Source organism: Arvicola amphibius, chromosome 9, assembly GCF_903992535.2.
Source record: "Arvicola amphibius chromosome 9, mArvAmp1.2, whole genome shotgun sequence".
NCBI classification, from domain to species: domain Eukaryota; kingdom Metazoa; phylum Chordata; class Mammalia; order Rodentia; family Cricetidae; genus Arvicola; species Arvicola amphibius.
In genome coordinates this window covers 70,184,943-70,253,586 of record NC_052055.2, presented here as the reverse complement: position 1 = coordinate 70,253,586, position 68,644 = coordinate 70,184,943, and the positions used below count along the sequence as shown (strand labels likewise).

The 68,644-nt window shown below is 49.0% G+C and overlaps 1 protein-coding gene across 6 annotated transcripts; it reads right to left on the bottom strand.

Moving 5' to 3' along the window:
- Nucleotides 1-8,208: 8,208 nt before the first annotated feature.
- On the bottom strand, nucleotides 8,209-30,498 carry Taf8 (TATA-box binding protein associated factor 8). Of its 6 annotated transcripts, none has more exons than XM_038342509.1 (9): nucleotides 30,393-30,498; nucleotides 29,017-29,173; nucleotides 27,517-27,615; nucleotides 27,157-27,219; nucleotides 25,492-25,616; nucleotides 20,608-20,755; nucleotides 19,795-19,937; nucleotides 16,229-16,451; nucleotides 13,934-15,965 (listed from the first exon to the last, which is right to left on the bottom strand). In XM_038342509.1, the coding sequence occupies exons 1-8, from the start codon at nucleotides 30,429-30,431 to the stop codon at nucleotides 16,254-16,256; spliced, it is 972 nt and encodes a 323-aa protein (XP_038198437.1). In that variant the 5' UTR covers nucleotides 30,432-30,498; the 3' UTR covers nucleotides 13,934-15,965; nucleotides 16,229-16,253. The 6 variants fall into 6 exon arrangements, with proteins under 6 accessions (XP_038198442.1, XP_038198437.1, XP_038198438.1 ...); XM_038342510.2 differs by having other exon boundaries at nucleotides 16,229-16,368; XM_038342512.1 differs by having other exon boundaries at nucleotides 16,229-16,326.
- Nucleotides 30,499-68,644: the final 38,146 nt, after the last annotated feature.

Sequence of the window (68,644 nt, the reverse complement as noted above, 5' to 3'; positions counted from 1 at the left end):
TAGTTTCTAGAGCCTGTCCTGGAACTAGCTCTTGTAGACCAGGCTGGCCTCGAACTCAGAGATCCGCCTGCCTCTGCCTCCCGAGTGCTGGGATCAGAGGCATTTTGATTCCACATCTAGTCTCACGTGGACATCAGCTCGCTCTGTACTGTCCCTTTGGCACGTCCCCCCCAACACACACACTTCATGTATCAGGGATGGAAGCCAGGGCCATGCGTGTTTGGTGCAGGCAAATGCTCAACCACAGAACTACATTCCCAGGCAGAAGCCTTCATACTCCCGATGCTAGAAGGGCCCCACTGATCTCTTTTTAGTTCCCCCAGGAACTGTCCTTAGAGTGCTGTCACCCAAGGCCATGCCCCTCCCACACTTGCTGACAGCCCTTTGCTCAGAGCAGTCCTCGAGGGCCCCATTCAGAGCACAGGCAGTCCCTCTGCCCTCCCTTCTCCCTCCCCTGACTACCCAGCAGCTCAGCCTCCAGAGGGCTGCTCTCACAGCCGCTGTTTCAGATCCATGCACTGGTGTAAGTGCCTCGCCCATGTTCTTACATGGGGTGCTCCTGACAACCCCAGGACACAAGCACCTTCATCATGAACTGGGGCTAGAAACATGTCCCGAGGTCACAGAGCTATGGGGCAGAACCAGGATTCCTGTGTAAATAGTCAAGCTCCGGGGCTTTGCAGGTTTTGAAACCCTCTCCTGGAACATTCAGAGAAACTACACAGCTTTCAGCAGTGAAGATGTATTCTAGCCTGGAAGCCTCTGCTGCTCACACGTCTTTTCTAGCACTTTCTTGTTGGCACCTGGACACACACACAATCCTGGTGTTAGATTTAAGTTCAATGCCCTTGTCTTGGGAGTTTGGTCCCCAACAGGACAGGGGCACTGTCTGGAGACAGCTTCACTGATCCTTGTGAAGAAGCCCACCAGCCATCAGTAGGGAAGGCCAGGAATGCCAGGAAGCCAAGGCCACAGGGCCATTCCCCAGAATAGAGCCCCAGATGTCAGCGCACTGAGGATTAAGTACCCTCTGCTCCTGGCTGGAGCGATGGCTCAGAGGGTAATAAAGTTGCTTGCCATTAAACCTGATGACTTAGCTTCATCCTTGGCACACACATGGTGGCTGGAGAACAGAGTCCTTCAGGCTGTCTCCTGACTATACAGGTGTTGTGGCGCACACAACATGCACACGAAGAAATTTTACCAGCACGGTCTACATAGCAAGAGTTCTAGGCCAGCCAGAGCTATACAATGAGACCTTGTCTCGCAGCCTGGCCCGTTGTGGCCCTGCCCTGAGGGAGTGTCAGTGTGAGACTACTTAGAAGCACACTTTGGTGGGTGCCTGATGGGGACCGAGACAAGCTGCTTCTTTCATGGTCCTTAAGATTACCTTTTACTGCAGCTGGGCTCAGGGGCAGTCACACAGCCTCAGGCGGCCAGCATGGCTGAGCTCTAAACACCCGCTTTCCTTGGCCACAGGTCCTCCCTTCTTCCCAGCTCCTCTGTAACTATACACACCCAAGAGAGAAGGGCCAGGGCCTCTCTCCCTGAACGCTTATCTCGGGGTTCCAGCTCTCCAGGCCAAGGCCATCTCTGTGAGACAAGGGCTCCAAGGAGCAAGAACACTGTGACCAAAAGCAACGTGGAGAGAACGGCTTTATTTGATTGACAACTCTAGGAGACTCCATAATGACAGGTTCAGGGGAGGCAGGGCGGCAGGTCACAAGACACTGAGAGACCACATCACATCCATACAAAAGAGACAGCGAACTAGAACTGGGCTGATGCCATAAAATCCCAAAGTCTACTCCAGGGACACACTTCCTCCAGCAGGCTGCACCGCCTCATGATTCTGTACCTTCCCCCCAAACACTCAACTGGGGACCTGTGGGAAACGTGGCTCATTCAAACCTTTACACAAGATACCCTGCTCTTTTCTTGCCTAAGGGCTTTTGTTTTTCAAGACAGGGTTTCTCTATGTAGCCCAGGTTGTCTTAGGACTCACTTTGTAGACCAGGCTGGCCTTGACCTCACAGAGATCCACCTGTCTCTGCCTCCTGAGTGCTGGGATTTAAAGGTGTGTGCCACCACTGCCCAGCTTTCCTAGCCTAGATTTTGACAGTAGCATTGTTGTGTGTGGGGAGGTTGAGACAGGATTTCATGTAACCCAGGCTAGCCCAGAACTTTCTATGTAGTTGAAGATGATCTTGATTTTCTGCCTTCACCTCCCAAGTGCTGGGATTAGACATTACACCACACACCTGGCTTGTTCAGGCCTGGGGATGGAACCCAGGCCCTTGTTCATGCTAAGGAAGTACTTTACCAACAGAATTATATCCTCAGTCCCCCACTTTTTTATTTTTTTAAAAAGATATATTTTATGTTTGAGTGTTTTTGCCTGCATGTATGTGTGCCATGTGCATGCAGTACCTGAGCTAACCAGAAGAGGGCATCTGGTCTCCTGGAACTAGAATTAGGAATGGTTTTGGGCCACCAAGCAAACTTGGTACTCTGGAAGAACAGCCAGTGAATCATCTCTCCAGTTGTGGCCCTAGTTTCTTTTCTTTTTTTTTTTTTAAATATTTCTTATAGTTTATTTAACTTTAGTTTATGTGCATTGGTATGAAATGTCAAATCCCCTGGAACTGGATCTTCAGACAGTTGTGAGCTGCCATGTGGGTGCTGGGAATTGAACCCAGGTCCTCTGGAAGAACAGTCAGTGCTCTTAACCACTGAGCCAACTCTCCAGCCCCCTAGTTTCTTTTCTTGAGGCTGGACCTTGCTATATAGCCCAGGAAACTGTTGGTGTGTTTTAAGACAGGGTCTCACTAAACCCTATCTCCCTCGTGCGGGAACTAATGGTGTGCATCGGCACGCCTGGAAGATCTTGCACTACAGGCAATTCTCCTGTCGTAGCTTCCAGAGTGCTGGGGTTGTAGGTGTGTATCATATCACTGCACTTAGTTTCCCCAGGAAACTTTATCCCATGTTAATGCAGCATGGCTGCTAGTGTCTGGGGACCCTGGAACACCAGGTCTTACCAGGTAAAAACCATACATAGTCAATGATCCCCATTACCACAATGCACATATGTCTAGGGGGTTAATGGAGGACAGGAAAGGCCAGGCCACTGTGCTGAGAAAACAGTGCCTGAGCCCAGGCTGTGGTCACAGAGAACTTCAGCCTCTCAGCCCTTTGAGTAACCTAGGCAGTTTCTCTCCTGGGGTCCCCTAAGGAGTGGATAAGCAATGGATAATAGAGGGGACATGTGCAGCTCCCATTCACACCCTGGTGACTCCAGAGCTCTTCCTGGAGCACCAGGATTTCCACATGGCTGTCTGTCATCTCATGTCTGACAACTGCACAGCTGAACTGAGTCCCATCTGGCTAACCCTGCTTCTGCTTTGGGGTCCCAGCCATGAGAAGACACTCACCTAACCTCCCTCCCTCATGCTCTATTCTCATTGCCCCATCTATTCTTTCCCTCGGCAGCTAGCCCCCACACAGCAGCATGTGTTTGTTTATCCCCAGCCTGCCCGACTTCCACACTGAAGTGCTCATGTCCATGCTCCGGCTCTGCTGTGCGTCTTTGTGCTTGGTTTGCTTTACCTGTTCTGCCACAGGCTTCTGCTACAGAACTCTGGCTGGCCTATACTCACTATGCATCCCAGGGTTCTCAAACTTGGCAGACTGAAAAATCCTTTAACCTTGGCTTCTTGGGTGTTGGAATTAAAGGTCTTAAGAGAGACAATTAAAATTAAAATTCTTAGCTGGGTGGTGGTGGCACACGCCTTTAATCCCAGCACTAGGGAGGCAGAGGCAGGCGGATCTCTGTGAGTTTGAGACCAGCCTGGTCTACAAGAGCTAGTTCCATAACAGGCTCCAAAGCTACAGAGAAACCCTGTCTCGAAAAACTGAAAAATTAAAATAAAAAAATTAAAATTCTCTGTCTCAAGGGAACAGGGAGAAAAGCCTTTAGGCCATTCCCTGACCGTCCTCCTCTGACCTCTCAGGAATGGAACCCACACCAGCACACACATATGCACATTCACAAAAAATACTATATGTGTATATATAATATATATATTATATATATACATGTAGTATATATACATACTATATAGAGATATACATACATACACAAAGAGAGAAAGAAATAGGAATTATCTCTGAGGCTTTACCTTTCTTGGACATTTTGTTTCTTACTTCCTAGTTCATTTACACAAATCCAACTAGGAAACTTGCCCACAATGTGTTTTCTAGGCACTGGGCACGGTGTTGCACACCTGTGACCCCAGCACTGGGGAGCTGGAGGCAGGAGGAGCTCAAGGCCAGTTTGGCTGCAGTTGTTTGGGGACAGCTGAGGTTCCTCTTCTAGCTTCTACCTTTTAAGCAACGGGCTGTCAGAGACAGGTCAGCAGTCCAGCTCTCAAGGCTATCTAGTTGTCCAAGGCCAACCTGGCTGCCTTGAGACCTTGTCTTGGAAGAAAAAACAAAAGGCCAACACCCCGTGAGAGGGAGTTGGAAGGAATGGAAGCCTCATTTTGTTCTTACCATCCTCAAACTGTCTAAGGAACACAGCCCACAGAGTAATAAAAACACTACTGATAGCAGCCCCACAAGGGGCTGGAAGGAAGACGCCCTGGCTAAGAGTACTGGCTGCTCTTGTAGAGGACCCAGCACCCACACAGCAGCTCATAACAGTGGAAATTCCAGCTCCAGGGGCTCTGACGCCCTCTTCTGGATTCTGTGAGTGCTGCACACAAAGCTCAGGCACGTGCAGGCAAGCATAAAATATTTAAATTATTTAAAATATTAATAAATAAAACTTTTTAAAATTAAATAGGGGCTGGAGAAATGGTTCAGTGCGCTCCTCTACAGGACCTGGGCTCAGTTCCCAGTGTCCACATGGCAGCTCACAGCTGTCTAGAACTGTCTAGATAAGGGCTCCATGGCACCATGTGATGCACAAATATGTACGTGGGCAAAATATCCATACACATAAAATAAATAAAACTTTTTAAAATTAAGATAGATTGTGTCTGGCCCAAGGAAGGTAATGAAGGGAAAGACACTTTGCTTGATCTCTTTAGCCATCAGGGAGGAGGCACATGCTGTCCCTGCAGAGCAGGTGGCACAGCCTGGGGAGCTGAGGGGAGCTCACTCCATGAGAACTCAGTTTCAGAAGCAGCTAGTTTCACACATGTGCACACCAGGGTAAATCCTGGCCAGAATGAGCAGCTGCTGCCAGGCAGTCCCGGGAAGGTGAGAATCCCAGGCTCAGAGAATATCCTGGCTCACTCCTCAGCGGGGCTGTCTGCTAGGGATGCCATCCAAACATCGCTCTGTGGGAACGCTCCCTCCATTAGCTTAATAAGCACAAAATGAAACGCTTCTCAAATACAGTTTTTCGCTTATCAGATTGGCAGGAGATTAAAACACATGGTGTTGGCTACAGTGTGGGAAAAGCGGGCTCTGTTTTCTCCTGGAGGGAGGCTAATGCGGTACAATGCTAGCAAGGGCATTTGGCAGAGGCCGCTGCCTCAAGCAGCTCAGGTTGCTGGAACAAAGCTCATTCACTGAGACTTAGGGACCTGGAAAACTGAATTCTTACAGGTTCTGAGGCTTGGAAGCCCGGCATCCAGGCGGACTGGTGTCCAGTGAGGGTTTGCTTTCTGGTTCACAGAGGGTACCTGCTCTGTCCTCATGCTGCAGAAGGGACTGGACAGGTTCCACTTTCTGCTTTTGAGAGTGCATGAGGCAGAACCAGGTACCTGCACATGCCAGGTAAGTAAGTGCTCTACCACTGAGCTGCAGTCCTGCCCCATGGGAGCCTCTATTGTCACAGCTGTAATCTCCTGAAGGAAGGCTGGGATCTGGTGACCTCATCGCCTCTCTAAAGTGTTATAATACCACCCTCTTGGCAATGGGTTAGGATCTTAACCTAAATTTAGGACACAAACATTCACACTCTGAAAAACAGCACTGGGGCTAGAGATACCTCAGCAGTCAGGATCACTTGCTGCTCAGTCCTGAGGATGGGAGTCCAGATCCCAGCACCCACAATCAAGCAGTTCACAAATGCCTGGACTCCAGCTCCAAGGGCTCTGATGCCCACTTCTGCCCTCTACAGGCATGTGCATGCACACGGGCACACATACTCACACAGATACACACACATATAAATGATGATGACTATAAAAGTCATGCTCCATATATTCTGGGATAAGAATTCTGCTTCTAGGAAGCTGGGTCCAGATACACTAGTAAAATGACATCATGCCCTCACGGTATTGCTCACTGAACACATCCCCAATGTACACAACAGCTAAGATTCTGCAGCCACTAAAGCCAATGAGGAAGTTTTTCTGGAGCAGGAATGACCTCTAAAAAATACTAGTGGTGGGTGCAGGAATAGAAGTGTGGAATAAGCCGGGTGGTAGTGGCGCACGCCTTTAATCCCAGCATTCGGGAGGCAGAAGCAGGCGGATCTCTGTGAGTTCGAGGCCAACCTGGTCTACAGAGTGAGTTCCAGGGCTAAGTTGTCTCAAAACAAAAAACAAAACAAACAAACAAAACAAGAATAAAAAGAAAACAAAGAACATCTTGGGCTAGGTGCAGGCCACCATCTGCAACCTTCAAACTTAGGAGGTAATGCCAGAGGGTTCTCAGTTCAAAGGCATAGTCCTCATCTCCATAGCAATTTAAGGACAGAAAAAACAAAATGTATACCCTGGTTTCTGATCAAAATGCAAATCCCTGGAGAGGCCCCCAAAGCTCAGGTCCGTGTCCAGCCTTCGTCTCCACATTCAGTCCTCACCACTCACTCACGTTGTTTGTGCCTCTCTGCCTAGAAGATTCATCCTTCCCTCCTCCCTCCCTTCCTTCCTTTGACTTGGTCAACCTGAAGTCCCACTCAACTGTCACCAGCCCCAGGCAGAAAGGGAGTATGCATCCTCCTCTGAGATGCCAACACAGATGCCACCACACGCTGCGGTTATTAGGTCCCCATGTAGCATAAGCATACACTTATTTATAACAATCACAAATGGGGAACACTTGACTCCACTCAAATAGAACCACAGTAAGACAGCTTTTACTATCAGACCAGTAAATTTCCACAAGTCTCAAGACAATGGCAAGGTAAGGAAGCAGGCACTCAGTGGGAATGTGCATTGACACAGAATCAGACAACAGGTGGCCTGTTTCGCGAGCACATGCAGCAAGTGACAAACACAGAGCTATTCACTGAATAGACACACAACAAATCAGAAGCAGGGCTGGAGAGATGGGTCAACAGTTAGGAGCACTTGTTGCTCTTACAGAGGACCCAGATTCAGGGAGATGGCTCAGAGGTTAAGAGCACTGGTTGCTCTTCCAGAAGTCGTGAGTTCAATTCCCAGTAACAGAGAACTCAGATTCAGTTCCCAGCACCCCACATGGTGTTTCCCAACCATCTATAACTCCAATTCTAGGGGATCTGATGCCCTCTTCTGACCTCTATGGGTACTGTGTGTGTGCGCGCGCGCGCGCGCGCGCACACACACACACACACAAACAAAATACTCATAAATAAAATGAAATAGATGAATATTTAAAATTTAAAAAGAGCATGTATTGCTTGCTCTTCCAGAGGATCCAAATTTGGTTCCCAGCATCTGTGTCAGACAGTTTACAAATTGCCTGTATCTCTAGCTCCATGGGATCTGGCACCCTTCTCTGACCGCCATGGGTACCCGTCTCACAGGCACAGACCCCTCCATCCAACACACACACACTTAAAAACAAATCTTTTTATTTATTTTGAGACAGGGTCTCTTTACAGAGCCCTGGCTATCCTGGAACTCTCTATGTAGAGCAGGCTATCCTCAAACTCACAGAAATCCTCCTGCCTCTGTCTCCCGAGTGCTGGGATTAAAGACGTGTACCATCATGACTGGCTTTAAAAAAAAAAAATCAGAAGGCACAAAGGACCCGTCTGTCACCTGAGCTCCGAAAGAGGAGTGAAGAAAGAGACCTGTGTCACAGCACTGCGCTTTCATGAACCAGAAAGAGATTTATTACTGACACGGAAGACACACTAATGACTAGGAGAAAGCGTGGCATTTACATAGCTATAAAAGGGGGAGATATACATATGTGTTTGATGCACACAAGAATACATAAAGCCATAGCGACTCATCAGTAAGCCCCATGGTTGAGACTCTAGGATGTGGGAGGAGGAAGATATTTGTCATGTGTATTACTAAATATATCTATTTCTGTCTTTTAAATTTTTTACTGTATACATATATTATCTAGTCACAATTAAATTACTTATAACAAAGAAAAAACAGTAAGGTAAACAAAGTGTAGATGCCCCTAAGCCATTAGCACCAAGAGAGGAAATACCTTGAACTTGTTCCCAGGGCCAGAAGGGTCCATGACAAAACTTCACCTGTAGCCTGTAGCCACAATTGCAGCTAGGCCACCAAAGATGATGTTCAGAGAGTCAAGTACTTGCTTCAGGGTGAGCCTGGGAGAGACAAGAACGATGACAAACCTGTCACCAGGGAAATTCAGAGGCAGCAATCAATGACAAGGCTCGGGCTCTTGTTCCTACAAAGACACCTAGAAGACTCTGAAGACCCTGGCATGCCCTGGACACACCCCTGGGCTGGCGCTGTCACTCACAAGCCCAGCATGCACAAGGCCCTCAGCCCTATCCCCAGCTCCAGAAAAGGAAGGAGGATTGCAGAAAGCCCATGGGGGCCCTGATGACCCTGCGGAAGAAGGCGTGTGGTACTTCCAAAGGCATGGGAAGGCTCGCCAGCCCCAGCCACCCCTTTCCTGGGGTGGTCCTGATTTGGAGATGACAGAAATGCCCCAGCCCTCCTCCTTAGCCTGGTAAGATCTGGTTTTATAAGGGCAAAGGCTCCTCAGAGATGTTACAGGAGGAACAAGAGCCTCTGGGCCAAGTGGGACTGAGGCTCAGGCCTCTCAGGCTGGCTCCGTCCAACTGTACCTCACCCACCCTCCCCTGCTCAGCTTCCTCACCTCTCCCAATGCCCCACTGGCCAACCCCACCCCACTGAGAACTCAGCAGACCTCCAGGCCGCAGGCCAGCCCTCCACTCACACCTTCTCTTGGTCAGAGAGGCAGAACAGGTTCCTGTGTTTATCCATCTCCCTAGCAACACGAGCCTCCACAGGACGGTGTCATCCAGGTATCTAGGTTAATGTTTCCTGCCTCTCCTTAGGTACAGGTACGTTCTGGCTCTCTGGGGCTGGGACCAATCCACCCCCAGTTCCTGCATGACCCCCCTACCCTACTATGAATTATAACTGGCAAATGCCAAACTCTGTGTGGAACTGAGAGAAATAGCGTTCCTCACATTCCCTCTTACCCGAATGCTCCCAGGCCTACCCAAGATCCCCTGCCTACCCTCCCTCTGAACACACCCCAAATCCTCGTCAAGTGGTGCCACTCCTGACCCTCCCACCCTCCAGGTGCGCACACACTCCTGCCTCTGACCACGAGTGTGGCTGTGTGTGCTGCTCCCTTTCCACAGAGATAGCTACATTTGGTGCTCTGTTCAACTAGAACATTCTTTTCAGGCCACTTTTTTCAAAAAGTGCAGCTCCTGAGCAACCCCTGCCACCCAATTTTGTGGTGCGTGCTACCGTTATCTGCCCTGCCAAGAAGGCGGCCACTCATGACCTGCATCGCCAGGTCTCTAGTCCTTTGTCAGAGATCCTGAAGGGCGTAGGTAGTGGGCAGGACAGCTCCTCTGACTGGTCCCTGCTTGGTTTCTGTGCAGGCTCTGCTCACACTGCCTGCTCCCCGTGGTACTAGCCCATACTGCACACTACCCGCTGTGGCTCTCACTTGTCTCCCGTCCTCCAGGTATCCAGCACTATGAACAGTCCTGCTTTCCTGCCCAGGTTCACCACCCGACACTCCGTGTGTGTTTGAGCTGTCCATCCCCAGGCACATTGTAAGCGCTGGGAAGGCAGAGGCCTGGGCCCACTCTATGCTGTTTGCCAGTGTCTATATCCATATGGTCACCCACAGATACCTAGGGGCTGTTTGCCAAATGGGAGACTGGAGATGGGAAGAGTAAAATGGGGAGAAGTTGAAGGACTGGAAGGAGAGGCAAATGTCAGGAGTGAACTGTAGACCCAGAACCTGGGTAAAGGCCTTCTCCCTGCAGGGCAGGAAGCCCGTCTGGCACCCCTTCACAACTTAAAAGGGGCTTAGTCTCGGCTTGTGTATCATGTTTTGTGTATCCACCATTGTGAATGAATTCCTTGGAGGAGGGAGCTATGGCTGTCTTGTTCACTACTGTACCCTCAGAGCTGGCACAGTGCCACCTGGCACACACAAGAGTTCCAGATCATGTTTGCTAATAAATGAAAGGGGGCTGAGTGACCCAGAAGAATACAGAACTGACAGGGCACCTGATTGGCACTTGGGCCAGCTTGGACTCAGGATGGAAGGTCTCTGGGAGGATTTGCAGTCTTACTGCAGGGGCACAAATGGGGTACAAAGGCTGGGAAGAGCAGGGAGCCCCAAATACTTGAGGGAGGCAGCATCACTGGCGAGGTAGGCAGCGTGGTGACTGTCTAGATGTCAATGAACAAAAAATGAGCAAGAGTGGTGTGGTGGGGAGAAAGGTTAAGTCAAGATAAAACTGATCATGTACTATGCCCAGCATCCAGAAGGCAGAGGCAGAAGGATCTCTGGGAGTTGGAGGTTCGCCTGGTCTACACAGAGTCCAGGACAGCCAGATAGGACTACATGGAGAGACCCTCGTTGGAGCCCACAGATGTGGATTTGTTCCCTCTTGACCAAAGGTCAGAGAGTTCAGGCCTATTCTTTCTCCTTCAAGGTAACTGAGAGGTGTTTTGACCTAGGGCGTGGTTACTTGAAGTTCTGGGTATTGAGAAGGTGATGACTTTGTTCCTAGCTTCTTGGTGAAGAAGTCTTTTGTCTTCCCCCTCCTCTTTGGATTGGGGTCTAGAAAGTCTATGAGAAATAAACACAGGTGGATTCAGTAATCCCTGGGTTGCCCTCCTGACTCTGTCCTGTGTCTCTATTTCATTTGTGTCTTTGTTTCCTTCTGCCTAACATCTCTAATCCACATGCCCCTGCCCTGGAACAACATATGAACCTGTCGAGGCTTGACCCTGACAGATCCTATCTTTAAAAAAAAATAGTATAACCAGATGGCTGGGTACAGAGAACACTACAAACTGTTGAATGCTGAGCCAGCTGGGAGGTAATGGTTGGAGGTAGAGAAGCAGAGAACCATGTCCCTGAGGTCAGAAGTGGTACTTCAGGACACTTCCTGGCTGGACAAGCTCAAGGGAAAAGCCATCAAAGGAAAGGAAGACCAAGCTGTTGAACAAGGATAGGTGGGCGTAGACAGAGAGCGAAGGAAGGTCAAAGAGGAAGTAGCCACTTCCTGGCCTAACAACAGAGGTTGTGGACTGACCCGGGAGCCTGAACAGTAGGGCAGGTGCTCACCACTGTTCAGTAGCTTGCTGTCTGTCCCAACAAGACCTTCCTGAGCACTCCCTGAAACTTCGTCAGTTCCTTCCGAGGTGAAAACCCCTCGATTCTTACCTAGGCCAGAGCCACTCAGCTAAAGCTACATGCCCTCACTCCCTTCGCAACTAGGCAACCCCATGTTTGGAGTGGCGCAGCTTCTGGGTCTCATTCAGAAAAACCAAGGTTCCCCAGCCTCTTCACTCCCTGTTCCCAGGAATATGCACTCAAGAAATGGCTTTTACCTCCCACCTTGTGACTGCAACCAGAACCCCAGGTGACAAAGGAACCAAGAAGAGGGGAAGCCACAACATGCACAATCCAGTCACTGCTAGCTGCACTTTTCACGGGAAGCAGATGTTTCATTTCTGTGTGGAGGGTATATCTGTGTGACGCTTATGCGTCTGTGTTTGTGTAGAGGAGGCATACATATATGTGTATATTCACGTGTGCGTGCACAGGTGTGCATGTCATGTTTGAGGACAGGCCTGCCAGGCTGGGGCCGTGTCCAATTTCTCTTCCCGCCAGTGAGCCAATCAGTGTGTGGATGTGTGATGGAATCACTGAGTACATGGTACCAGTGCATTAGAGGGACAGAATCGCCAACCACTGGGAGGCAAGAGCATCTCAGGGAAACATGGACTGTGGAGCAGAAGGCCTGAGTACCACCACAGGGACTGAGCAGGGCAGGTCTATGTCCTCAGCTGCAGACTCTAATAACACTGGTTTTAAGAACATATGTGAGGGCTGGAGAGATGGATCAGTGGTTAAGAACACTGATAGCTCTTCCAGGTCATGAATTCAATTCCTAGCAATTGTATAGTGGCTCTTAGCCATTTATAGTGGGGATTTGATGCCCTCTTCTGGCATGCAGGTATACCTGCAGATGGAGCATCATATACATAAAATACTCTTTAAAGGAGTCTATGAGGATTCATGAGTTAGTATGTGTAAACAGAACTGTGGCTAGCAAGAGTCTTAGCTTTTATTGAGATGGGAGTGTAGTTCAGTGAAAGGGCCCCAGGGTACCCCCCTCACACATATACAGACACACGCACACACACATGAGAAAAACACATAACTAGAACTGAATACATCTCTTGACTTCAGGGCCAGCCTCGTCCAATTGTAAGATTGAGCCCAACCAGGGCTACACAGTGAGACCCTATCTCCAAAAGGAGGGGGTGGAAGGGCAGCTAGAGATGGATCACGGGCTAAGAATGATAACTGCTTTTCCTGGGAACATGGGTTCCCAGCACCCATATCTGGCAGCTCACAATCTCTTTTTTGGTTTTTCCAGATAGGGTTTCTTGAGACAGGATTTCACTGTGTAACCTTGGCTATCCTGGAATTTACTCTGTAGACCAGGCTAGCCTCAAGTACAGAGATCTGCCTGCCTCTGCCTCTTGAGTGCAAGGACTAAAAGCATGCACCACTGCCTGGCTCACAATTTCTTATAAATCCACCTCCTGGGAATCCAGTGCCCGCTTCTAGACTTCAAGGGAACCTGCCCTTTGATTCTGGCATTCAGGAGGCAGAGGCAGGCAGATCTGAGTTTAAAGCTTGGTCTACTTAGGAATTCCAGGCCAATCAGGGACACACAGTGTGGAGGGAAACAGATAAATTAGAACTGACAATGGAGAAGGGGAGGAGATGGAAAATTTTAAATATTAAAAAAAAACCATAAAAAAAGAACTGACAAGATATTAGGTGTTGGAATTTTGTGTTTGAAATTGTATTAAGTGGGGCCTGAGGGCTGTGAGCACGGCTATCTCGGAAGCCTGTGTACAGCTGGTGATCAGAGACTTACTTCATTCATTCTTTTAGCTCTGGCTGTTCTGGAACTCATTATGAAGATCAGGCTGGCCTTAGGCTCAGAGACCTACCTGCCTCTGTCTCCTGAGCACTGAGATTAAAGGTGTGCGCCACTGCACCAGGCTCCCAGGCTTCTGACAGCCCTATGAAGACAGTTCACAGGCCCAGCAGCATAGCCACATGAAAAGCCACTGCACACAAAAGGAAACCAACCAAACTGGCCATGGTGGCCTTGACCCCAGCATGCGGAGGCTGGGGATCTCTTCTGAGTTTGAGGCCAGCCTGGTCTACAGGGTGAGTTCCAGTCCAGGGCTACTAATGAGGCCCTGTCTTAAAAACAAATACAAAAAATGAAAAAAACAGACTGTTGACACACCACCTGAGACAAATGGGTCTCAGAACAGCGTAGAGTGAAGAAAGTCAACCAGCCTACAAAGGTGACTTAATTTCATTGATCTGACATTACTTTGACAAATTTCAGAGATGGGGATGGAGCGCCAATGGCAGAGTGGCAAGAGAAGGAGATGTGTATAGTTATGAAGAGAAGCATGATGAAGGGTGGTTCACAAGCCTGCATGACCAAAGTAAATACATTCACAAAATCTTTATTATGGGGGCTGGAGAGATGGCTCAGTGGTTAAGAGCACTGGCTGCTTTTCCAGAGGCCCTAACTTCAATTCCCAGCACCCACATGGTGGTTCCCAACCATCTGTAATGAGGTCTGATGCCCTCTTCTGGCCTGCAGGTATACATGCAGACATAACTCTATATATAATAAATTAAAATCTTTTTTAAAAAAATAAAGTTTGTATTATGAATTTTATTAGACTTTTCATAAATCACTTTATTTTTCCCTCTTAGACTCTCCCAACTTATAAAAAATAGGAATCTATAGATATACATTGAGAATTATACACTTCAACACACCAGTCATCTCTGTTCTAAGAGCAACCACAGCGGTGCAGTTCCGGTCAAGGGCAGCAAGAGCCCCCTCAGCTCACACAACACGCTCCACAGGCTTGGCTTCAGTGACATGGTGCAGAAGTACAGACACTGACACGCTGGCTAGAAGCATCAGGAACAGCAAGGGGCGGCAGCTCCTTAGACCCTGCGACTGGATTCCAACTGACTGGGCCAGGACCTGCCAACTACAGCACAAGCTCTCAGAATCCACACAGCCCGGTCTTCTTGTTCTGACCCCAAAGTTCTGAGTCACCATGAAAATACTCCTGCTTGGACCAGAGCCAAAAAGGCTCATTTTTCTCACCACCTCTTGTTCTTTCTTCAATTCCAGACACAGAGCTTTTTGTTTGTTTTGTTTTGTTTTTTTTTCCTCCAGGCAAAGGGACCAAAGGTTCTAGAGAGCAGCAAGGAAGGAAGGTTGATCCCCCCCACCCCCGCCAAATTACTGGAAGCCAGGCATGGTGGTTCACAGCACGTGGCAGGATCACTGAGCCTGGAATACAGAGTGAGCTCCTGTCTCAAAAACACGTGGCACAGGGTAAGAGAGTGAGAAAGACGAGGAGGAAGAAAAGCAGCAGCCAAGGTGGAGTACAGAGAGAAAAATTATATGTGGGCTCAGCACTCCAATCCAAGGACGACTTATCCACTTTATGTCAATTTCCACGTGCCCCTGCCACTCTTCCTTGGATTTGGTTTTTCAATCCCTCTTTTCACAACGAGCCGAAGATATCAACTTTCCCAGTATCTTCCTTGAGTATCATGTTGCACGATTAGTGGGAAAGTGAGGGATGGTGTCTTCTCTCCAGGGAGGTGGGAGTGGGCGGATTCAGACTTGCTTCTTGACAGGCACATGGACTCAGCAGGACCTTCAACCCACTCTCTCCAGTGAGTGGGAATGTGGCTTTCCACCATTAGCTGGATTTCTCAGCTAAGCCTAGCCCTCAAAACAAGTCCCACCCCCAGCTGCTAAGCTCTCTCCCTGGTGCTTAACATCCATGGCTCCTCTATCAAGTCCTGGGAGAACCAACTCAATCCTTCCCAAAAGGGTGCTCCGAGGTACACGTTCCAGGTGGGATGGCCCCACTGTGGTCAGCTTTAATCAAATGCTGGTCAGAGATTCAAGGCTACTCTGATGGTCACTGTCATTATCTCTATTAACCCATGTACTTCTAGCTCCTGCCAGCCCCAGATCAGAGTTGCAGCATGGGTCTGTTTCCAACATGATGAGGGATACAAAGTCACTGTCTACCGGCTCAGCAGGGATCTGGGCCCGGGTGTAGAGAAGTGAGAATGAGATTCTGGGCTGTAAATCAGTGCCATGATTCTTGTGGATCAGCGAGGGGGATCCAGGTGGTCTGGAAGATACACTTGGCAATCTTCCCGGCAGGGCACAGAGCAGGGGACCCTTTCCTTCCTAACAATTTCCCTGGCCCTCTAGGTTTCAAAGGAATCAAGTCCTGTGATGAATTAATGAAGTCACCAGCAGACTCCGGCCTGTTTGCAAACAGGGTGGCCTTCATAGAAGGCTACTGCTAAAAAGACACAGCCCAGGCAGGGCCAAAAGGGCGCCACTTTCTTCTTCCCTCTGATCTCAGGCCCCAGGAAAGCGGTGTCCTCTCACTTACAGGGCAGCTTCCTTCTCAGCTCACGAGAGGGACCTAGAGAGAAGAAGAACCAGAGAGCCTGCCCCGGGGCCTCTCTTACTCTCCCAGGGGAGCGCAGCTCTGGGCTCACAGGGTTGCCTTGGCACAGGCACTGAAGTGCAGCAGGTGCATGTGGGAGCCGAGGAGAGAGGCAGAGGAGGATGACTTCCTCTTGCCCTAGGAGTGCTCACCAAGCTCATGCCCGCTGGTGAGCCTATTCCTACCAAGGAGCAGACAAGCAGACTGGAGCAGGCTCTGGACCCCAGCCTCCAACTCACTTCTTCCTGCGGATCTTGGGTTTCTTCACAGGGCGCAGATACGGGTTATCGATGATGCTCTCCTCCCCATTCCGGCTGCCAGACAAGGAGGAGTTCTGCTGCAGGACAGAAGCGTTTTCCTTCTCAGCTCCGGGGCCATCCTTTGAGCAAAAGCCGAAATAGAGCAGAGCACCAGCGGCATGAGGAGAGAGACTGTGCCCACAGCCAGAGCCAGCTTTGGTGTCTACCGAGAAAGGAGAAGCCGGAGCCACTGTCTATCCAGGTGGCCATCTCTGCCCCAGGCTCAATGGGACCTGGGCAGTGGCTGGCTCTCGAGGGAGCTGACAAAGTGGGGAAGGTGGGGATGTGATAACGGAGGCCTGGGAGTGAGAGTTAGAACTTGCACGCTGCAGGGAGGAAGCCTAACCCGATGGGGTAACAGGAGGAAGCGCCGTTGGTACCTTGGAGTAAGAGGCACAGAGCCAAAACAAACCAGGGCACAGGAGAGCTCTCCTAGGCCCAAAATAACATAAGTCCCAACACACTTCTCCGAAATCTCTCATTTCTGGCACTTGGAACAAGGAACCAATGACCGTATTCCAGCATATTCCAGAAGTGAAGGCAAAGCGGAGTCTGCAGATCCACAAGTACACTGTCAACGAGGCCTGTGACCTGTCAACCAGGCCCTTATAGTGTCCTGGATATATGGGTAATCGATTCTCCTTTCCTTATTAATACTTGTACTCTCCTTTGTTTTCCACACTCTTTGCCTTTATTTTTGTACTTCTTTAAAGTGAGCAGTGGCAGCAGGGTCAGGACATGAAATTTCACACCAAAAATCTGACGTGACCATGCAGGCCTAGCGACCAGAAGCTGAACCAGCATCGCCCCCAGTGACATGCCAAGGGTTCCCTGGAGGAACTGAGAGCCTCAGACCCCAGCTAGCAGTGGCTGCTGTCACTGTGATACTGTGAACAGAGGATTCCTCTCCGGATAGTTGGCCTCGGGCTTACTGGCCTGAAGACTCTGGATGGCTTCTAGAGGTTTTGCTACTTATCCATACCACCCTATTAACTCTGTTTTCCCCAAAAAGCCATTTTCCTGTAGAACACATGTGCTTGATTCCTCCCGCACTCACACTAAACCCAATGAGTGGACCTACAGCCATCAGAGTCCCTTTTCAAAACAACTGCCACCAGACCAACTGCGCTCATGTGGGACCAGGTGTGGGAAGTCTGTGTGGACACCCAGCTCCTGGCCTGTCTCAATTCTTTTTGTTTTGTTTTGTTTTTCAAGACAGGGTTTCTCTGTGTAACAGCCCTGGCTGTCCTGGAACTCATTCTATAAACCAGGCTGGTTTATAGAACTCAACAGAGATCCTCCTGCCTCAGCCTCCCTGAGTGCTGGAGCTGAAGGCATTGCCTCAGTTCTTAAGGGTGTAACAGAGTATCACCTACCACTCCCTCCACCTACCACTCCCTCCACCGACCACTGTTCCACATCCAAACTCCACTCAGACTGCGCCTTTCACATGTCCTCAGGTAACAGTGAGGGTGACATGAAGGGCTGAAGGGTTGGCTCCAGCTCCCACAAAGGCAGGATGTGGGACACTGTGGAAATGCTATACTCTGGCCCCCTTCAGGTAGCTCTGAGACAGGAAGTAAGCATCCAGTTGACTTAACTACTTGTAGAAAAAGTGAGGGGTCTGCATGAGTTCCTTGGGCACTTGGGCAAGGCTGGAGGACACCAACAACCCTATCTGTCTCACGACTGTCCATTCTGCTTCTAAGCCAACAGCTCCAAGTCTGACTCCAACCATGTCCTCTCTCACCGCCAGTTCCCTGTTCAGACTCCCAGCTGCTTGCTTGACAGCGTCATAGAAGCATCCCATAGGCACCTCACATTCAATGTGCCTCAGCTTCCTCGGGTACCCTACCCCTAGTCCTCCCACTGTGGTGACGTTACCATCCTTCAGGTGCTTGAGCAGTGAGTTCTGCAATCCCACCTGCTTCTTTTCTGCCACTCAATTCTCATCTGTTAGAGCATCCTCTTGGCTTTACCTATCAACACGACCATTTCCACTTTTCCTGCCGTGCGTTGGAGAGGAGAAGGACCCCATCTATCCCTGGCCTGCATCAATGTGGCAGCTTCCTAACAGAGCAGCACTCCCTCAGGCTCGCTCGCACCACAGCCACTGGCGATGCTTCCACAAGTTCAGAAATGTCCCTCCTTGGCTCCACGCCCACCTGCAACTTGTCTTACCCAGCTCTGGAAACAGTTGGTCCCATTAGACTGGCCCTTCCTCTCCCTTCCCTGCCCTGCTCTCCATCCCAAATGCTGGTGTTTCTCAGATCCTCTGCACCAGCCGTTACTTCTACGAGGACCCTCTTGCCCAGAGAGTGGCATAGCTCCCCTCATCTCTCCCCCTCACGTCCTTTGCTTGGTGGTCCACCTTGAGCGTCTACTCCTGGGAAGAGAAGCCTCCATCTCACCAGGCACTGCTCTGTCCATGGCACTGTCATCTGGAACACTCTGAGTGATGACTTCACAGACCAGGTTTAATTCCTTCTCCCACTGCACACACTGGCTCTCAAAGGCAGAGATTTTATCTATGGGGTCACTGCTTTTCTCTCCGCAGCCAGAACAGTGTCTGACAATGGTCACTGCAACACGGGTGCGCACTGAGTGGACGAGTGGTGCGGTTTCTCACCCAGGAGTAAAAGTTAGACTTCTGGTTGCGCCAGAGCGCTAGTTCAAATGTAGGAGAGAACAAAAAACAGTTAACCACTCTAAAACTAATGGTTCCTTTATGTTTAAGGACCTGGAGAAAGGGGCCAGGGTTAAAGTGCCCCATAGCAAGAGAGACACGCTGTCATCAGGAGATGAGAGAGCAGTTTAAAACTGGTCACTGAGTAAAGCGTGATTGTGTATCCTGCTGCAATCCTCCTTGCAGGAGGCAGGATGGGGATTCTTAACACATGATTATATTTTGCAGGCCACCAGAATATACCAAGTCCAAATAACTGTCATATATATATATATATATATATATATACATATATATATACATATGTATGTATGTATAGAAGAGTGTGTGGCTGTATGGCTGTACAGTCTGAAACTACAGAGGGGTACGAGTTAGCTTGCTCTATTAACTTGCTCCACCTCAGGCTGGCCTTACAGATGCTATGCTCAATGCCTGGAAACTCCACCCTGAGCCACATTCAGGCATTGGTCTCTTCAGGTCTTGACTCAAATGTCACCTTCTAATTCTTCCACCCCCTCCACAGCTCTGTCCTGAACCTTTAGCTCCCTGAGGGCGGGGCTTTGTTGGTCTTGCCTTCCACGAGTTTCCCAGCACTTGGAACAGGGTCTGGACCTGCAGTGCTCGTCAACATTCGCTACACGGGCGACTCCCAGGATGTCTCTCAGACAGAGACTGGCCACACAAGCCCATCGTGCAAGCTTCTAACAGACAGCCAGAGACCTGGGATAGACCTAGGGGCAGTTCAGTTCCCAGGGGCAGGGGCCTAGTGTAGGATAGGCTGTTTCGGGGTACTGTGAGGCAGGCAGAAGGGTGAACCCACCGTGCTGATATGAAGAGCGATGTTCTCTGTGTCTGTCTGCTCATCCTGTTCCGAGGAGTCTGTCTCTTCCATCTGCTGGATCTCCAGCTCAGAGGGAAGCAAGGCTGTGAGGTAGGGGATGGTGAAAGGTCTGGCAGCAATCACTGGGAATTGGAAGAGAGAGACATGACTCTGTCAAGCAGCCAGAGGGAGCCAGGTACGAATGCTGCCCAGTGACCATGACCTCGAGCTAGTTAATTCTCCTTTCCCACAAGCCTCTACGTTCTGCAAAGACAAAGCTAAGGATTGCTAACTCACAGGTATGGATGGGCTGCCTGAGGTGATGGGTGGGAAATGGTTAGCACCTGGTGGCCTCCAGCCACAATGACTGCAGAGCCAGGCACACAGCAGGCACGGAGTGGAAGCTTACTGAATGACTACACCAAGCTCCCCACTCACCTCTGCATAACCCGAGGTCCCCTATGGAGATGACTAACTTGGTCAACAAAGCCTAAATGAGATGTAACCCAAGAAAGGAAGCTGAGAGGCAATTGGCTGCAGATGCCAGTGTCCCTCCTACCAGCTGGTCTATCACTTCTACGGGAGACTCGGCTGCCCAGGGCTCAGCCACCAGTGAGGTAACCTAAACTCACTGCCTTGAGCAGCCAACAGTTTGGAATAGTATCTCAGGGCCTGGAGGAAGGATCCAGAGATCTGCAGAATAAACCGCACTAGAGAAAAACACGAAGGCTCATTCATCTCTCCCCACCACAGAGAAAAAGAGGGTGTGATTATCTCCAACAAAACAGGGCTCCCACAGCGGGTGACTCTCACAGGGGAAAGTGCTGACGTCATCCTTGAAAAGACTCTGGGTCTCGCCCGTCTTGGCCATGAACCGGGTGAGGGCTCGCTCCACGTCTCGCCTCTGAGATGCAGCCTTCTCTCGAAGGACCTGGTAGTCAGACACCGGTTCACGGTATGTCTAGAACAACAGAGACACCAGGCTGAGCCTATGCCGCCTTCAATCTCCTCAGGCCCTGTCTTGCTGCAGCTGTGTCCTTCTGAGAACACAACCTGCTAACTAACATTGAGGGAAGCTATGTGAAGAGTGGCATCCGTAAGAAAGCAGAGCGAGCATCTCAGCTAACCAAAGTGCAAATATTCACCACATAGTTCACCATGGCAGCCAGTCGTAGGTGTAAGACACAGATCCTCAAGGAAGACTAGGAGCCCCAAGGAGCTCTGACAGGTACCTCTGCTCCCCCAGAGTAACTTGGCATCCTACAGTCTATGAGTGGTGGCATTTGCTCACTGTGCCATCCTGCTGTTTTCAACCCACCCTCTCCAAACCGAAGCACTGGTCCAAAAGGTTCCTCGAGAATTAGACTGCTGGTGTGGTGGCAAGTGCCTTAATCTAACCACCTGTGAAGCAGATCTCAGTAAGGTCAAGGCCAGCCTGGTCTAACAAAGGTGAGGGAGGGAGGAAGAGAGAGAGAGAATGAGAGAGGTAGAGCGAGAAAGAAGAGAAGAAAGGAGGGAAGGGGTAGGAGGGAAATGAAGCAAAGACTAGGGGGAGGGCAGCCCTGCAGACAGTGGTGTTCATCAAGCCTGACACCTGAGCCCCATCCTTGGAACCATGTGGCATAAAGGCGAAACAACTCACACCACACATATACACTGTGGGTGACTGCACGCCCTCACAGAAAAATTAAATAAATATCATTTTCTAAAAACGAAAGAAAAACAGACTAAGGCTGTCACTGTAAATACCACTAAGACGGCCAAGGACAGGCGACTCCTCCCAGCTGGTGCCTTGTTGGCCATCTCTGGGGAAATGCTCAAGAACCCGTAAGAGTGAGAGACTGTCAAATGTCCTAAACTGTAGTGTAAGGGATGACATTTAACACTGACCAAAACAGCAAAGGCATGTTTTCATGACAGAAAGGCAGGTTTTTCCCTCTAAAGACTTCTCAAGGGCTGGAGAGTTGGCACAGAGGTTAAAAACACTTTTGTTCCTGTAAAGGACCTGGGTTCAAGTCCCAGCCCCACAGGGAGGCTCACCACTTTCTCAGGCACCAGGCATGTATGTGATATACATACAGACATACATGCAGGCAAAAACCTCATATACCCAAAATAGATCTAAAAATTAAAATAAGGTTTTTCAAAGATTCCCCCTGGTGTGGGAAGTCCTTCTGTCTATGTGTTGCTTTTATTAGTTAATGAATAAAGAAACTGCTTTGGACTTATAGCAGGACAGAACTTAGGTAGGTGGGGAAGATGGAACTGAATGCTGGGAGGAAGAAGGCAGAGTTGGAGAGATGCCACAGAGCCGCCAGAATCAGACATGCCGAATCACTGCAGGTAAGCCACTGCCACGTGGAAATATACAAATTAATAGAAATGAGTTAGCCAGGGCTGGAGAGATAGCTCAGAGGTTAAGAGCAATGCCTGCTTTTCCAAAGGTCCTGAGTTCAACTCCCAGCAATCACATGGTGGCTCACAACCATCTGTAATGAGGTCTGGTGCCCTCTTCTGGCCTGCAGGTATACATGTATGTAGACAGGATATTGTATATATAATAAATAAATATAAAAAAAAGTTAGCCAATAAGAAGCTAGAGCTAATGGGCCAAGCAGTGTTTTAATTAATATAGTTTCTGTATTTTTTTTTGGTTCCGGGTGGCTGGGAAACAAACAAGTGGCCTCCTCCTCCATCCTCCCACATCCAGTCTTCTAGTACTAGAATTATAAGTATGTACCACCCCACCTGGCCTGAGCGGCTTGTTTATAAGATGTAGTTTATTGTGTATATGTTGGGGGGTTATTCGTATTGCTTGTGCAGGTGCCTGAGGAGGTCAGAGGCATTGTATCCCCTGGAGTTGGAGTTACAGATGGTTGTGAGACACCTACTGTAGGTGCTAGGAGCCACACTTGGGTCCTCTGGAAGAGCAGTATGTGTTCTTACCACTGAGCCATCTCTCTAGCCTCCCACAGAGCTTTAAAGGAGGCACCAGCGAACACGGTTACTGTTTTACAGTCCACTGAACTGTGTCATCTACAGTCTTCCTTACCACACCTAGGAACAGGATTTCTTGACAAGTCTAAAATCATCCTAAAATGAAAATCGGATTTTGAATATGCGCATTAAAAACAGAATCTGGGCATAATGGTACATACCTGTAATGCCAGCACTGGGGAGACAATAGGCAGAATAATGACTACAAGTTCAAGGCCATCCTCATCTACAAAATGAGTTTTAAACCAGCCTATAAGTTTTAGACCAGACAGGGTTACAAAGTGACACCCTGACTCAAAGCAAAAAACCAACCAACCAAAATGTTGTAGTTATTTCAATGATATCTGACACTCAATAAGTTGAAATTTTAATTAATTGATCTACCTACCTACCTACCTATCTATCTATCTATCTATCTATCTATCTATCTATCTATCTTGGGTTTTTTTGAGGCAGGGTTTCTCTTTAGCTTTGGAGTCTGTCCTGGAACTTGCTCTGGAGACCAGGCTAGCCTCAAACTCATAGAGATCTGCCTGCCTCTGGCTTCCGAGTGCTGGGATTAAAGGTGTATGCCACTATCACCCGGCAAAATTAAAAATTTAATTTTTAAATAAAAATTTTTTTTAAGATTTATTAATCATGTATACAATATTCTGTCTGCATGTATGCTGCAGGCCAGAAGAGGGCACCAGATCTCATTACAGATGGTTGTGAGCCACCATGTGGTTGCTGGGAATTGAACTCAGGACCTCTAGAAGAGCAGTCAGTGTTCTTAACCTCTGAGCCATCTCTCCAGCCCCCAATAAAAAAACTTTTTTATCTATTTTATGTGTGTGTACTGGGAGTACAACTTCTGTTTTTTATAATTTATGTATTTTTTTAATTTTATGTTCACTGATGTTTTGCCTACATGTAGGTTTGTGTGAGGGTGCTGGGTCCCCTGGAACCAGAGTTATAGACAGCCGTAAGCTGCCACGTGGGAGCTGGGAATTGAACCTGGGTCCTCTGGAAGAACCTGTAAGCCATCCCTCCAGCCCTAGGAGTACAACTTCTATGGGCTAGGCCAAGTGTTTTGCCACTGAGCTACTACCCTAGGCCCTAGCTTTGAAGATTTTATTTATTAATGTGTAGGTGAAGGCGGGAGAAGAAGGAATGTGGGGGAGGGAAATGCTCACATCCATGCAAGTACCTGTAGAGGCCAGAAAAGGATAGAAAATCCCCTGGAAGGCAACTGCCCAACATGGGTACTGGGAATTGAACTCTGTTCCTCTGAAAGAGCAGCAAGCACTTAAATGCTGAGACATCTCTCTAGCCCTGTTTTTGTTTGAGACAGGGATTCACTAGCCCTGGCTGTCCTGGGATCCAATAGAGATCCTCCTGCCTCTGCCTCCCAAATGCTATGAGTAAAGGCCTGTGCCAACACACCTACTCACAGGTTCTGGATGTAACTTTGTCAATGAGGAGAACCATTAAAGAATTTAAAGTGGCCAGGTGGCTTTAATTCCAGCACTTGGGAGACAGAGGAAGGAGGATCTCTAGGAGTTCAGGGAATCAGAATGAGTTCAGGGACAGTCAGGGCTGTTACACAGAAAAACCCTGCCCCTCCCCCAAAGAATTAAACTGACCTAAAGAGTGAACTTGTGATTTAATATCCTACACCTACATCTTTTTTTTTTTTTTTCCCAGAAAGAAAAGCAGAGGCCACAGCAAGGCTCCCACTCAAAAGGTCACAGGTTTTTTTCTGGACTTATTTTTTTTTTTAAATAAGGGTGAGGTTATTTTTTAATGTATGTTATCTGTAGCAGGCTAAGTGATAATATTTATATGTACAGCATTTGATGCACGTGTAATGAGACACACTTGTTATCTCAGCACTTCAGAGGGAGAGAAGGTCCTGGAATCTGAAGTCATCTTTAACTACGTACTGAGTTGGAGGCCAACCTGAGCCGTCTGAGACTCAATCTCAGAGACCAACACTGAAAGGAGCTCCTTACATTGTTTTATCGTAGGGATGCACTAACATACTATAAAAGGGGTGTGAGCACTAGGAACAGAACTGTAATATCATAAAAAACGTTTAGATATAGTCAACTCCTAACTCCTGGCATCTCAGATGGCCTTATTTGGCAACAAGTCACCAAAGATTTCATCAATTAGAACGAAGTCATGAAGGACAAATGATGTCCTTAAGGGAAGACAAAGTGTGTTAAACTGTAGAGGTAGAAAGCCAGCACCACGCAGAGACAGGCAGATAGGAGTGACGCACCTATAAACCAAGAAACGCTGAAGAAATGCTGGCGCGTCCTTGGCTAGGGCACGGTGAACAGATTCCTTACAGGTTTGAGAGGGAGCGTGGCCCTGATAACACCTTAACTTTGAACTTCCGACCCCTATGAAGTACTATATTCTCACATCTCGACGTCAGCTACGGTGCAGCACTGTCACAGCAGCCCCAGGACCCTGGGAGACTGCAGTCCAGAACAGCAGCAGCTCAGTTTGTAGCCCAAGCTGGCCTCACACTCATGGCAGCCCTTCTGCCGCAGGCTTCCAGTGCTGGGATTACAAGGCCGGGCCACCATGAACAATAACAAGGTTGCTTCTCTCTAGGGAAAGTCATGAGAACTGAATGGCACTCCCACCAGCAACTGTTCACCAGCTGCGTTTACACCGCTCACAGACCCGGGCGGCTCCACCACTCACTGGAGTTTTGATGTAGGTGTGGGGATCCGGAAACTCAGGAAAATGGCTGGGGATGTGTGGTGGGTGGGGTCGGTTTTGCCCTGCAGTGAGGGCCTTGGGTGTCACTGGCTGATTGGTCACCGGAGCTGCAACAGAATCACAACTGGTTACTTCTCCAACCCCTGCATTCTACAGACAACAGTCCCTGTTCAAACCCCTCCCGTCACTGGACCTTGACTGAACACCTTGCTCTTCACTGATAAAGGCCTTTCATAACTTTCAGATCAGCACACAGTGACCTGCTCTGCCAGGTAACCTTGCTTGATATTTCAATCTGTGACAATCCGCCTGTAAGCCCCTTGCATCAACAGAAGAGTGGCTGTCACCAAAGCCACCACATAAAAGAACATGCTGAAGTTCATTAAGGGCATTAAATAGGCTGCTGGCTATCTTTGCAGAGACCGTGAGGGCACTAGGAAGAGTGTTCAGTGCAGCTTTTACTCGGCATGCAAGAGGCCCTGAAGTCCAGTCCCCAGCACACACACACACTGTTCAGAGACCCCAAATAACAAATACTGAGCTGGGGGAAGTGTGGGCTTAACAATTATAGGATGGGAAGGAAAATAGTGCTTTCCATTGCTTCTTTCCAATGCAGGTGGCAAGATGGTTCAGTGGGGAAAGATGCTAGCGACCAAGCCAATCGCCAGGACCCACATGGTGGAGGGAGACAGCCTCACAAAGTTTCCTCTGACAGTCACATGCACACACACGGTAAACAGATGTAGTATCTAAAAAGATGCCAACGCAAAAGAGTAACTTTAAAAGACAAATACAGCAATTCACCCCAAGTGAAAAGCCTAAAGCAGTTACTCCTTACTTAGCTTAAGGGACCTACTTATCTAAAGCAGAATTAACCTTCTCAACAGGGATACATTATACATAGTTTAGACGTCTTTTGTTTGCTTGCTTTTTGAGCCAGCGTCCTGTCTGTGTAGCTCAGGCTAGCCTCGCCCTCATCATTGCATCCCCAGTGCTCCAGAGCTCTAGACCTCCCCTCACCCTCACGAGGAGCAGTTCGGATGGTGCAAGCCACAAAGCTGCCTTGAAAACAGGAAAGCAGGGCTGGAGAGATGGCTCAGCGGTTAAGAGCATTGCCTGCTCTTCCAAAAGTCCTGAGTTCAATGCCCAGCAACCACATAGTGGCTCACAACCATCTGTAATGGGGTCTGGTGCCTTCTTCTGGCCTTCAGGCATACACGCATAAAGAATAGTATATATAATAAATAAATAAATATTTAAAAATAAATAAATAAAACATGAAAGCAATAACAGGTAAGTTGGTACAGCTGCACGCCAATGGAACTTTATTCACAAAAGCAAGCAGTGCACCTCATTTTGCTCACAGATTATAGTTTACCAACTCTGATCTGCAGAAGCAAGAACTTTTATAGTCTTCTCGTATCACATTTGCTTTTCAGGGCTGCAGTACAATAGCAGGAGCTCAGAAATGGTTTAGCTGTGTGTAATCCCACTGCCCAGATCAAATCAGGCTGTGGGCAGCTAACCCCTCCCAAAGACTGGAAGGGAGCCTGCAACAAGAACAGCTGCCACTCTGAGGTCTGCCCTACTCTCCAGCTGAGTCACACCTGAGTACTCACTAAATGCCTGGGGTCCAAAGCCACTTACGTGCAGTGATGACCATCCTCTGAGACCGTTTTGCATAAGCAGGAAGAGTGTCCACATTGAACCCTAGGGACAAGAAAGCCAATCACTGCCTAGGCCTGTGAATACAAAAGGGACGTTCACAGTGGGGAAAGGGGGCTTAAGCTCCCAACTTAGCCACTATTCTGCCCCTTAAAAGATGCTCTACCAGAGTCCCCTAACAAGAACTTAGGGGTCTCTTAACTTCCTAAGTTAAAGCAGATCAAGGGAAACAGGAGGGAATCCACGAACACTCGGCAGACACCCCAACCACCAGGCTTTCCTCCCTCCCTAGTGGCCCCAACTTGGAGATGAGAAAGCAGGAGATACTGGAGATGCACTCACCCATTTCAACCAGTGTGACCACGATATCCGACAGTGTGGGCTGAGTCCTGGCTGTGTGCTCGCAGTAAGACTTGGCACTCCTCCCGATTTCTGAGATGTCTACAAGGGTCAAAGGCCACAGTTCCCCCCAAATTCAACATAGGGTTACCAGTGAGTCACAGTTCTACTCTCCATATACACCCCACGAGCAAGGCAGGGCTCAAACAGCACTGTGTACACTCACACACGGCGGCCCAATTCTCACAGTCAGAAGGTGGGAAGGAGTCTCTCCACTGGCAGGGAGTGGATAAACCAACTGGGGCACACACATCACACGGAGCACTGACGTTTGCTCTGACAGGTTTCCATATGGCCTCAAACCCCATGGGGAGCACAAACTAGACCTGGCCAGCTGTTCTAGCCTCTCCCTCCCAAGGGCCAGGGTTATAGTGCGCCCACCCTATCCAGCTCTACAACGGAGTATGTGTTCAGCCCTCAAAAGGAATGAAATTCTTCAAAAGGAATAAAATCTATAACATGGATAAACTTTGAAACACTATGTTAAATAAGCCAGGCACAAAAATGACAAATATTTTCAGATTCCATTTATCTGAAGTAAAGAAAAAAAGCAAAATCAAAATGGCTCAATGGTAAAGGTGTTTACTGCCAATGACTGGAGTTCCATCCCTGGGTCTCATAGGATGGAAGGAGCAAACTGATTCCCACAAGTTATCCTATGACCTCCATATCTGTGCTATGGCAAGCATACAGTCCCCACCATACACACAACTAATAAGAGTATTTTTTAAAAGGATATGATATATATGCATGTGGTGGTTTGAAAGAAAATGGCTCCCAAATGGAGTGGTAGGTGTGACTTTGTTGGGGTAGGAATGGCCTTGTTGGAGGAAGTGTGTCATTGTGGTGTAGGTTTTGAGGTCTCCTATGCTCAAGCTACTCCCAGTGTCACAGTCCACTTCCTTTTGCCTGCATTATCAAGATGTAGCCAGAACCATCATATCTGCCTGCATAGTATCATGTTCCCAGCCACAACCATAATGGACTGAACCTCTGAAACTGTAAGTGACCCCAATTAAATGTTTTCCTTTATAAGAGTTGCCGTGGGGGCTGGAGAGATAGCTCAGCGGTTAAGAGCATTGCCTGCTCTTCCAAAGGTCCTGAGTTCATTTCCCAGCAACCACATGGTGGCTCACAACATCTGTAATGAGGTCTGGTGCCCTCTTCTGGCCTTCAGACATACACACAGACAGAATATTGTATACATAATAAATAAATATTAAAAAAGAGTTGCCGTGGTACAGCACTGTGAGTGCACACTTAATGCCAATGATTAGATGACAATATTGCTCCATAACTCTTACCACAAATACAAACATCAAAACAAACAGGTCTTATGCTACAATTTTTTTTCTTCAGTCTGAAGGTAAGCCTCAGCCTTCCAAGAAAAGGGGGGCAGTATCTAAGGTAAGAGTTTCTGAAGCTGGGTTTCTCGCTACTCACAGCTCTGCAGCATCTCTGTCAGTGTTTCCACAGATGCTTTCTCGGCGCTCTCAAATCCTGCCTCAGTCAGCAAGGAGCTCACAACCACTTGCAGAGTCCTCCTCCGAGCCAGGTGGTAGTTATCAGCAGGGTTAGTGGACTGCTTACTTCCTGGTCTCTGGAAAGCGGAAGCCCACAAAGAGGAGACTTTTTACCACTAGGCCAGGATGAAACCACAGGATGCACACAGCATCAATGGCAAACAGAAGTTCACTCAGGCTGGCCTATTGCTCAATGTGTGCCTAGGACCACACTGCCATCCTGTAACTTCCACCTCTCAGCATACAAATTACAGGTATGTGGCAACTGTTGCCTGGCTAGCAAAGGTTCTCCTGCTAAATATTTATCAGTGTTTAATACTTAAAATTACAGATCTCACCAAGTGAGTAATAACTGAGCATACAAATCCAGAGGCTTCCAATAAGATAAACACTGCTTGCTCAACAACAAAAAAAAAAGTTACGTGTAGATATGTGTGTGGTGTGTGTGTGTGTGTGTGTGTGTGTATGTTCATGTGAGTGCAAGTGTTTCTGGAAGCCTAGAGAGAGCGTCAGATTCCATTAAGCTGGAGTTACAGGTGGTTGGGAACTGACCCACCGAACTCGAATGTTCTGGAAGAGCACTTGCAAGTCTTAACCACTAAGCCATTTCTCCAGCCCCTTCACTTCTTTCTAGAGCAAATTATCAGAATATACACACAAGCCGGGTAGCGGTGATGCACACCTTTAATGCCAGCACTCGGGAGGCAGAGGCAGGCGGATCTGTGTGTCAGCCTGGTCTACAGAGCGAATTCCAGGTAGCCAGGACTGTTCCACAGAGAAATCCTGTCTTAGGGGGAAAAAAGACCAAAAAATAAAATAAAATAAAAGAAGAATATATACACAAATTATGAGATTGGACGAATAAATCTACTGTCTTTTGTTCCATCCACAGCCCTTCATTAACACGGAAAATGGAAACAGTAGCAACACCGGTCGCAGAGGAGGGCTAAAGTAACCTCAAAGAAAAGCGAGGAAGATAAGTATTTTGAAAAGGAACCCCTTTCCAACTTTGGCTGGCCAGTAAGAGGATGAAAACAGCCTTTTCAGACCAATCAGAAGGCGTTCCGGGTTCCCACCCTCACCAGGGGACGAGCCAATCACGTCTCAGATGCACCAATTTAGGAGGCCGCCGCCAAGTCTCAAGCAGTGGGGGACGCATTTGGCCAGGAAGACTTTCCAACCATCGGATCTCAGAATGGGTTTGGGTTTCTCGATCCGAGATTGTGGCCCAAACCATGGAAAAGATCCAGAAGATCCAAACCCTCTCGACTTTACGCCGCGCCTCCCCACCCTTACCGTTCCAGAGCCACCAGGCCCGGCCGCCGCGTCGGCCATCTTGCTCTCACGTAGTGCGCGTGAGCGCGGGGCACGATGGGACTTGTAGTTGGGGTGGGAAGGTGGCGAAGGGCGGGGCCACAGGTGCCCCGCCTCGCGGAAAAGCTCTAAGAAATGGGGCGGGAAGGGATAGGTCGGATCACCTCAGCTCATGTGACTCTTTGTGAGCCAAGTCTTCGTGGACCTTTCAGCGCTATGGCAATGGCTCTGGAAAACACTCTGTGGGTTACACCGAGTTAAAAGGAACCTTTTTTGGCTAGAAGCCAGCCATCTATATATAATCCTACCACTTTGAGACTGAGCCTGAGGATCGGGAGTTCCAGGCCAGTTTGGGACTACATAAGGAGACCTTCCCTGTCAGAAAAATAAGTAGATAGTAAAAAGAAAGCTGTTGATATGAAATAATTTCTCATTAAAAATACACTTCTGTTTTTGTTTTGTTTTTTTCCCCTGAGATTGGGTTTCCCTATGTAGTTTTGGAGACTGTTCTGGCACTAGCTCTGTAGACCAGGCTGGTTTTGAACCCACAGAGATTCGCTTGCCTCTGCCTCCCTGCACCTCCACTCCCGGCCATGTTTAAGTATGCATTTGTTTTTGTTGTTTGTTTTTCGAGATAGGATTGTCTCTGTAGCTTTGGAGCCTGCCCTGGAACTAGCTCTTTTAGACCAGGCTGGCCTTGAACTCACAGAGATCCGCCTGCCTCTGCCTCCCAAGTGCTGGGATTAAAGGCATGTGCCACCACCATCCAACTAAGAATACACTTACGAATGCTCTTTTGAGGGCTGGAAAGATGACTCGGCCACTATGAGCACTGACTGTTCTTCCAGAGGACCTTGGTTCAATTCCAAGCACCCACATTGGAGCTCACAACTGTCTGTAACTCTACCTCCAGGGTGTCCAACTCCCTCACACAGACATACATGTAGATAAAATACCAACACACATAAGATAAAAATAAATAAATCATTGAAAAAAAGAATGCACTTTTGGGCTGTAGAGATGGCTCAATAGTTAAGAACATATACCGTTGTTGGAGAGAATCAGAGTTCAAAATCTTAGCATCCATGTTGAGTGGCTCACAACTGCCTGTGACTTCAGCGCCAAGGTGATCTGATATCCTCTTCTGGTGTTTGGGGGTATTCACTTGTGCAAAAATACACACACACACACACAAATACAATAATAACATTAAGTGCTTTTCTTAAAAAATGCATGCTTTTGCCTGCATGTATCTCTGTGAACCCCTTGCATGCCTGGTGCCAGAGAAGGCCAGAAAAGGACTTTGAGTAGCCTAGAACTGGAGTTGCAGACTGTTGTGAGCTGCCAGGTAGGTGCTGGGAATTGAATCTGGTGGTTTTCTTTTAACTGCAGCAACATCTCTCCAGTCCTTAAAGACATGTCTGAAAAGACTCAAGAGGCTGGATGCATTAGCAGGGCTTTCTCAGTTTAGCTGATTTTTTTAGCTAGCTGGGCCAGCCCAATCCCAATGACCTCGCTCTCTCAGAGAGGGACTTCATACTGGTTGTTTTGTGTGAGCCTGTGTTGCATGTAGCCTGGCTGGTCTCAGACTTGCTCCATAGCTGAGGATGACTTTGAACACTGTGGTGGTTTGAATATGAAAGGGCCACATAGGTTCATGTATTTGAATGCTTAGTCACCAGGGAACAGCTCTATTTGAGAAGTATTAGGAGGTGTGGTCTTGTTGGAAGATGTGTCAAACTGTGGTGGGCTTGGAGGTTTCAAAAGCCCACACCTGGCCTAGTGCTTCTCTCTCTCCCCCTCCCCCATCGCCCCCTCTTCTCTTTCTCTCTGCCTGCAGATAAGACATAGCATGGTGTTTTCACCCTCATTTATGCTGCCATGCTCCCCACCAGTGGGGATGACTGTGGACCAACCCTCTAAACCTGTAAGCAAGCCCCCAACTAAATGCTTTCTTTATTGATGTGGTCATGGTATCTCTTCACAGCTATAGAACAGAGATGAAACAGACACCCTCACCAGATTATCCCACCTTCTCCATACCGTCTCCAGAGTGCTGGGGTTACCGGAATCCACCACCATACTCCATTTACGCAGTGCTGGGGGAACTCAGGGTTTTCTTACATGCTAAGCAACTACTCTGTCAGCCGAAGCTTTAGTCTTATTACCAAGCTCCTTGCCATTCCCGGCACTGTTGTCTCTAGCCCTCAGCCTGCAACAGCTGAGTGAACAAGGAAGCTTGTCTCTTGTCCCTCCCACCTCCAGTTTGTTGAGTCCGTGTTACCAACATCAGCCTCTCTGGACTGGAAATTCCTCAGGAGAGACCTTGCCTCGACTCATCCCTTGTGTGTGTGTGTGGGGGGGGGGGGGCGAGAGGGGGCGGGGAAGGAGCCTGGCCAGATGAAATCACTGAGCTTCAGACCTCACACTTGTTAGCCCTCAGACTCTGGCCACATTATCTAACCTCACTGTGCCTCAGTTTCCCTGCGTGATAACTAGAGGTGGGGTGAGGTAACAGGTGTTGCAGTGCCTGGCTGTGTGGTAAGAGTTAAGAACTCAGACCTGCTGTTTACTTCCTGAGTAACGTGCACCACGAATTGCAGATGCCCAGAAGGCATCCTCTGGAGTGTCTACACCTGAACCTGGCGAAGTGGCACCCGCCCCTCCCACCACCACTACCTGGGGCTGAGGATCAGGTGTGTAGACCCCCAGTGGGAGTGCAGATTGGAGCTGGATAAGCCTCTCCGGTCTGCTCTGGTGGTGTCAGGGACTAAACCCCAGCGGAGCGCAGCACCCAGCTCCTTTGTCTCGCCCGCCCCCTTGTCCCCACTTCCTGCCCAGCTTCTAGCTAGTGATCTGCGACGCGGTGCAGACTTTGTAAACATGCCGCGCCTGTGGGATGGACACTCACTCTGTTTGGGTGCTGCGGAGTGCACGCCCCTGTCCTGTCCGTGGCTGGCGGCTGTGATCACTCCTTCTGCCCCAAAACAGATGTCCAGCAGCGGGAGAGAACGTGAGGCTACCGTCAGAGCTCCGGGGGACTCATCTGCCAAGAGGTAGGCTTGGGGAACTGGAGAAGCCAGAATAAATGTGACTTTAGCATGGGCCGTTTTGCCTGGGATGTTACTTAGAATCCAGGTTGGAGACCCGGAGGCGGAGAAAGCAGGTGGGTGGTGAGAGGAGCGGGGACTCTAACAGGTGGGTTCAATCGGTCATCGCGCCGCTCTCCCCTCGGTTTTGGCCCCCAAAACTTAGTTCACTTTCCCACTGAGTGTGATTTTTTTCACCGGAGAAGCCCCCAAAGCCTTGAGCCTCCTAAACGCGTGCGCATCCTCACCCGTCCAGGCTGATGTGCAAGCCCGAGGGTTTAGCAGCATACATCAGCTTTGGAGGTCGGAGGGCCAACCAGTATGTGTTTGAGTCAGCCAGAGCCAAAAAAGGGGGCCAAAAACTAGAACTTTACAGACGGGTCCTGAGGGGCTGATGTGTACCTGGTCTCAGCCGTATGGGTCTTCTAGTGTAGATCAGAGAGTAACTGAAGACGGGCACTGCTGTTGCAGGGAGGCAGTGTTCATTGGCACTGGCTGTGCGCCTACTGTGTGCTCGATACTGTTTCTGTTTGCGGTGGCTCACTGTCTCAGCCACTGACGGTGTTGGTCTCAGGTATGACAGAGATGCTGGGGAGGCTGGGAAGGGGACATCTGAGTTGGGTTCCAGAGGATGGTTGTTGACCTCAGAGAGAATCTGGTGGGAAGTCTTGGAGGTACTTATTCTCCAGAGGTAGACTAAATCAGAATGGTTTACTGGGCACTGGGATATACTGGTAACTGGAAAACAGTTCCTGCCTGTTCTGTTCTCACTCACTTCCAGGCATAAGGAAGTGGGAATAAGAAGGAGCAGTTCTGGGAAAGACTAGCTGCAGAGCTGGAGCCCCTGAATCCAGTTGTGCGGAGTTGGAGGGTGCCCCCGGGGGTGATAGGACACCCACTCCCCATCCTGGGTCCCGGGACCGTTTTCTCCAGCAAGCCCTGTCCTTTGTCCATCACCATAGTGTCCTGTGGGACTGGTCCTGGGTGGGGGAGTGGTTCTGCTTCTCTCCCGCGCGCCCTAGCACAGCAGGTTACACCGTCATTTAGCATCTTCTCATGTAGCCACACTCTGCCGATGTTGGGGACATCATGGAGTAAAATCAGAGTTTCTAGCCAGAGACTGGAAATAGAAGGCGTCTCTGATCATTCCATTAGGGCTCCAGTCCATGTTCAACCCTTGAACCCATGGGCATGGCCTCCACAGTTCCAACCTTTTTCTTGTGTGTTTCTCTTCATGGATGCTAGCACAGAGTTACACAGCACCTTCAAGGGTTTATATTGTTTGGATGTAGCATCTCATTTAATACCTCTGATAGCTCTATTCAACTAGTATTAGCTCCATTTTATAGAGGAGGAAATTTGAACACAGGAGGTAAAGAGAGCTCCTTAAAGAGGGAGCAAGAAATGAATGTCAGGGAGCTGGAGATGACTCAATAGTTAACAGCACTTACTGCTCAAGAAGAGGACCCAGGTTCGCACATAGTAACTCACAACTACCCCTTTCCAGGGGTTCTGATGCCCTCTCCTGGTCTCTGCAGGCACCAGGCATGATCACGGTACATATACATACATGTAGGCAAATGCTCATACACATAAAATAAATAAATCCTTTTTTAAAAAAATAAAGAAATAAATGTCAAGCTGGGTGGTGGTGGTGCACATTTATAATCCCAGCACTTCAGAGGCAGGGACAGACAGAACTCTGTGAGTTCAAGGCCAGTCTGGTCTACTGAGTGAATTCCAGAACAGCCAGGGCTACACAAAGAAACCCTGTCTCCAAAAACAACGAAGGGAAGAGAAGAGGAGAGGAGAGGAGAGGAGAAGAGAGGAGGAGGAGGAAGAGGAGGGGAGGAGGGGAGACACGGGGGGGGGGCAGATGGGATGTCAGAAAGGGACCTTAAATCCAACTCACTTGACTTGGGACTTGGGAGATCCTGTTCTTTCCTCTGAGATAGGGTCTTGCTGTTAGCCCAGGCTGTCCTCCAACCCCCAATCTTGACTCGATTTCCCAAGGGCTAGGATGAGAGATACGCATTACCACATCCAGGTCTTGGCCGGCTTAGCATGCAGCTGAGCGTGTGCTAGCTAAAGGGAGTCTGGGTTTACACGGACACTGGCACTGTTCACAGAGAGTCCCCTGAAGGTCTGCCAAGATTCCGGGGGCAGCACAGCACAGAGGTGCTATCCTTTCTTGTGTGGATGTGGGTGTGTGCAAGGTGTGATGTCACACACGTTTTGTCCCAGCTCTAGGGAGGGAAGTGCAGGCAGATCTTTATGAGCTGGATGCCAGCCAGGTCCACATAGCAAATTCCAAGCCAGCCAGTGCTACATAAAGAGACCCTGTCTCAAAAACACACACAAAACTTACTTATTTTACGTATATTACTGTGTTGTCCGCATTCTTGTCTGTGGATCACATGTGTGCCCAGTGCCCACAGAAGCCAGAAGAGGGTGCTATATCCCCTAGAACTGGAGTTGACTTCTGTGAGCTATCATGTGGGTACTGGAAACCAAACTGGGTCCTCCAGAAGAGCAGTTCGTGGTCTTTGCCACTGAGCCATCTCTCCAGCCCTCAACTTAGTTTTTGAGGCAGAGTTTCTCACTGGACCTGGAGCTGGCCGTTAGCTAGCGGGCCCTGGAATCCGCTTGTCTCCCTCCCTGTTCCACCTCACTGCACTTGTTTTAACGTTTGCAGCTTTTGCGAAACCGCTTGAGATCTGAACTCAGTCCTCACGTGGGTGCAGCAACTACGCTCCCTGCGAGCCATCTCCTCAGTCCCGTCTGACTTTTGAGACAGGGCTCGTGACCCCAATTGGCCTGAGACACGGATGTAACTGAGTGTGACCTTGAGCTGTCTGGCTTAGCCTGTGAAGGGTGCCAGCATTACAGGCATGTGCTGCCATGCCTACTTTGTCGTGGGCACGTTCCGGCCTAGAAGCCCCACATTCTGAACCCCAAGAAGAGCGTTCAAACTTGGTATCTGAGTAAGAGGATGGCAGAGAAGTGGGAGACGCTGAAGCACTGTCCCCTGAACCCCATGTCACTTCATGAGAGGCAGTGCCCGTGTGTCTGCCACTTCCCGCAGGCTGGCAGAAGGCCTGTGACAGGAGTCCCTCCATAGGGAAGCCTCCCTGAATTCTCGCTATTTTCTGCCTCCTCTCTGAAACATTTGGGCTCCTCTAGGGAAATTCCTGCACAAATTTGGGGATGCCCAAGGCACGTCCTTTTTGCCTACTGCAATCAAAAATTCATAATCCCAGCACTCGGGACAGGCCAGTGTCTGTGAATTTGGGGAAGGGCTGGGGCTACATAGTGAGACCCTGTCTTAAAAACACCAACTTGGCCGGGCGGTGGTGGCGCACGCCTTCAATCCCAGCACTCGGGAGGCAGAGGCAGGCGGATCTCTGTGAGTTCGAGACCAGCCTGGTCTACAAGAGCTAGTTCCAGGACAGGGTCCAAAGCCACAGAGAAACCCTGTCTCGAAAAACCAAAAAAAAAAAAAAAAAAAAACCACCAACTTGGCCAGGCAGCGGTGGCCCACACCTTTAATCCTAGCACTTAGGAGGAGTAGGCAGGCAGTTCTTTGTGAGTGTGAGTCCAGCCTGGTCTACAGAGCTAGTTCCAGGATAGCTAAGGCTGTTACACAGAGAAACTCTGCCTCAGAAAAACAAAAACACCAACTTATGGGGCTGGAGAGATGGCTCAGGAGTTAAGAGCACTGGCTGCTCTTCTAGAGGGCCTGGGTTCAGTCTTCAATACGCATGTGGCTGCTCATGTCTGTAACTCCAGTTCCAGGGGATCTGAAGCCCTTCCTTGGTTTCAACTACACATACACATGGTGCACAGACATACATGCAGGCAAAACATCCATGCACATAAAATAAATAAAATTGCTTTAAAAAAAAATAGCTAAGCACTGATCCCAAGAAGGGGTGTCTGTTGAGATGGGTGTCGATGCTGGGGTTTGAGGGGGAGGGAGGGTGAAGGTTATTAATAATACAAACAGAGGCTGCACTGCCCCCCTTCCTTTCTGCTCCGAGTGTGAGGTGCAGTGCAACCCTGAGCATGCCCCCCCCCCCCCCCCCCCCCCCCCCCGTCCTCTGCCCTCATTTGTCCACAAAGAACAGGCTGTACCCTTGAGAAACCACAAGAGGAAGTTAGGGCGGCTTGTGGGTGGGGAAAGTTCTGGGACCTCTGCCAAGTTTCCCTTTCCCTGCAGAGCAGTAGGTGTGTTTATCTTGCCCACGAGGACTTTTAAATTTTAAATCCTCCGAGTTTCAAAGCTGTCAATTCCCATCCGAGTCCCACTGCTGGCCCAGGGCACCCTTTCTGCGGTGAGATTGGAGTCTGTGTTTCTGTTCAGCAGTCTCTGGTCTCAGCCCATTGCCTTTTTCCCAAAGTGTCCCTAGAACCTTCTAACTCTGAGGAACCTGGTTCCAACAGCCACGTAGGGGTTTCAGAGAGTTCCCAGGAGCCCCTAAGAGTTTCTCCTATTTGATACTCACTGTAATTCGAGGTAGTGCATACCTCTGCCTCTGGGTTATCAATGAGAAAAACAGTTCAGAAAGGCTTAAGAACTCGACAAAGCCACACAGCTATTAAGTGGCAGAGTCTAGGGCTGAAGGTGGATCTAGCTCAGTTTATAGGGTATCTGCTTTTTACTTTCAGTAATAGAAGTTGCGATCTAAAGTTTTTGTTGTTGTTGTTGTTTTTCAAGATTGAGTTTCTCTGTGTAGCCTTGACTATCCTGGAGCTCAAACTCGCAGAGATTGCCTGCTTCTGCCTCCTGAGTGGTGGAATTAAAAGCATGCGTCACCAATACCTGGCTTATCTTTTTGCTTTTATTTTTATTTTTTAATTTATGTTTTAGGTGAATATATTTCTTTGTTTTATTATTTTTAATAATTTATTTAAATTTATTTTATCTTCATTGGTGTGAGAGTATCAGATTCCCTGGAACTGGAGTTACGTGAACTGCCTTGTGGGTGCTGGGAATTGAACCTGAGCCCTCTGGAAGAGCAGTCAGTGCTCTTAACTGCTGAGCCATCTCTCAGACCTCTTTTTGTTTTTAAATAATGCTGCTGGGACTGAAAAGATGGCTTGGTAGTAAGAGCACTGGTTGTGGTGGTGCACTCCTTTAATCCCAGCAACCTTGGGGCAAAGGTTGGAAGATCTTTGTGAGTTCAAGGCCAGCCTTGTCGGTCTACAAAGTGAGTTCCCAAACAGCCAAACTGTTACACAGACAAATGCTGTCTCAAAACAAACAAACAAACAAACAAAAAATCAACAACTCTTCCGAGGAGTAGGGTTCAATTTCAGTTCCCAGCATCCCCTGGGCACCTGCACATGCTGGGTGTGGTGTTGTGACCTCCTTTAATCCCAGCAGAAGCAGGTGATCTCAGGCTAAGTAGAGACCCCATCCTAGAAACAAGAGAAATATACAGGCTATTCTTCTAGAAGACCAAGGTTTGATTCCCAGCACTCACATGGCAACTCATAGCCGGACATCTGTGACTGCAGCTCCTTTTCTTGAAGTCTATGAGCCTTGATCGGGTTCATTTTCTCTGCTAATTAAAGAATTAAAAAGCAACAGGACCCCAGGTAGCACCAGAGAAATAAACACTACAAGCAGACAGCGGCGGTCAACGGTAGAAGAAGGGTGTTTCTTGGGAATGAGGAGACACAGAAATGCAGTAGACATAGAGAAAAAGACCCTCTGCATAGCAGAAAGGGTATTAGGAACTAGAAACTCGTCTCTTCTAGTTTGAAGAGCGACAGGGTGGTTGACTGGCCCACGACTGTCCTGTAACATGTCCAGGCCTTGAACCACTGAGCCAGTCCATCAGCAGGGAGTATACTGGTGGGAGAGAGACACCTACAGTGCCTTTGTTTTAAGCTGCTAGGCTGTTGTCTCAAGGAGGGTGAGAAGAAGCTGTTCACTTTGGGAATTCACTGCCAGCATTACCTTGCCAGAGCCCGTTCCATTTGTCTGCCTACCAGGAAGAAGTCTGTGTCATGCCTCATTCTGACCTTCCTGGGCACCAGACACACAAGTGGTACACACAGGCAAGATATAGACAAAATGCTTATTATACACATAAAAGTTAATACTCACACATATGAAACGATGACGCAGTGTGATGGTGTGGAGAGGGGAAGGGCTTGGGTAGAATATAGAACAGGAACAAATTCTTTGCAAGTAAATTTTTTGAGAACGGTCACTGGAGCTGGACAGTTGCTCACTGGTTGAGTTAATGGTTCACTGGCTGTTCTTCCAGAGGATGCAGGTCTGGGTCCCAGCATCCTTTGGGCACTGCACAACTGCTCGTTACTACAGCTACTGGGGATTTGATGCCCTCTCTTTACCTCTTTGGGCACCTGCATACATCTGACAAACACATAAATAATTTTTTAATTAAAAGAAAAGGACAATATAAAAAAATAAACCATAAAAAATAAAAAAAAAAGAAAAGGACAGCCAAATTGGTAAAAAAAAAAAAAAAAAAAAAAAAAAGATAAAACACAATGGTAATTGATGTGGTGGTGATGATGCCTATGGTCCCAGCACTCAGGAAGCTGAGGCAGAAGAAGGATCATTGGAAGTTGGAGGAGGCCTAGGCTATGGAGTAAGACCTTGTCTCTAATCAATAAGTCAATCAAACAATCAAGGCATTGTGAAAAAGTGACGTTAAATCCCAGAACACTGACCGAGATATGGGAAGCGTTTGCGGTAGTTCTGGGGAGCATTGGAGTTTAAAAAGGGTTTACTTTGCCAGGCGGTAGTGGCGCACGCCTTTAATCCCAGCATTCTGGGACAGAGGCAGGCGGATCTCTGTGAGTTCTGAGGCTAGCCTGGTCTACAGAGCAAATTTCAGGATAGTCAGGGCTGCCCAGAGAAATCCTGTCTGGAAAAACCCCCAAAAGTGTTTATTTTAAATTGTGTATTGGTGTGTGCATCTGTGCACATACATGCAGGTGCCTGCAGGTTGTGAGCCACATAACATAATGTGGGTGCTGGGAACTGAACTTGGGTCATCTGTAAGAGCAGCACCAACTTTTTTTTTTAAAAAAAAAGATTTATTATGTGTATGGTATTTTGCCGTGCTGTACGTAGACCCACAGGCCAGGAGAGGGCACCAGATCTCATTACAGATGATTGTGACCCACCATGTGGTTGCTGGAAACTCAGGAAGGACCTCTGGAAGAGCAGGCGGTGTTCTTAACCTCTGAACCATCTCTCGAGCCTTGAACAGTACAAACTTTTAACCTCTTTTAATCTCTCCAGTCCCATAACTTTTTTCTTGAGTGGTTGGATTTTGTTTTATTCTGCTTTTTAATCTTTTTGACTTATTATTACTTAATTCTCACCAGATAGCCCTACTACTATCCTAAGTAAACCTGGCTGTCCTCGAATTTGTAGCAATCCCGTGTCTTTACTTCCCGAGAACTGGAATCACAGTCGTGGAAAGCGCCACGCTCACTTGGCAAAAAAATGGGAAGACTTTCTAACAAATAACCGACCACGGCTTAATAACGTGAGTCCCAGCCTCCGGGGTCTAGAGCGCATGCACGAAGAGCCTCTGCCAGAGTGTCAACGCGCAGTGTCCATCTCTTTCCGCCTGGAAACTGGGTTGCTCACCGAGGCCCCCTTGCGTCATCGCCCGGCCCGCTGCCGGCCCGGGTCCATGGTTTTCACACTCCGTCCACCAGATGGAGCTGTTGCCCAGAGTGTCGCTCCAGGGGCCCCTATTGGGTGAAGAACCCCACCTGGTCCTTCAGGCGCCAGCTGGTTTCCTGGGACCTCTGTCCGCCCCCCCCCCCCCACCTCCCAGCTGTTTACACAGAGAGCTGTTCTGACCGGACCTGGCAGAATCTCCATAAAATGTGTTCTTAACAGCTCTAGCCCAAGTGTGCAAGACTGAGAGAATGTGCTCCTTTCCCCAGGCAGGGGCCTCCCCACATCCCGCCCCCCCTACCCCGACCTTCCTGTGTCCTTGCCACAGAGGGACCCAAGTTTCACCAGCGCCAGCGTGTCAGGGAAGCTACGCTGGAATGGCCGTTCCTACCCTTCAAAGGGTGTGACACTTATATTGGTGCCTGTAAAGGGACCTCGGAAGCCACTCCTCTCTGAAACTATTAGCCTTCTGCAGCCTGACCAGCTCCCACGCTGGGTAAAATTCCCCAACAGTGTCTCCTGAGATTAGAGTGCCGAAACTGAGCCAGGCTCTCAGAAGGTGGGGCAGAAGGAAGATGTTGGTTCCTCCCATCCTGGGCCCGATCTGATTGCTGTCGGTCAGACCTTTAAGAAGGCCATAAAGGGCCCAGGTGTAGCGGCACAGGCCTTTAATCCCAGCACTGGGGAGGCAGAGGCAGGCGGATTGCGGTGAGTTTGAAGTCAGTCTGCAAACTCAGGCCTGCCAAGCATACATAGTGAGAGCTTGTTTCAGAAAAAGGCAGAGACAGAGAGAGAACAAAGAAAACAATACAGCCAATGGGCTCTAGGGACCCAGCAGACAGCGCCCAGGATGAGCGAGATGCCACAGGCACCTGAGGACTGCCCCTGAACGAATCTTGCTAGTATTACCAAGCTCTCAGTAATCCATTCTTTCCTAACCTCATCCCTCAAGAGACAAGGGGACCGGAAAGCCATCTTAGCGGCGAAGAGTAGCCTCGGCACAGAGACCTTAGGCTCCCATTGCACAGCTCGGCAGGCAGGCTGGCTAACTGGGCTGTTCCGCCGCAAAGGCGGTTCCCCATTCATTTCACTGTCTGGTGGAGTGGCGAGAGAACGGTCCCGCGTGGACAAGCTGCCCAGCTCTGTGTGCTGGGCTCTTTCCTGGCTATTTCTTCGCCTGTTGTCCCTCCCTCACAGTAGCTAATAATACTAGCTAAATACTTACTATATGCTAAACAGCATCTGTGTCCTTGCAGTCCAGTGAGGGGGGAGGGGCATGCCGAGGCTCGAACCCAGGCCTTTGCGCATGCTAGGCAAGTACTATGTCACTGAGCCCCAGCGCCAGCAAGACAGGAATTTCTTATGCCTTTACAGATGATGAATCGGGCACAGCCTAGCTAACCTGCATTGGATTTGAGAAAAATGCACTGCCCAGCTTAGTCCCAGGCAGGCCACAGATGCTTATGCATGAGGGTTGCTGTCTTCATAACGAGAGCGAGCAGCGTTTTTTAGTACGGGTGGGCATGAGATTTATCCAAAAGCAGTTGTCTGGTTTCTTTTCTCATCATCCTGCCTATAGCTCCCTTCTTCCCTCTCTTCCTCTATCCCCCCACTCTGTTTCTCTCTCTCTCTCTCTCTCTCTCTCTCTCTCTCCACACACACACACACAAACACTCCTTTTTTATTTTTAGACAAGGCCGTACTATGTAGCTCTGGCTGACCTGAAACTCACTTTTTTTCCTTTTTTTTTTTTTTTTTTTTTTGTTGTTGTTGTTGTTAGTTGGTTGGCGGGCTGGTTTGTTTATTTTTATTTATTTATTTTATTTTTCGAGACAGGATTTTGCTGTCCTGGAACTATCTCTTGTAGACCAGGTTGGCCTCAAACTCAGAGATCCACCTGTCTCTGCCTCCCAAATGCTGGGATTAAAGGCGTGAGCCACCACTGCCCAGCCTGAACCTCACTTTGTAGTCTAGGCTGGTCTTGAACTCACAGAACCTGCCACTGACTCTCTGGTGCTGGGATTAGAAGTGTGTACTACAACGCTCCATATTTTTTTAAGGCATGGTTTCATATAGCCCAAGCTAGCCTCAAGCTTGCTCTGTAGCCAAGGATGACCTTGAGTTCTGATTCCTCCACCTCCCAAGTGCTGAGCTTACAGGCACGCACCACCACACCTGGTTTATGTGATGCTACAGATCCATCTCAGGGCTTGGCATGTTGGCTAAGCAAGTGCTCTACCGTCCAGCCAGAGCCCCAAACCCACAGCCCCCCCCCCTTTTTTTAGAATAAAAATAGACCTGCAAGTTCTGGCCTGTGGGGAGAAGGTTGGACAGAGTCCTTGAAGTTGGGGCAATCCCAGAAACTCCCAATTCTGGCCCCAGTGTTTTCTGCTCCAACTCACCCTCCCTCCAGTTCTCTGCCTGCCTCTTTCCAGGCTGCTCCTCCCTGCCCCTCCCCCGGGCTCCCGGAGTTCTGGGAAAGGAAGTCAGGCTGGGGCCTCAGACAGATGCAGGCCTTGAGCATCACTTAAGCTCCAGCTGGAGGAGAGAGGCCCCGCCAGGGGAGGAGAAGGCACCTGTGGGTCCATCCGCCTGTGCCCTGGAGGCTTCTGTCTGCTGTCACAGACTCTCTCCTGAGCTCTGGTTTGTGGGGCTTGCTGGGCTCGGTGCTTGGAGTCCACTTTGAATAAGACCAAGGTGAACAGTGCTAAATTGGCTTGGGGGTGTTGGGGAGGGAGCTGTTTGCTCCCAGCGGCTGGCTCAGAAGTTCAAGGCTCCCTTTTCCTCTGAGCTCTACCCTCTTCATAAGACACACACACACCCTCCGCAGACCCAGGAACCACAACGGAAAGGCTCTTGGGGTCAGGGGTCACAGGCCCTCCATAGACTAGGTGACAGAGCAAGAACAAAGATGTAGAACATTCTCTAAGCCCTCCCTTCCTCCAGTCAGCTGGCACCTGCTGGTACCAGGAGCGGCACCCATCTTCTCTTTGATTGACTTAGCTTCTGTCCACAAGCCCAGCTGAATTTTCTTCTCAGATTTCTGCATCTCTAAAGAGATAGTCTCTTGGGGGGGGGGGTAGGCCCAGACCTGATATAATCACTAACCTTGGCCCTTGGCGCCTCTGGGCCATCCTCAGAAAGTTTCCCCAGACACAGCCGCTGAGCGTCATTTCGGGTGTCCCTCATGAGTATATACTATGTGGATTTTCTTTCTTTTCTTAAAAAACAAACTTATATTTTGTGTGTTGGTGAGGTGTTTGTGTGGGGGCATGTGCTTGGAGGTCAGAGCACATGGTGGTTTTCTGGTTTTCTGGTTCTTATCACTTGGGTTCAAGGAACTGAACTCGGGATATTAGTAAATAAATTTGTAATCAACATGTTTATTTATTAACTCGATTCTTACTTATTCTTCACACGAGTGCTGCACAGAGCTGGAGGATGTAGTGCAGTTGGTAGAGACCTGGCATAAGGTAGACCTGGGCTCAGTCTCCAGGACCACACAAAAATGGATGTGGGCTCATACATGGCTGTGACCCCAGCACTTGGGAAGTAGAGGCAGGAGGATGAGATGTCCAAGGCCATCCCTGAACTTGCAGCCAACCTGGGATACATATGCCTCTCAAAAAAGAAAAACAGAACAAAAGGCCGGAAGATTGCTCAGTCAGCACAGTGTTTGGTTCACAAGTTTGATCCTAACAACACATGTCAAAGTGCCTTACATGGCATCGAGTACTGGGGAGGCAGAGACGAAACCCTGGGGGCTCCCTGGCTAGCCACTTTAGCCCAGCTGGTAAACTCCAGGCCACTGAGAGACCTGCCTCAAAAGAGGTGTTGGCCTTCCCAAGGTTGACATCCAGGACTGTCCTGTGGCCTCCACGTGTGTACACATACATGCACACGTAACAAGCGGGTGCTCTGAGGCTTTCTTGTTTCACATATGAAGAAATGGAAGTGCAGGGGCCAAACGACTTAGCCCAAGGTCAGTGTTGAGAACCCGATGGCAGAGACCTTAGTGGCACACAGTTTTTAATCCCAACACTGGAAAGGTAGAGCCCGGTGGCTCTCTATAAATTCAAGGCCAGCTTAGTTGACATGTGTGTGCACTCACCCATTAGGGGACTGTGAAGTGACACCAAATTCTCTATCGTGACAGTGCCTTAGTCTTTGGACTAGCAAAGCAGAGGGTTGGGGCTCCTGGACTGGTTGTGAGTGACACGCACATGTGTCTTGGAAGTAGGTGGTGTCATGAGTGTGCTGTCCCCAACCCCCACCCCAAGCATGCCAAGGCATCCTGGCATCCTGAATCCCTTAGTTCTCCTAGCCAGAACCTTGCCCCAGCAGGCAGATTAGGTGTCACAGAGGACCCAGGAAGCAGGATCTGGGGGTAGTGGTGGATGTGAGCTTTGCTAGGCGGGGCTGGGACTCTGACCTGTCTGTGGAGCCCTGGATGAATCAGCCTGACCACAGGCACCCAACCGAAATGAAGGTACAAACATTTTCTTCTGACTCCCCCTCCAACGTTCATTTTCTTTTTCCTTGTTCTTTCCCATCACAGCTGGGGCGTGGCACTGGGGCAGTAGCTGAGGGCATAACTCATGGTTAACGCTGGGTCCTAGGGCTAAACTGGTGACTTGACCCTTGAGGAAGGTTTGAGGTCTCCCATAGTTAACCTAGAGATAGGCAGCAGGCCTGCCTAGGACAAATGACCCATGTCCCCACCAGAGGACAGGCTGCATCTATAGGGCTCAGCCACCTGATACTGTTATCCAGCAACATCTAAAATACACAGAGGCTTTGAAAGCATTCATTTATCTGTTCTTCATGTACAGTAGTGTTATGATGTATTCAGTGCTGGGTTCAAAGTAAGGGGGAAACCAAACAGCAAAGCCACTATCATGGGGCTGCAGAGATGACTCTGTGATTAAGAGCACTTGTTCTTCTATAGGACAACGCCCAGCACCCAAGTCGGGTGGCTCACAATAGCCTACAAGCTCCCAGGGGATCTGATGCCCTCTTCTGGCCTTCCTGGATACTGCACCCACAAGTATATATCCACACGTATACATACATACGTACATATTAAGTAACAAATCTTAATCCCCCATCTCCCCTCCCCCTCAAAAAAAACCACTATAAAAGCTAGACATGATGGTCTACTCCTTTAAACCCAGTACTTGGGAGTTGGAGGCAGAGGGATCATGAGTTCAAGGTCATCCTTGGCTATATAGTGAATTGGAGACCAGCCTGGGACACTTAAGACCCTAAATTAAATAAATTAAAAACCCAGCCCCCTCCAAATACCATTATTAAAATGACCTTAGTCTTCTCATATAACCCAGTTTTCATCTAAGAATCTGTAGCATGGCTGGTTTTCTCTGGGATAGCCTGGGTCTTCATTTTGAGCTTGGGACCATGTTCCCAGAGCGCGGATGGAGGCTTCTTTGATCGCTGTCCTCTCTCCTGCTTGCATTAGTGGCTATTGAGTGTTCTTATTCAGTTCACTGTGCACGCTCTTGTGGGATAGCAGGCCACAAGAAGGGTTTGTGTGAAGTCTTGTGGGAATTTGGAGAAAGGACTGATTACTTTTGCACAACATTAGTCAGGTTAAACAGGAATTTCCTCTGGCTGGAAAGTGTTCTCTGAGGAAATGGAAGAAAGGAGATTTGGGTTTTGGGTTTTGTGCTGGTGTGGCCCCCGCTCCCATGCTGGGGAACCAAACCCGTGTCTAACCCATGCTAGACAAGGACCCACACTGAGCTCTAGCCCCCAGCCCCAAGAAGAGGTTTTGGTGAAATCATTCAAGAGCAGTTTTCTGTTTTCATTTTCTGAGAGAGGGTGTCTATTTGCATCCCACTCTCCAGAGCCCAGGGCTTGTCCCAGTCTCCTGGCTCCACATGCTGGCATTGCAGGTGGGTACCACTAAGTCTGAGGTTGTTAAAGAGCAGTTTTTATAAGGCAGTGAAAAGGAAAAAGAAAGCTAGGTGTTGTGTATTCCTGTAATCTCTGTCAACTCAGCTGCCGAGGGCTGGAAACTGGAGAATCAGGAGTTCGAGGCCAGCCTCAGCTACCTGAGACCTTATCTCCAAAGACGGAAAGGAATGCACCTGGGTTACAGACCAAGACTGTGTCTCAAAAAGCAACAAAAGTAAAAAAGATGCCAATTAAAATCAGTTCTCTAGTTGGGAATGATGGCTTATGCCTTTAATCCCAGAATTCAGAAGTTGCATGCCAGCCAAAGCTACATAACGAGACCCTATCTCGAAAATAAGTAGGTAAATAGTAGGAGCAGTTTTCTGACTGTGCCCATTTCTTGTTTGTCTCTACCAAAAGCCACAGTGTAGAAATAATCCCCCTTCTCTCTTATTTCAGTAACTCTTATTGGGCTCATTTCTTATTCTCTTTGGAAATATTACTGATTATCTCCTTAAAAGATAGTTGCACCTAGCAGTGGTGGGGCACACCTTTAATCCCAGCACTCAGGAGGCCGAGGCACACAGATCTCTCTGAGTTCTCACCCAGCCTGGTCTATGCAGGCCCCAAAGCTACAGAAAGGCCGTGTCTCAAAAAAAAAAAGAGAGATAGTCATTAGTTTTATAATCATCATTAGTTCTATGATAGCAATCAGTTTCCCTGCTTTGCTGCTGGAGTTGACTCAGTGCATAACCAGATGTTCACTCCACCATTGGCAGACATCCCTAGCCTAGATTTTTTTGTTTTCTTTGTTTTGAGATGGGCTGTGGGGGACGGTGCGTGTGATTTAAGGCTGGTTTTGAACTCCTGTCTTCTGAGTGCTGAGATCACAGGTGTGTGACACTTAGCACAGCTAGATCTCTTGTGTTTTTGAGCAAGCATCTCATTGTATAGTCCGAACTGGTCTGGAATTAGAATCCTTCTTCCTGCCAGGTGGTAGTGGCACATACTTTTAATCCCAGTTCTTGGGAGGCAGAAACAGGCAGATCTCTGCAAAAAGACAGACAAGGCCAGGCTGCTCTGCAGAGTGAGTTCTAGTACAGGCTCCAAAGCTACAGAGAAACCCTGTCTTGAAAGAAATCCTTCTTCCTTTGCCACCCCAGTGCTGGGATTATAGGTGTGCCCTGCTACAGCCAGCAGGATATAAGAAAAAATTAAATGTTTATTATTAATTCCTTAAAAACAACAGTAACTCATTGCATGTTAATATAATCTTTAAATACTATGATAATCCTGTTTCCCAAACACAAGAAATCAGTGAGAAGTGTGGCCTTAGTTTACATTTCTGTAGCTCTCTTTAAATGTCTAGTTTAATGGAAGACAGCCGGATTATCATGGAGGCTTCGGCTTGTTGTACTGGGTGGCTTGGGTGAATTTATAGAAGGAAAATTCAGCCTCAGGCAGACGTGCCATCACAAAGGGGAGGACTTGTGGACTGGGCTAGAGGCGGTCCTAGCAGGTTCCCAAGGTGGAGAGAATGTTTGAGACAATAGTTAGAAGCTGAGGAGGGGGAGATGGTGCTTGGTTCAGTAGCTCTGAGGGAGCCACATGATCAGAATGGTTCAAAGACAATTCCCAAGACTGTAGCAGAATAGCAAGGGGGAGTAAATTAGGGTGTTGGTCGCCTTTCTCGTGACTGTGACAAAATACTAATAAGAGCGACCATAGGGAGGAAGGGGCTGTCTGGGCTCTGCTCTGTCGCGGTGGGAAGAGATGGTAACGCGAGGGTGTTTGCCTCTGCAGCCACGAAGCAGAGAGAACCACACGCTGGCACTCAGCTGCCGGTCTCCTTCCTCCATTTTTATTCGGTCCAAGAGCGTCCCCTCTGTGAGAAGGCGCCTCTCGCTTTCCGAGGGGCTCAGCCCTCCTCAGTTAAGCGGCTGGAAATGCCTCTGGGTGTGTTTCCTGACTGATTCCAAATCCTGTCAATTAGGAGTGGAGTCCTACCATCCTTTAGGGTGACCTCCGCAGAAATGGAGGCGAGGGGCCGTTCGACAGCTATGATGAGGGCTTCAGAAGCAGCAGAGCTGGGTAACGGGAGGAATTAGAGTCATCCACACTTCCCCCTGCGAGGCACCCTGCATACTTCTGTGATGAAGTATGTGGTCCGTGCTGTGCTGGCTGCCTGCATTCCTTCTCCAGTGCCAGGCTGTGTGCTCCAGCTCAGGAGCCAGAAGAATCAAGGACAGTTAGGCAGAAGTGGTGGGACGGGCCTGCAATCCCAGCTACTCAAAGGGCTGAGACAGGAGGATCGAAAGTTCAGGCCCAGCCTGGGCAACTTAATGAGACTCTGTCTCAAAATAAGTTTAGAGGAAACAAACGAGCAAATCTCACTATGGCTTACCAACAGAATTCTAGTGGCATTAATAGAGACAGTAAAATCCGGAGAAAAGGTTCTGATACCCTTAAGTCTCAGTGAACTGAGGATAGGGATGCTGTCGAGCTATGAAGGGAGGAAGTCAGAGTGGATCTTGAAATATACTGTTTTCTTGGCTATATGTATATGGGTTTTCAAAATAGGGTTTTCTCTGTGTAGCCCGATCTGTCCTAAAACTAGCTCTGTAGACCATGCTAACCTCAAACTCAGAGATTCACCCACCTGCCTCTGCCTCCCAAGTGCTGGAACTAAAGTCAGGTACCCTCATGCCCAGCTAAGAAAACACCTTTTTTTTTTTTTTTTGTACTAAAGATTTGGGGAGAACTATCAAAGCTTTATAAGAGGTCTTGACTTTGTTCTGAGTTTCAAGTCGTTCACAATCAATTAGGGAAATGCTTTTCTTTCTTTTTTTTTTTTTTTTCCTTTTTTTGAGACAGGGTCAGCACTTGAAAGATGGAGGCAGGAAGGTCACGAGTTTGAGGTCATTCTTGGCTGCACAGTGACTTTGAGACAAGTTTGGACTATGTAAGGCCAGCACCCTACCAACATAGCCACATTCCTAGCCTGGAAATGTTTTTTAAAACTTTTGTTAAGTTGGGCATTGGTGTGCAGTGCATTTCTAGTTTCTGGAAGGTAGAAGTAGGAAAATCAGGTATCCGGGTCTCCTGGCCCACACAGCAAGTCTGAAGCCAGCCTGGGCTACTTGAGACCTTGTTTCAAAAAAACCAAACCAAAATAGAATAAAACAAATCCTAGAAATGTTTTCATTTTAAAGCATTTTGTCCACACATGTACAGAAACACACAAATATGTATAAGAAAACTAAACAAGATGTGCTGTAATGTGCTTGTGCTTGCTACGGCAGATGTACTTCTAATGTCTTAAAAATCTATTGTATTATGTCATTTGTAAAACAGACGGTCAAGCTTGGCTTGAGGGGCTGATGGGCCAGCTGAGCTGGTCTCCAGAGCTCACTGGGGAAAGAGAGAACCCACTCCTGAAAGTCCTGTGACCTTCATAAGCACCCCATGGCATACATCCATCCACACACAGGCATCCAGTCACATATGATGATAATAAATTTTAAAATTAGTTTCCTGACTTCAAGAGAAGCTGGGGAAACATCCTGCCCTGTAATTGGAAAGACGCTGAGTTTGGGCTGGGGGTGGGGATCAAATTGTAAGTCGAAGATTCTGGTAGCCCCTGGAACAGATTAGCCAAAGTAAAGCAAAGGGAATGAATACCTGGGGACTTGGAGACCTTCCGCCCAGGCTGGAGGATGAGCCTTGGAAAGGCCCGGGACTGAAGCAGTGCTGGAGGGTGGAAGGGAGGGCCCTGCAAGGAGCTGGCTGGGCCTGGTGGGAGGCAGGTTTCTGGGGTACAGGTCAGGCGCATGGCTTCTGGATGTATGATAAGGAGCAGGTGGCAGTGCAGTCAGGTGGGGGACTGAACTTTCCACAACCAAGGTGACAGGACACAGCAAATGGAAAGGAAGAAGATGTGGCAGGATGACCGTGCGCGGAGTCTGAACCGCCATACTTGTTCCCTGCTGGTGTCTTATCACGCGGGAACCTTCCCTTCAGAAAGGAGTCTGGGGCAGAGCTCTGTGGCTTCGCACACCCAGGAAGGAGAAAGGGAAGGAGGGCAGGAAAGAACAGAAGAGAAAGTGTTGGGAGCCAGGCATGGTGGCAGGAGCTTTTAATGCCAGGCTTCAGAGACAGAGGCAGGAGGACCTCTGAGAGTTCCAGGCCAAAAGAGAGGAAGGGGGCCCGGCTGGAATGTAGCTAAATTGGTTGGGGGGGTTACCTAAGTATGCAGGGAGACCTGTTTTCAATTCCATAAACTACGAGTGATCCTGGAATTTGGGAAGTGGAGGCAAGAGGGTCATACGGGCGTTCAAAGCCTGCCTCAACTCCATAGCCAGTTTGAGGCCAGCCTGAGCTGTGAGAAGCTGATCTCCCCCAAAGCGCCTCCCATACATATGGTTTAGATATGCTACACACATATTTTAAAAAACAAAACTAAAAACTGAAGGAACTATACAAATGTTAACAGTGGGGTTTTGTTTGCGTGGGCTTTTTGTGTGTGTGGTAGGAAAGTAACAGAACTGAAATTGCTTTGGGGTACTGTTGTCCGTCCCCCCATTTTTTTTTTAAATTTAAGACATGCTCTCACTGTGTAGGCCTGGCCAGCCTGGAACTTAGTATGTAGCCCAGGCTAGCCTAAAACAATGCTGTGTTTAAAAGCCTCCAGCAACCACCAAGACACCACTCTACTTTTTTCCTTCTTTGAAAAAATTCCAGCCGGGCGGTGGTGGCGCACGCCTTTAATCCCTGCACTTGGGAGGCAGAGGCAGGCGGATCTTTGTGAGTTCGAGGCTAGCCTGGTCTAGAGCAGGAGGATCAGGGGCTCAAGGTCCCCTCAGGTACCGATCAGGTTTGAAGGCAGCCTGGGCTATATGAGACTCTGTCTCAAAAAAAAAAAAAAAATCCAGTCCTATAATAATAGGAATAGGAACCGAACCAGGCAGGAGTGTGTCCATGAACTGAGGGGCAAGAATCACTAGTTTGTGGCATTTCATTGGAAGCCCTCGGAGCTAAGAGTAAAGCTGGCAATGAAGGGCCCAGTAAGACCCAGAACCTGGGGTGGACTCTGCACCCAGCTCTCAACTCTGCCAGATCTTTAAGTCTAGTTACAACAATTAAACACTGGTCTGCCTGGCACATCTGGGGTGACCAGCTCAGGCCATCATGACAATTGGGGTGGGTGGGGTGAGATGAGGGAGCAGCTACCCTCGGAGGGGCCCAGAGTGGTTCTGAAGAAGGCTGGCCTGTGCTTCCTGTAGTCCTTTGGAGCAGCCTGGAGCTGCAAGGGTGGCGGGGTGGGGAAGAACTGCGGTGGGAGCAGGAAGCCGGGCAGCATCCCGCAGAGTCTGCCTCCCCAGCTCAGCAACAGAGGAGGAGGTGGAGTCTGGGTTGAGCCCTGAGATAAGGAACAGGCCGCCGCTGACAAGGGGATCAAAACAAACAGCTGTGCCCCGAGGAGAACAAGCTTTGCATTCCGTTCTGTGATCCCACCCCAATCCCTACCTCTCCCCAGCGCACCCCACCCCCATCCAAGCACACACGGCGTCCCCGTCAGCTCCGGGGGCCTCCCCTCAGCCTTGGCTTGGCTCCCTGAGAGCTGTGTTCCCACATCAGTCCCCCTTAGGCAGAGGCTCTAGGGGCCTTTCTCCAGCTGTCTGGAAGAACTGAGGACTCAAGACAGGTGGCCGGAGGTGGAAGAAGAGGGGCCTCTTCCAGGGCCAGCCCCCATCTGCCAGGCCGCGGGCCACCCTCAGTCTCTCCCCTGGGTCATCTAGGAAGGCCTGGGAAACAGAGTGGGGGCTAAGCTGTGATAGCCCAGCCGGGGAGGCTGAGGGTCTGGGGTCTAGGGGGGGGGGGGAAGGGGGGGGAGGTTTCACTCGGCAGAAGACATCTGTGCCCTGCCCCCAGGAACTCAGTCCTGGAACTCAGAGAGCAGCCGGACAGTGGCTCCTAAGAGGGGCCTCCTGAACTGGCTTATGGGAGTTCATTCCTCAGTGTGGTGCCTGAGGGCATCCTGGCTCCAGGGATCTGCAAGGCTCCACATCTTCTGAGGCTTGGTGCTCAGAAGTTTTGGTGCCCCGAACACCCCCCACCCTCCATTTATTTCAACACATGCTAGCCTGGGGGTTAAAGTCTAAGCTACTGGAGCTAATGCTTGCTCTTTCCCCAGGGCTAGGCTAGCTCCTGGGGCCACCATAAGCAGCAGCTAACACCCCTTCTGTGATACCCCCATAACCAGTCCCAATCTGAAGTATGCAGGGCTTCAGGGAAGTGTTGTGTGTCGCCAGAAAGTCTTCCTTGTCCTGAAGAAGGTCTGATCACTTCTGTGTTCCTGATCCAAGGGTCAGATCCAGGGAGCAGCAGGGGAGGTGTTTGCTTTTAGATACACCAAGTAGATGACCAAAAGAAGTAAGCATGTCCCCTCTCTTCTAGGGCGCAGTGAGAGCATGTGCAGGTCTCACTTTCCTGAGCCTCTGACTGGTGGCACATGGCACACTCCCACACCACTGCACTCAAACACCTCGAGGCCCCCCGAGACCCTCCAAAGTCCTGCATCTTCAATAGGCTGCTAGTCACCCCCACCTCTGACTAGAGGTTTCAATAGATGAATGTCCCGAGAGCTAGGAGCAGCCACTTATATATAAGAATCTCAAGGTAGAAGTGAGAGAGCATTGAGTCCAGCATGGAAGCCATCCCTGGTGGTGACTAACATTTTTTGGACACTTGCTATATGCCAGACACAGGTCTCAGTCCTCCATCCTAACAGTCCTGTTATCCACACTGAACAGACAAGGAGAGGAAGCTAAAATGAGTCACCCAGCTTGCTGAGCTCACTCAGCAGCACCTCTACGCAGGAACTGGGGACAGAACCCAGCCTGCCTGTCTCCCTCTGGAGCCTCTGCTCTTTCCTACCACCACAGGCAGAGAAGCTCTAGGCTGGAGAAAGTGCTGCAGTGAGGGCAGCTGCGTCCCTTCTTGCCTCTCAGGCAGGCACGACACAGCAGCTGACAGCGTGGTAACACGGTCCTGCCGGTCCTGACACTGCCTGTGCCTAACCCTGGGCAGAGGCTCCTGGGCGGGGCACATGCAAGATGGGCACAGGATTGTATGAGCTGCAGGCAGCTGATAGACACCTCAGCTGCTTCCCCACCCTCCCTCATGCTTGGCGAGGCCATCACGGGGCTGTCCTCTTTTCCCTCCTCTGATGTCACCCCAGCTCTGCCTCTCTTCCTCTTTATGACCACAGTTTCCTTTCCTCTGCTCTCTTCCTAGCCGTGGGAAGGATATGCAGGTCTCTTCTCCAGCTGTCCCTGTGACATTCCCATACCATCTCCATAGTAATAACATCTGAGCTGGTGGTGATGGTGGTGTACATATTTAATTCCAGCACTGGGAGGCAGAGGCAGGTGGATCTCTGTGAGTTCAAGGCCAGCCTGGTCTACAAGAGCTAGTTCCAGGACAGGCTCCAAAGCTACAGAGAAACCCTGTCTCAAAAAAAACCAATAAATAAATAAATAAAAATAAAAATTAAAAATTGCTAGCTACTTAATATGCACTCTGTTGTCTTTTCCTTGAGAAAGGGTCTCATAGCCCAGGCTGGCCTCATGTTCCCTACCTAGCCAAGGAAACTCTTGAACTCCTTTCTGACCATTCTGTCTCTACAGTCCAAATGCTGAGACTGGCACTCACCGACCACACTAGGTTTATATGGTGCTGTGGATTGAACCCAGGGCTTGTCATACCGGGTACGCACTCCACCAACTGAGCTACACCCCCAGCCAATAATCTGTGCTCTTAATTCTCCCTGTAAGCCCATGAGCAGTCAATACTAGCCCATTTCACAAGGGCTTAGAGCAGTTAAGAGGTCCATACCCCAGCAAGACTGCTGAAGCTCACCTATTCTCCCAGCGTTTCCTCACCTCCCCCCTCGGAGCCAGTTCGTGTGCTTCCCTGAGCTCGGCAGAGCCTTTATCAAACAGAAGAGAAACCATCTGAGAATGGTCAGGTGGAGGGATGAAGAGGATATCTACCAGGGAAGACTCACATGTGGTCTCCATCTGACATAAACGGGGGCAATGGACTGACCTGGTAGTTTTGTTTGTTTGGAGCCTATCCTGGAATTCACCCTGTCTTGAACTCACAGAGATCCGCCTGCCTCTGAATCCCGAGTGCTGGGGTTAAAGACGTGTGCCACCAATGCCCAGATGAGCTGATGTATTTTATCTACCTAGAAAGATGTTCTCTGACACTCAGAGAACAGACCTGATAATATCGAAGGACTGGGGAATATGGATGAAGAGGAAAGCCCCTCTCAGCACTTATATATAATAATCTCAAGGTAGTGTCGTTCTGTAGAAGAGCAGATGCTTAATATGTAGGAAGTCATGGTTCAATATTCAGGACAAAAAACATATATAAAAAGACTGGGCATGGTGGTGTGTGCCTTTAATTCCAGTACTTGGTAGACAGAAGCAAGCAGATCTCTGAGTTCAAGACTAACCTTGTGTATATTCTGAGTTCCAGACAAGCTAGGTTACATAGTGAGATTGTCTGAATAAATCAATAGGCTGTACCAGCGTTAGGGGGCTGAGCTTCTGCAGCAGACACTTCACGATTAGTCACTTGGCAAAATGGAAATTTCCTACATGTTAGGTTGCAGATGGCCTGACTCCTTGACAGCCCCAGGAATCCAGTGCTCTTCCACTCTCCCTCCTGAGGCCATCATGAAGCCCCACAGAGCTGCAGAGAGCAGAGAAGGGAGAAGAGGTACTGTATTTTCTTTAGAAAATGATTTATATAGTCTTATTTTGGTGTGGGGATGCATGCCTCAGGGTACATGCGGAGGTCGGAGGTCAGAGGAAGCTTGTGGAGCTGCTTCTCTCCTTCCACCTTTCCGTGAATTCCAGAGATTAAATCCAGGTCACCAGGCTTACGCAGTGAACCTGCTTACCCGGAGCCTCCTCACCATCCCTGTCCTCTGTTCAAGACACAGCCTATTCCTGGCCCCTATCAGGCTGGAGAGATGATGGGGGAGGGGTGTGTGTGGAGGGGCACACTGCTCCTGCAGAGGTCCTGGGTTTGATTCCCAGCAGCCATGCAGAGCTGCTCACAACTGCCTGTATTCCAGCTGCATTGACTCCATTGACTCCTGTGGCCTCTGAGACCCCAGCCAACATTGGATGCACAACCCACAGAGACACACAATTAAAATAAAAACATAAATCTTTTTCTCTTTCTCTTTTCCTTCCTTTCTTTTTCCTCCCTCCCTCCCTTCCTCCCTTTCTTTCTTTATCCCTGTCTGTACTGGCATTCATTCTGTAGATCAGGCTGGCCTCAAAATCAGAGATCTGCCCGCCTCAGCCTCCAGAGTGCTGAGATTAAAGGTATATGCCACTATACCCAGCTCTAAGATATAAATATTTAAAAAAATTCCAGATCATGTTATCCCCTCCCCCCAGAAATAGAGTCTTCTGTAGCCCAGCCTAGACTCAAGAGTCCTGTGTATCCGAGGATGACCTTGAACTTTTTTGTTTGTTTGTTTTATTAGGTTTTGTTTTGAGACAGGGTTTCTTCTGTATAGCCCTGAAAGTCCTGGAACTTTCTCTGTGGACCAGGCTTGCCTCAGACTCAGAGATCTGCCTACCTCTGCCCTCCTCGTGCTGGGATTAAAGGCGTGCACCACCATACTCAGTGACCTTAACTCTTGTAGATCAGTATATTTGCCTTGTGTAGATCCCAGGGAGCTCAAGGGGACCTACACATGGGGCTTCTAGCTAAAAGGTACAGACTGGGGAAATGGATTTTAGAGTAGAGGTCAGAACAGAGGAGCCCATGGCACGTGAATGAGAATGGCTCCTGTGTGGAGCTCACACCCCACACTTTGGTGAGGCTGCTGGGAAGGGGATGGGCTGTCAGGTGGGGCACCAGTGATGGAACCTCTGACAGGGTCAGAGGCAGGGATGGAGACTTCCAAGTCTGTCCTGACAGAAAGAAGCAGAGCTGAGGCAAGGAGGACGGGACCGCCAGACATAAGAGGAAAACTCTCTGTGGCCAGATGGCTACAGGCCATAGGAACACATCATTTATTGAATACCTACCATGGGTGTGGAGGAAAGGGAAGGAGAAAGACAAGCATGGTCCCTTACCTTGTGAAATTTATGAGCTTTCAGTTTTTCTCAGTCCCCCTGCTACCCCTGAGAGGATGGCGTCTAGGCCGTCCCAGAGAAGGCTGTAAGATCCCAAAGGGAGGCCAGAAAAGCCTGAGGAAGGCCTTGAGCTGGGAACTGGACGCCCGCCATCTTGGGGCATGGTGTGGGCTGCGGTACTGGTTGGAATGGGCATTGAGGTTGTGGGTTTGCTTCTTTCCCACACCAGGCATGTGACCTGATTTCTCAGACTGAAATGAGTGACCTCATGTGGGCTGGGGGCATGAGCCCCCTTACAGGCCTCCAACTCTGGCTGTCCCTTTTTTTATTTAAGGTTGAGTAGGAGTCCTCTTTTCCATTACCTGAGACCCCCAGGCCACCAACTATACCCCTACTTTCCAGTGTGAAGTGGAAACCCTGTGAAAAAGCTTCTGTGAGGCCTCCGGGCCTCGGCTTCGGCTTCCTGGGCCCCTCTTGGCTTGGCTGGAAGAGAGGCCCCATGACTTCACCTCCTCAGAAAGCATCCCAGCTCCCCGCTTCCTCTCAGTGCATTCCAGACCCTTTGCCTGTCTGCCTGCGTGCTTTGGCCCGTCTCACACAGCCTTCCCTTTATTCCCCCTAGAGCGGCCTCCTCCAGGCTCTGCCTGTCTTCTGCTTAGACTTCAGGGCTGCTCCCTTGCAGCTAAGCCCCACTGAGGAAGCTGAGGAGCCTCTCTCCACTGTCACTCGTGAATCCTGTGGCCATGAGACATTCTCTTGCTGATTTTCCTTTTACTTTCTTTTAGTTCCTTTTCATTTTATGATAGGGTCTCACTATATAGCTATAACTGGCCTGGAACTTGCTACATAGAGCAGACTGGCTTGGTACTCAGCGATGACCCTGCCTCTGTGCCCCTACCCCTCTGTGCCCATGCCTCCCACATATTGGATTTAAAGGTGTATACTACTGTCCTGGGCCTGTTTTCTTTTTAAAAACACTTTTGTGTTTAATCCCAGCACTCGGGAGGCAGAGGCAGGCGGATCTCTGAGTTCGAGGCCAGCCTGGTCTACAAGAGCTAGTTCCAGGACAGGCTCTAGAAACTACAGGGAAACCCTGTCTCGAAAAACCAAAAAAAAAAAAAAAAAAAAAAAAACAAAAAAAAAAAAAAAAAAACACTTTTGTGGATGGAGATGCAGCGTGGTTGGTAGAGTGCTAGGCAGAGGCTCTGCTGTTGGGCTTTTTCTCCAGCTCTCAAGAGCATTCTGTGTGTGTGTGGTACGTGTGTGCACACAAGAATGTTCATGTGTGGAGCTGGAGGCGGCAGTGGGTGTCTTTCTCATCACTCTCCAGCTTAGTGTTTTTGAGTCAGATCTCTCAGTGAACCAGGAACTCACCGTTCTGACAAAAGTGGTGGGTCAGGAGCTCCTGGCATATCTGCCCATACCCATTGCTGCCCAGTGCTGGGGCTACCACACCCAGCTTCTATTTTTGTTTTGTTTTGTTTTGTTTTTATTTAGTTTTTGGTCTTTTGAGACAGAGTTCTCTATGTAACAGCCTGGGCTGTTTTGGAACTTGCTTTGTAGACCAGGCTGGCCTCAAACTCACAGGGATCCCCCTGCTTCTACCTCCTGCTGGGATTATAGCTATGCACTACCACTGCCTGGCCCATATCCAGCTTTATACCTGGGTGCTAGAAATTGGAATTCAACTCTCTACTTTACCCAATGAGTAAAGTTTCTCCTGCCCCCTCCAAAAAATTATTATTTTTTTTTCTGGAACTCACTGTGCAGACCAGGCTGGCCTCCATTTTACAGCTTGTCCTGCCTCTGCCTCTTGAGTCTGGCATTAAAGGTGTGCAGCACCGTGTCTGGCCCACAGTGAATTCTTTAGTCCCTCTGCATTCCTGTGCCTCAGTGTCCTTGTCTGTAAAATGGGGACTGTAATGACTGTAACAGTTCTTAGCTACAGAGCCATCAGGAGAATTACATGTTATTAGGAAACTGTAGACCCATAGAACCCTCAGAGCAGGGCCTGGCCCATAGCAAACTGTTACATAAGTGTTAAGGTATTGTTATGGAACATGTTTGCCATCGTGGTGAAGATGTGTGTGGGCAAAAGTTTTCGAGTCAGTGCTGGTCTATTTGTTTGTTTGTTTATTTATTTATTTATGTAGGTTTTTCGAGACAGGGTTTCTTTGTAACTTTGGAGCCTGTCCTGGAACTAGCTCTTGTAAACCACGCTGGCCTCGAACTCACAGAGATCTGCCTGCCTCTGCCTCCCCAGTGCTGGGATTAGAGCCACCATCGCCCAGCCCAGTGCTGGTTTATAAATCCAGGGATCCAGACCAAATCAGTCAATGAAACCTTCAGATTTCCACAGCCCATCTGTGCGGTGAGGGTGGCTCTGGGATAAAGACCTGTGACATTACACCCAGCTCGGTCAGTCTGCAGTGTTTGCTGTGTTCACAGTCTGCACAGTCACGTGAACACTGCTCTGGCGACTGCTGAACCTTGCTCCTGTCTCCCACACCATACAAAACCAATGACAGAACCAACCAAACACCCACGTGGGTTTACATCCCCCTGCTGCCTGGAGGAGCACCTCTGCCCTTGTCCTGACCCAGTAGGGGGCTCCAGCATCTCTGATGGTGCCCATCCATGCCCCTTGGCCAATCTTTGCATATCTCCCCCAGTAAGGTAAGGGCTGCTGCAGCTGCCACTGTATTGGAGGAGGGGTGAAGTAGCCCTACCCTGCCCCCCACTCCCTGCTTCCCCACTGCACCCAGGGCCTCCTTGGTGAACCAGACGTACACATGCATAAAGGGCGGTGGGGATTATTCCAACCCACAGCCACCTGCGACTTCGCTAGGGCAGGCGCTTCAGCAACACCTGGGGAAGACCCTTGGCGGTTTGGGGGGTCTGTTTGGGTTTGATCTTTATTTTCTCCTCAGAGGAAGTAAATAAATAGCCCTTCATGTGTCTGGGTAGATGCGAGGATGCCAGACTATGTGCCTGCTGCACACCGCTAACAGCCGTGACCCAGCCCTAGAGGAAGTGGTAACGAAGCGATTGCTCGCTCTATTTTCCATTTACTCTTCTGCCTCGTTCCCGCCTCCACCCTTTCTGTATGTGCTGAGTGGCTTTCTCTGTTGGCCTGGGATCTAATTGTTAGACCGTTTATTCTTTAATTCACTCATTGTGGTGTGAGGGGGAAAATGGGGACTTCAGAGGAGTTTGAGCTAGTCTTAGGTGTGCACCAAGATGGCAAGCCGGCTGCCAAGCCACTCTAGTCTCGTGGGGCTTTGAGTCACACCGCACCTCAAAGGACTGCTGCAGTCATTGAACGGGACTGTGATTTGCTTACCTCAGCACTCAGTCCCTTTAACTTGGCAGTGGGCGGCCCGCTAGGGCCTGATGACCTGAACTCAGTCTCCATAACCAGTGTGAAGGTGGCAGGAGAGAACCAACTCCACAGCGCTGTCCTTTGACCTCAACATGTGTGCCATGACTTGCACTCCACGGCATGTATGTGCACACACAAAATAATAAAAGAAAATTAAGTTGTTTTTTTCCCTTAAAGATAGCAATGGGGCCAGAAAGGAAGGCACACACTTGTAATCTCAGCACTTGGGAGGAAGAAGCAGGGAGACAACTGTGAGTTCAAGACTAACTTGATCTACAGAATAGTAGTTCCAGTACAGTCAGAGCTTTAGTCCAAGACTTTGTCTCAAAAACTAAGGCAAGAAGCCGGGCAGTGGTGGCGCACACCTTCAATCCCAGCGCTTGGGAGGCAGAGGCAGGTAAATTTCTGTGAGTTTGAGGCCAGCCTGGTCTACAAGAGTTAGTTCCAGGACAGGCTCCAGAGCTACAGAGAAACCCTATCTCAAAAAAACAAAAACAAACAAACAACAAAAAAAAAACCCGAAAAAAACAAAAAAAAGAAAAAAGAGAAAAGAAAAAAAAAACTAAGGAAACTAAGTAAGGTGGGGATGGAGGAGGAAGAAGACAGTCATGGGGTCAGCTGTGCCTGTAATCCTAGCACTCAGGAAGCAGAGGCAGGTGGGCCTTGAGCCTTGAGTTCTAGTTCCTATGCAGTTATCTGAACTACACAGTAAGACAATATCTAAGACAAACAAGGCTGGGGGTGGTGGGTGGCTTGGTGGGGTAAGAGACCTTGATCTGCAAGCACGAAGACATGAATTAAAGTCTCCAGCATCTCCATAAAGAAGACACCAGGCATGTACATGCCTTTAGCCCCAGCATTGGAGGTGGAAGGGAGGGGGCAGAGGTAGGTGGATCCAAAGAGCTGCCAGGCCAGCCAGCCTAGCTAAACTGGGGAGCCTCCAGTTCAGTGAGATAACCTATCTCAAGGCAATATGGTGGCCAGTGCTGGAGGAAGACATCCCGTGCGTGTCCTGCTTTGACCCCTGTGTGTGCACACCTATATCATGCACACTACACACACGCTAAATAACCACTGAAAACTAGAAGCGAGCCTGGTGCCCCAGAAGCTAAGCTGGGGAGCCGGTGCTAGAGGACTCTGTGTTCAAGGCCAGCCCAGTCAATTTAACAAATAGAAAAAGTCTAGAGGGCTAGGGATGCAGTTCAGTAGTAACATGACCTACGTTCCATCTGCCTTGCTGGGAGTGCGGGGGCCAGGAACACAGGAGCAGGATGGGAAGAGATGTAGTTTGGTAGTAGATTATTGGTCGTTGAACATTTCCACGACTCAGAAACCATTTGAGGCCTCCCAGATCCTCTCGGAGAAGTTCAGTCCATCCTGGGATTTCCGTGCTGGGATGGGACTCAGGCCAGCGTTCCAGGCATTTCGCCCACAGTCAATCAATATAACTCTCAGCTACCTATGATTCCAGCTCCAGGTGATCCCGATCCTCTGACCCCCAAGGGCAGCAGCACTCATGTGTACACATTACCTCCCCCACATACACCCTGTACACATCATTAGAAAGAAATTGAAGTTGGTATACGAGCCAGGCATGGTGGCTCACTTCCGCAATCCCAGCATTTAGTGGCTGAGGCAGGACTGCTGTGCATCCAGTAGGGTGGTTGTATGTTTGTATGAGTTCTTTCCCTGTGCATGCACACTCATCATTTATTCTAAATAGAACTGTAGATAGTACATGTATGATCACAGGTCAGGCTTACTTTGCATACCCAATGTTGCATTTCACACTCTCTAAAAATATATATTTGGGGCTCAGAGGTTAAGAACAATGACTGCTCTTGCAGAGGACCCAAATTTAGTTTCCAACACCTACATGATGGCTCACAACCATCCATAACTTCAGTTCCAGGGGAGCTGACTCTTCCAGCCTCCACAGGCACTGCGTGCGTACGGTGTGTACAAACATACATGCATTTGAGACACTCAAAGTAATTCTTGATGAAACTAAAACAGCAACAAAAATTCTAACTCTGTGTGTGTGTATGTGTGTGAGTGTGTGTGTGTGTGTGTGTGATGGATCAGCACATTGGTGTTTACTGCTGATCCTGACCATCCAGAGTCTGAGCCCATGGACCCCCATGGTGAAAGGATAGAGCCAATTCCTGAGAATTGGCCTCTGAATTCTGCATTCCTACAGTGGTGTAGACAACCACATACATGAGCATAGACACACAAAATAAATACATATGTAATAAAAAGAAGAAAATTAATCCACTACATAGATCAATAAATAAATGTTTTTTTAAAAGACTACTAAGACTGGGGATGTAACTGCCAGGTAAAATGATTGTCTAGCATCAGAGGACCAGGGCTCCTCCCCCTCACTGCAATAAAGCACATACATAAATAGCCCTTCCTTAGCACTTTTAAAAGAAATTATTTAGTATGTATATAGTGTTCTGGGCACCAGATCTCACTATAGATGGTTATGAGCCATCATGTGGTTGCTGGGAATTGAACTCAGGACCTCTGGAACAGCAGTCAGTTCTTTTAACCTCTGAGCCATCACTCCAGCTCCTTCCTTAGCACTTTTAACACTCAAAATCTGGCTGTGATGTTGAGAAAATTTTCAGGTTTTGTTTTGGCATATGTAAAATCTACAACAGCATTCTAAGAGCTGAAGGGAAATGAAATGGCTTCTCTGGTCAACATTTTATTGGCACAATATAAGATATAAGGGCTGGGGAATTGGCTCAGCAGAAAAAGGCTCTTCCTGCCCAACATAATGGCCTGAATTGGAGCCCCAGGACCACAATGGCTTGAGTTGGAGCCCCAGGACAAATAATAGTAATAAACATTTGTTTTGTTTTGTTTTTCCGAGACAGATTTCTCTGTGTAACAGTCCTGGCTGTCCTGGACTCACTTTGTAGATCAGGCTGGCCTCGACTCATAGAGATCCACCTGCCTCTGTCTCCCAAGTACTGGGATTAAAGGCATATGCCACTACCACCCAGCAATAATAAACATTTTAAAAGATGCTAATTAGTATTTTAAAAACATAAGTATTGATTCCTACCTATATAAAGAACTTTAATGCACTTTAATAAACTGTTTTCTTTATGCCAGTATATAGATTGTATGTGTGTGTGTGTGTGTGTGTGTGTGTGGTGTGTGTGTTACATGCATGTGTGTACATGTTGAGGCCAAGGTTGACATTGTCATCTCTCTTCACATGTTTTTTCGAGACAAGGCCTCTCACTGAACCTGGAGCTAGTTATTTTGGCTAGACTGGTTGAACAGTGAGCCCCTGCGATCTTCCTGCCCCTGTTGCCCCAGTCTTGGGGTTATAGTTCACCCTGAAGCAACGGGCATTCACATCCATACTAGGGGTCTGAACTCAAGTCTTCATGCTTGCATTGCAAACATTTTACTTACCGAGCCATCTTCAAGGCTGTGGATGGCTAATGCTTGTGTAATAGCCCCCTGTTTCACTCAATCCTTGTACAATTGCCTAAGTTTTTGTGTTGGCTCAGGAGACAAACTGCCTGACTTTTAGAGTTCACTCCTGCTCAGGCCTCTTAACACCCAACCAGTGTCCGCTGGTGACGTGTGGCATGATGATCTTCCATTGGGTGTATAGAAAGCTTCAGGGGATAGGGTGATTGGGGTCCAATCAGGGAGGTCTTTGTAGAGACCAGACATGTCTGTGACACCTTGAAGGAGGATGCCGAGTCTGGGGACAGTTTAGAGGGCTGCCACTGTGTGACTCGCTATCCGTTCTGTGGGTCCTATCACACACACACCCACACCCACTCGGGAGGTTTGTTTCTGTCTTCCCTTTAGAGATGACAGATTCTGCAAACAAGGGCTCCAGCTGTTTATCAGAGGCCCCACCTAGGCCCACATGCCAGGGGCTCCCACTCCCTGCTGGAGAAGCTGTGGGGTCCTGATTAAGTCAACAGCTGAGGCAGGGGACTGGGCGGGTATGGAGGAGGCTGGGAAGCACTGTAGCGGCAGAGGTAGAAGGCTGGAGGGGAGGAGGTGGTGCCCCATCGGGGAGCCTGGGCAAGGAGAGGAAGCCGACCATGCCCCTCTGTGCTACCAGGGTGTGTCTCACCCTCCTCTGCCTGGAGTAACGATGCCTCCCTCAAGGCTGTGACCGCAGCACCTGCTCCGCAGCCCCATGCATTTTGCACTCAGGATTAATTCCTCTGCTTTGGCCTCTCAGCAAATCAACATGGCTTCTGGATGTGAACTTCAGGGGGCTGGAGATGTGGTCGGTGGTGAAGTGTTCGTCTTACATTATGAAGGACCAAGCTGTGATTACCAGCAACACAACCAAAACTAGCAAGCAAACAAACAACATAACCCTCAGAACTGGGGACAGGAGAAATGAGTCAGTGGGTAAAGGCCGGTGTTGCCAACAGTTCACGGTGGAAGGACAGAACTAAGTCTCTGTACATAGGTGTGCTCCGGCTTGTGACAGCAGTAATCATATAACCTTAGGTCTGAGTGAGAATGGTGCACCTGTCATTCCAGCACTTGGAAGGTAGAGGCAGGAGGATTAGGAGCTCAAACCTGTCTAGGCTACATGAGATCCCGTTACAAAAAAATATTAAAAGTGAAGCTTAGAATAAGAAAACAAAAACTAAAAATATGAAGGACAAAATGAAAGGCCTGATTTCCTGTCGTATCAATGACGATTCAGGGAAGTTGGTAGACACTTGAATTGGATGGTCTTTATGACCCCTTCTGTCCTCACTTTATCCCTGAGAGGAAAACCGGGGGGGTGGGGCAAATTCTGTGAATAGCGTACAGAGCTGGACATTAACCTCATTTCTGTAGTCAGGAGCTACCAAGGGCATACTTAGATTCCCAGCTTGTGAAATTCGAAGTCCTCAGAACACACCAATGTTGGTTTGGGGTTCAGATGTGGGCTAAAGAAAAGTTCAACAGGCAAGCCACAGGGCTGGGTAGGAGACACAGGACTGAGCAGATACCTAATCTTTTTTAATGCTTTTATTTATTTATTTTTAAAGATCTGTTTATTTTGGTGGGCATTGGTGTTCTGCCTGCATGTATGTCTAGGTGAGGGCACCAGATCCCCTAGAACTGGAGTTATAGACGGTTGTGAACTGGGTGCTAGGAATTAAACCCAGGTCCTTTGGAAGAGCAGCCCCCAGACACCAAATCTTAATTTTGACATAATTTCAGACTTAGACTAAAGCTGCAAGAATTGTACCAAAAAATTTCCCATTGGCCTGGAGAGATGGCTCAGCAGTTAAGAGCACTGGCTGCTCTTCCAGAGGACCAGGGTTCAAGTCCCAGCACCTATGTGGCAGCTTACAACTGTCTATAACCCCAGTTCCAGGGTCTCTGGCACCCTCATACAAACATACAGGCAGACAAGATACCAATGCACATAAAATAAAAATGAGTAAACCTTTAAAAAGTTCCACTCTAGTCTTCACAAAGATTAACCACATGCTAACATTTAAAGAACTCTTTTCTTGCATGCATGGTGTGTGCATGTTTGTGTTGGTGTGTGCATGTTTGTGTTGGTGGGGTCAGAATGCTGCACAGGGATGGGACACACAGCGAGGTGTGTAGAGGACAGCCACTGCTATCAGTTCTCCTCCATTGTTTGAGACAGAGTCTCCTGTTGTTCACCACTGTGTACACCAGGCCGGCCAGCCGGCCCATGGCCTTCTGGGGATTCTCCTGCCTCAACGCCCACCTTGCCTTGTTCTGAGATAGCAGGCATGCTGCTGCACCCGTACTTAATTAGGTTCTGGGGATCCAAATTCAGGTCCCCCTCACACTTGGCAAATTATTTACCCCATGACCCATCTCTCCAGACCAATGTACGTTGTTTTCCATGCTGGTGCATGCCCAAGAACTTCTTAAAGAACTCTTATTTTTGTAAGACCAGGCTGGCCTCTACTGTAGCTGAGGATGGCTATAGGTGAGGATGTCCTCCTGCCTCCATCCCCTTGGTATCGGCGTTACAGGTGTCCATCACCCCTCGGTTTATTTGGTGCTGGGGATGGAACCCAGGACCCCATGCTCATTATGCAAGCATCCTATCAACTGTGCCACATCTCCAGCCCCCAGGCAAAGAACGTTAGAGCTGCCCAGAGAGCTAAGATGAGGAGGTTTGGCTGTGAATTCACTTGGGTTCCCTTATCAAGCTCCGTTTCCCCATAGCAGTGGCTCCAGGAGCTTCTGAGCTAATCCCTGTGTTTCTTTCCACGGCATCCCTACACAGATACTGGAAAACTGTGGCGTCAGGTGAACAGGCATCCAATTGCTCAGTTCTGGAGGCCAGAAGCTTGATAATGAAGTGTGAGCAGGACAGCAGGCCCCGAGAAGCTGCTGTGGCAAGATCCTTCTTGTCTCTTCCCGGTCTTGTAGCCCCAGGCATTCCTGGGTTTATAGCTGGATTGCTGCAATCTCTGTGTCTGTCTTCAGAAGTCCTCGGCTCTGTGTCTTGCACTGGTCGTATCAGATCCGGTGCCCTTCCTGCTCCAGAACTGGCTCATCTTAATAACCCTGCTTCCAGATAAGGCCGCATTCTGAGATTTAGGGTTAGAACTTCAGCTTCCACAGAGCTTCAGGGAGAAATCTGTAACATCCTCTACATCATTTTTTCCATGGGGGGGGGGCAATCCATACACCCCTTCACCTCATTTTCTTAGCTTGACTCTGCACTTGTTTCTGTATGGGCTCTCTGCTTCAGCTATGCTGTCTCTTCAGAGGAATGACTGCTTGGGGTGGGGGTGGGGGTGGGGGTGGGAGGTGGGGTCTGCTTTCTCACACTGGCTCAGTTCCTGCCTGTTTCTCCTATGCCTCAGGATCCTTCCTTCCCAACAGGGGTGATAATGCTAGCCTTCAACTACCTGCCACTAATTATATACTGGGGATACTTCTGAATTCTCCACAAAGCTGAGCATGGTGGCTCATGCCTGGAGTCCCAGCACTTGGGAGTGAGAGGCCAGAGGCTCTCCAGGGATTCAGGCCAGCCTGGGCTACATATACAGAACCTGTCTCAAATTAGAATCAAACAAATAAAACCCAAAGAAACAACAACAAACCCAAACCTGAGCCAAACCAAAACCACCCAGCCACCCGCACACACAAACAAAAACAAGGGTCCTCCATTCGGTGCCCTTTCAGCTCTGTCTGGAAAGGACCAGTGTACCCCTCATTTGACGGTGAAGAACAGAGGACCAGAAAGCATCCCTGCCTGAGGACTGACGACAGGCTTTCCTGGTCTCGCTCCTCGCTTACCTTCTTGCTGAGTCACTGGTATCAGGTATCTCAGGGCCCAAGAGCAGCAAGCATGTTCATTGTTTTCCTTCTGAGGCTTGCAGAGTTGTGACCCATCTTGTCCCCGAGCCTCAGTCTTACTCTGAGGTATCCCTCTTCTGCTATCTGCCTGTGCAGCGTGGCGGTGCGGTGAGGGGGTTAGTCGTCAGGTTCAGAATCGTGTCCTCCATTCTGGGGCAGGAGATAGATACTTGGTGGTCCCTTCCTTTCCTAGGGAAGTTCAGTTGTCTTAGAGGCACACACCATCCTTGCCTTCCCCAGAGGAAGCACCTCCTGAGGGGATGTGGCAGAAACACAGTGGCTCAGTCAGTAGTCTACCACACAAACACGAGGACCCGAGTTCCAACACCAGCACCCAAGTGAAAACACTGGTACAATGGTGCCTGCTTGTAATCAGAGCTGGGGAGGCAGAGGCAGGAGGATGTCTGGGGGCTGGCTGGCCAGTTAGATTCCAATGAGAGATCCGGTCTCAGAAAGTAAGGTTGGTGGCTCCCGAGAAAGGACTTCCAAAGTTGTCCTCTAGCCTTGGCACATGGATTTGAACATGTGCACTCACATACGTGCAAACATGTGCATGTACAAAATAAAAATAAACGAAAAGGCGTCTTTGGATACTCAAATACGATAGATCCATTGACTTCTTGAACTACCGCAGTGTTTCTTTTACAGTTTTT

Excerpts from the sequence above, each read along its gene's own strand:
- Taf8 (XM_038342509.1), bottom strand. The coding sequence starts at position 30,431 with ATGGCCGACGCGGCGGCCGGGCCTGGTGGCTCTGGAACG. Across the intron at positions 29,174-30,392 it reads GGCCTGGTGGCTCTGGAACG|AGACCAGGAAGTAAGCAGTC; the intron begins GTAAGGGTGGGG and ends TCCGCTTTCCAG. Across the intron at positions 27,616-29,016 it reads GACAGAGATGCTGCAGAGCT|ACATCTCAGAAATCGGGAGG; the intron begins GTGAGTAGCGAG and ends TGACCCTTGTAG.